At 41.7% G+C, this 72,089-nt stretch overlaps 4 protein-coding genes across 5 annotated transcripts in view; 2 read left to right on the forward strand and 2 right to left on the reverse strand.

The window, feature by feature from the left end:
• LOC130247433 (cysteinyl leukotriene receptor 1) overlaps nt 1–242 on the reverse strand; it is an 897-nt gene extending 655 nt beyond the window's left edge. The window contains exon 1 of the mRNA XM_056480653.1: nt 1–242. This exon is cut by the window's left edge and continues 655 nt beyond it. Within this exon, the coding sequence (XP_056336628.1) occupies nt 1–242 (242 nt within the window).
• Nucleotides 243–9,041: 8,799 nt separating this feature from the next.
• On the forward strand, nt 9,042–46,748 carry magl (MAX dimerization protein MGA-like). Its single transcript, XM_056481223.1, has 22 exons — nt 9,042–9,133; nt 12,372–13,216; nt 15,732–16,050; nt 19,841–19,952; nt 20,048–20,155; nt 20,684–20,797; nt 21,471–21,575; nt 23,656–24,167; nt 24,593–24,824; nt 27,272–27,418; nt 29,281–29,423; nt 29,521–29,569; nt 31,342–31,724; nt 33,534–33,693; nt 34,307–34,594; nt 35,028–36,145; nt 37,363–37,451; nt 38,832–38,865; nt 39,774–39,980; nt 43,807–43,924; nt 45,761–45,823; nt 46,253–46,748. Exons 2-22 carry the CDS (start codon nt 12,423–12,425, stop codon nt 46,330–46,332), a joined length of 5,175 nt encoding a protein of 1,724 aa, XP_056337198.1. The 5' UTR covers nt 9,042–9,133; nt 12,372–12,422; the 3' UTR covers nt 46,333–46,748.
• Nucleotides 46,749–50,451: 3,703 nt separating this feature from the next.
• LOC130213681 (galectin-3) lies at nt 50,452–57,765 on the reverse strand. The gene is given in 7 exon segments (XM_056445433.1): nt 50,452–52,560; nt 53,365–53,382; nt 53,384–53,537; nt 53,615–53,680; nt 53,682–53,701; nt 54,475–55,053; nt 57,681–57,765. Coding segments are annotated over 6 exon segments (987 nt in total). The 5' UTR covers nt 55,045–55,053; nt 57,681–57,765; the 3' UTR covers nt 50,452–52,401.
• A 13,871-nt stretch (nt 57,766–71,636) lies between these two features.
• The window catches only part of pak5 (p21 protein (Cdc42/Rac)-activated kinase 5), a 55,251-nt gene continuing 54,798 nt past the window's right edge, over nt 71,637–72,089 (forward strand). For both annotated transcript variants that reach the window (XM_056480994.1, XM_056480996.1), the window contains exon 1: nt 71,637–71,764. The gene's annotated coding sequence lies outside the window, so the exon portion shown is untranslated. The remainder of the gene's footprint in view (nt 71,765–72,089) is intronic.

A 72,089-nucleotide genomic window follows, 5' to 3' on the forward strand; every position in this document is an offset into this window, starting at 1 on the left:
CGCAGCGCGCGGCAGGAACACACACCGATGCAGGACGGAGAACACAGCAGCAGAACATCATACACGTCAACCATCACCAGCTGCTGCAGGTTCGCGGAGCACAGAGCCAGCAGGAACACCTCGAACGACTTCAGGTGTGTGTGTGTGTGCAGGATGGAGACCAGCAGGAGTGTGTTTCCCACAACACCGACGATGGAGATGATGAGGCGCAGAGAGAGGAGATTCACCTGTATCTGCTCCATCACCTGTGTGTGTGTGTGTGTGTGTGTGTGTCTGTGTATGAGAAGGAGGAGGAGGAGTGTGTTTCCCACAACACCGATGATGGAGGAAACAAAGCATAGTGAGAGGAGATTCAGCTATTTATTTATATTTATATATATATATAAGCAGAAAAGGTTGGGACAGTATGGGAAACGCTAATAAAAAAAGAACGTAGTGATTTCCAGATTTACTTTGTCTTGTGTTTGATATCAGACAATATGAACACAATATCTGCTGTTCTGTCTGCTCAGCTTCAGTTCATGTGTAAATCTCCATCCTCTCCTGTCAGTCAGAGCTCAACACACTCCAGAAACAGTGACAGGAGCAGTTCAGGGCAGTGATCAGGTGACCTGCTGAATAATGAGGTGACACAGGTGATGTCCACAGGTGACTGTGATTATGATCTGCTACTAAAGCAGCTTCAGTAAAGGTCTAGTCCTTTAGGAGCAGAGATGGGCCGAGGATCGCCAGTTTGACCCCAAACACAAGAGGAAATGATGGAGATGTGTAAACACAATGTTCCTCAGAGAAAGAGAGGAAGACATGTGGAGATTTCACCTTCAACAGTGCAGAACATCATTAAAGACTGAAGAATCTGGAGGAGTTTCAGTGCGTAAAGGACAAGAGCGCAAGCCTAAGCTGAACAACCGTGACCTCCGACCCCTCAGGGGGCGCTGCATCGAGACTCCTCATTCATCTATAAGCCAGATCAGCACATGGGCTCAGAACTACTGCGGTAAACCTTTGTCAAGCACCACAATACAGAGATACATCAACAAACGCCAGACAAAACTGTACTGTGCCAAGAGGAAGCCCTATGTTAACAGTGTCCAGAAGCGCATTCCACTTCTCTGGGCTCGAAGGCATCTGGGATGGACCATCACACAGTGGAAACGTGTACTGTGCTCAGATGAATCAGTATTTTAGGTGTTTTTGGAAGAAATGGACACCAGTGTGCTCCCGACCAAAGAAGAAAAGGATCATCCAGACTGTCACCAGCAACAAGTCCAAAAGCCTGAACAGCACAGAGAGATTCTGGAGCACAACATGCTGCCTTCTCCAGAGACGCCCATGCAGAGTTCAACAAGACAATGCTAAACCACATTCAGCACACATTACAGAGTCCTGCTGCGGAGGAAGAGGAGACAGGTACTGGACTGGCCTGCCTGCAGTCCCGACCTGTCTCCAATAGAGAATGTGTGGAGCATTTCAGAGTGCAAAATGTCACAAAGAAAACCCTGTACTGCTGTCCACCGTAAGACTTGTGTGCATGAAGAATGGGACAGAATGACACCTGAAACTCTTCAGCACCTGCTGTCTTCAGTCTTCAAATGTCTTTAAGTGTTGAGAACAGGAACAGCAACATTACACAGGGGGAAATGCTTTACTGATACAACAGTTTTCGAAATGTGTGGCAAGAACCAAAACTGGAATACGTGATTATTTTAAGGAAAATAACAAACAAACAAACAATGTATTTGTGTGTGTGGAGATGGAGGATGATGATGATGATGATGATCCTCTGTGTGTGTGCGTGTGTGTGTGTGTGCGTGTGTGTGTGTGTGTGTGTGGTGATGATGATGATGATGATCCTCTGTGTGTGTGTGTGTGTGTGTGTTTGTGTGAGTGTGTGCATGTATATGTATTTGTGTGTGTGATGATGATGATGATGATGATGATGATCCTCTGTGTGTGTGTGTGTGTGTGTGTGTGTGCGTGTGTGTGCGTGTGTGTGTGTGTGTGTGAATGTATATGTATTTGTGTGTGTGATGATGATGATGATGATGATCCTCTGTGTGTGTGTGTGTGTGTGTGTGTGTGTGTGTGTGTGTGTGTGTGTGTGTGTGTGAATGTATATGTATTTGTGTGTGTGTGATGATGATGATGATGATGAGGAGGAGTGTAATAATTGTCCCCTCTGAGAGCTCCAGATCTTGATTTCTCCACAGAGTTCAGCACGTCTGCATCGCTGAAGTCTTGACTGACAGTAAATATGAGCGTCGGCAGCAAACGAGCAGAGCAGCTTTCATTAAGTTTAATTAAAAACACTCACCTGCGTCATGTGTTTGCATGCATGACAGCTTAAACTAATCCAATGAACGCTATTGAGATGAGCAATAATATATAGGCAAGACAGGTTTGTTTATACAGCACATTTTATACGCAGAGGTAATCCAAAGTGCTTTACGAGAATAAAACAGGCATGACATGCAAGCTGAAGAAATAAAAATAAAGGGAGGGTTAGTGTATTCTGGTTTTGTTTGTAATGTGTTTTGTTATGACTCTGTATTTTGCTTTTACTTCAAAACACACGTGCACACAAACACACACACACACACACACACGCACGCACACACACACACATACACATATATACACACACACATACACATATATACACAAACACACACACACATATATACACACACACACACACACACACGCACACACACACACATAAACACACACACACGCACGGTTGGGCACAGCTTTATTCACCCTCCTGTTAAATGTAAATTATTTTCAGATATTTCACTTTCTGAACAGAATAGTTTCAGAAACTCATTTCTAATAACTGATGTCTTTTGTCTGATTACTGTACATGATATTTAACAAGATAAATTAATTATTTTATTTTTCCTTTAAAGTCCCATTGAGATGAACAGAAATCTCTTATTACAGGGAGTCGGTACAGAAACAAGCTTCATATTAAGCCTGATTTTATAGTAATGTGACAAAATAAAGCAAAATATTATAAAATATTATCAACATAAATTATAAATGATGCTGATTTACATATGTTTATTAATCCTGAGAGATTGAGTCTTTAGCCTTTTGAGTTTTGAAGATACAAACAGTCAAATAACACAGCAGTACTGGGAGACCAGTGAACAGTTTAGATAAAACCAGTGGCGTTGGGGGGGGGGTGTTTGAGGGCTTAAGCCCCTGATGTATTGTAAAAGCACCTGATCTTTTGGAATATGCTGCACTTAAATAAAATAGGTTGTATAACATTTATTTTGTTATCCAAGTACTTAAAATGACCACATCACGCGCATTACACCTAACGCTGCTTTTGAGTAGGGTGTGTAAAGTCAGCAGTTCAGCAGTACCTGTTTCTACCAGCAGGTGGGAGTGGGACTGCTGTCATGGTTGTCACAAGGCAAGTGTTAAAGAGCCCATATCATAGATGAAATAGGGTCATATTTAGGTTGTAAGGGTCTCCAACAACAGTCTAATATGCATGCAAGGTCAAACAACACTTTGATGGTCTTATAATATGCATTTATTTTTACCTAATTATCCCAGCGACTCCCATATGAATCGTTCAGCGATTCATTTGTACCCAAACCCGTCCTCAGCGCGAAGCTAATCTGCGCTGATTGGACCGATGACAGCCTGCTGCGATTGGTCGACGACACTGACAGGCTTCAGGGCGAGACAGAGTGAAATGCCCAGCAGATTATCAACAATATAAAAGTAGTCACAGTGCATACACGCTTCATAGTGGATTTTGGCTGCCAGTGGGTGAATGTAAATACAGACGATGGACTAGAAAATACTGACGACTAACTATTTATCAAGCAAAAAGTCCAAGAACTGGCGAGGATATGTCCTAGCAGTCTACTTGCTCTTTTTACACACACGCACACACAGGGCCGGCGCGTCCAGAATAGAGACGGCGCGGCGGCGACACCTCCCTCCCCCTCCGCGTCCTCAGTTACATCCGCGATTACAACCCTAAGATTTCAACCGCGACACCCCCTAAAGTCCTCACTTTACAAACGGGTCCCTTTGATCACCCTTTGCCTAGAGCTTTACCCTATTCAGAGACACACACACACACACACACACATCAACCTCCTAAGAGGAGACACTCACACAAACGACCGTCCTCAGAGGAGCCACACACACACACACACACATAGCTGACTATCCATAAACAAAGCGGCACGCGTCGCGTTTTCAACGTAGCTTTACACGCGATATGAGAATATAAAGAGTTAACCTGATACAGCACACGCGGTTACAAGTAACAAAACACAACTAAATGCATAATTTGCAAGCTAGAGTAAACGAGGCAACAATTTTAATCGCACGTACTTACACTGGTGAAATGGGGGAAGAAACTGATTCATGATCCACTGATCCTTGTTCTGACAGTCTTTACTGATCCTTCCTTTAACAAACGGATGAAGTCTTCTTTGTAAGCAGGTAGTTTCCAGAGGCTCTCGATCTGCTCAAGGCTAGGCTATATTGCTAAGGTTTCATCTTTGGGTGAACTGTCAATAATCTCCATCTGCAGCGTGACTTCATTCTACCGGTGTCTGTGTGTCTCTCTGTGTGTGTGTGTGTGTGACTTTTTTCTGTTAGTGGGCGGAGCCGCAGGTTTCAAATCTCCCGGGCTTGCGCGTGCAACTACTTGTGTTTCGTTGCTGCGTCATCGCGAAACACCTAATAACTCGTTATCAAGACGACTCGTTTGAAGCACTATGAGTCGACTCTTTTATAGATGAATCAATAGTTTTAAACACTGTACACTTACAGATTTAAGCCTTAGCTGGATATTTCACTTCACTTAGAGCTGTGTTACACACTACATGGAAGGGCATTTTCAAAAACCCATAATATGGGCTCTTTAAAAAAGTCTTCATTCATTCATTCATTCATTCATTCATTCATTCATTCATTCATTCATTCATTCATTCATCCATTCATTCATCCATTCATTCATTCATTCATTCATTCATCCATCCATTCATTCATTCATTCATTCATTCATTCATTCATTCATTATTTTGAGGAACTGAAGCTGCTGATGAGGTAATAATACATCTGTTTCTCCAAACTGAATAGTTCTAACTACTCAGGCCCGGATTAAGAATTCAGAGGCCCCTGGGCACAATGTCTAGTAGGCCCTCCACCTTGCTGCACCCCTATAGATGAATTACAAAACAAGATTAATATCATATTTTTTAATCATTATTTTTTTGGGGGGTCTTCACCTTTATTTGAGAGGACAGCAGAGAGTATTGCCAGGAAAGCATGGGGAGCAGAGAGAGGGGAAGGATCGGCACAGGACCGCGAGGCGGAACCGAGCCCGGGTCGCCGCGAGCACCGGAGTGCATGTGCCAACGCTCCACACCACTGGCGCTGAGTAATATCATATTTTTAAAATAAAATTAATCTATAATGTACTGCCGGCACTTTTAAAATAAATGATATACAGAAAATACATTTCTAGTCTACAAAGAGTTAGCTTATTTTTAAAGCATTTAAAGCATACTATGATTAAAAACAAAGTAATACAACCAGTGAAAATTAATAGGTTTTAATATACCTGTTCAAGTTCAATGAAGCGGTGATAAACATGTATATTTAAGGGTATTTTTAGTGTTTAACTTCTACAAACTTATAATGCATATGACTTATATAACACCTCTAACACCCAGTTCTATGAGTCTGAGTCCTCCATAATACACACACTTATTAAAGATTCCTACTGGTCTGCCTCGAGATGAAGAGTAGGCAAAATCTGATATGTAGAGGAGAAAAAAGAAAAACGTGTTCATCAGACGCTGGGTTCGAAACCGGGTTCATGATCGACTGCGTCAAAAGGTATTGATATGGGCTTTACGAGCTATACCACTCACACTGCACACTTTAGTTATGTTGTCTCAGTCAATCAAACGGTGATGGCCATAAAGCACTTAACTAGCTTATTCCAATGAGGTTCTCTATTTACCCTTATATAGACACTAGCCTAAATAGACACACCATAATCGGCATTTTTCCACCCTCGCAGGGGCTCTAAGTGTGCAAGGGCCCCTGGGCCTGTGCCCATAATGCCCATTGGTGAATCGGGCCCCGAAACTACTGCTGAAGCTTAATATTTGTTTTCACAGTATAAAATGTGTGTAGTTTTAGTGAAATAAAATAACTGTAATCAATAAAAAGTGCGTCATATTAATGTAAATACATGTGAGTTACTCAGAAAAACCTAAATTGTACTGTCTTTCTAGATATGATATAGATATCTACACATATTTACCTAGATATGATATAGCCAGTCACATCTGATTCTGTAATAGTTAAATCACAGTGAGTTCATGCATCTAGCTTATTATTTTATAGCTATATTCTACTGTAACATGCTATGTCAGTTAGCATTGGATTATGAATCAATTTATTCTTATGAAAATACCTAAAATGGCTGGAAGAACAAAGTTAAAGCCTTTTTATGTTTATTCAGGTCTTATTTTCATTCATTCAACTACAGCAATAGCCTTCATCCATATTAGGGATTTCCTTCTACTACTTTTACTGTATGAATGTATGAACATTACATGCATTTAAAGTGCCACAATGCCCACATCACCCTATTTTGAGAAAAACTGAAGAAATCTATCTCTAAAGAAATTTAAAGAGACAGGTTATTTAAACTGTGAAAATGTAAAGTGAATTAAAACTTAGAACTTCTTTTTTTAGGTGGGGGGGGGGGGGGGGGGGGGGCTTGACTTCATCCCTGTTTAGGTAAAGAATAAAACCACCGTCATATGATGACTTGACGCACAAAAATGAAAGTTGTAGGCAGCAATTACATTAGTTCACCAGTAGGTGGCAACAACCAGCCATCAAAAATATGCCACTGAATAATTCCTCAAAAATGATCATCTAGCAATAAAACATGAAGTTTAATGAGTGAATAACAATCATTTATTGAAGATGAGACCACAATAAATATGGGTTGTACCAATGATAGATTAGATTTATTAGATTTCACAGCACTGAATATTTGAGTTTATTTTTATTCAGATGATTATTTCTTCAGTTTATTTGTAATGAAATTACAGCTTCTCAGTTCTGTTTGTTAAAACCAAAAGTGTCTTGCAGTGCTGTTTCTGTAATTAATGAAAAGCAAATTACATTGGTCTCCGCCCCTTTTGGGCTGATCTGAAAAATGGACCAATCTGTGACTAAACAACCACAATGTGATCTGAACCGTGAGATCTGTGATCTATTACACCAGTATGTAAAACACAGCTATCATACATCAAAATGTTCAATTCACTCATTCAAATCACTGAAATAAATGTTTTAAACGAGTAAAACAGGGACTTATATCATATATTAAATTCCTATAATATAATTATTCTTGGGAAATATTATAAAAATAATTAATTTCACAGCAGGGCAAATACTTTATTCTTCAACTATATATTTGTACACTATAGACAACATGTGATGGCCAGTATTATTACAGCACTAGCTAAAGTGTCTTTAAGTCAGTCTCAGTTCACGTGTTCAAGCGTAGTTTTGGTTAATAAACCTAGTAATAAAGTCTTGAAATTGCACTTTAAGCTGAATACTAGTATCCTGCATAATATTTGATTTCCAATTATTGAACAATTTGAGAAATCCTCTGGTATTATCACTCCTCGACAACTTAACATGGGAAAATATTTTAGTGTGCGTGATGTTGACATCAGATGACGACATTAAATACAATTACAGAAACATCATTCATTCATTTACCTTCAGTTGAGTTTTTTATGTATCAGGGGTCGCCACAGCGGAATGAACCACCAACTTATCCAGCATATGTTTTACACAGCAGATGCCCTTTCAGCTGCAACCCAGTACTGAGAAACACACACACACACACACACACACACACACACACACACGCACACACACGCACACACACACACACACACACACACACACACACACACACACTCATACACTACGGCCAATTTAGTTGATCAGTTCCCCTATAGCGCATGAGTTTGGACTGTGGGGGAAACCGGAGCACCCGGAGGAAACCCACACCAACACGAGGAGAACATGCAAACTCCACACAGAAACACCAACTGACCCAGCCGAGGCTCGAACCAGAGACCTTGTGTGTGTGTGTGTGTGTGTGTGTGTGTGTGTATTTATACATATATTTACATAATCATTTGACAGCACTAATATTAATAGATGATTTAACTCTATTAGTAACTTCAAGTACAATGTGAATCATATTATTTCTTATGATAAACCTCATATAATTTATTTAATTGCTTGTTATTTGGCGTTTCCTCCATATAACTGAATATACAGATTATTTACAGAAGGAGAAGTCATTTCCCAGAGGCTGACAGGAATCTTCCCTGAGGATTATAACTTAAAGACCGGTTTAAAGATCTCCTAAAACACTATTATCAAACAGGATTGGGTCAGCTGATCAAATTAACTCACTATTTTAGAGACACACACTAAAAAAACTGCACAAAACATTACAGAAATAATCTAATTCACAACTCACCGCTGCCGTTTTCCCTCCAATACTGTGATGTCACTTCCGGGAGGAGAACGCCGCGAGAACAGAATATACACAAAAAAGACTAGATAGTGACTTAAAAGAATTAAGTGGATTTAAGTAAACTAAAATCAATTAAACATGTTTTTGTTCGATAAATTGTGATAAGAGGACGAATAAAATGAAAAAAAAAACTCATAATACAATCTTGTAATGTTAAAAGTAAGTACCGCACCTCGAAACATGATTAAAAACCAACTCTGCATAATTTATTAACCGCTTTAAAACATAAAAACAGCCGTGATTCTCCACATTAACGTCTGATGCGCTTATAAACTGCAGGAACAGCTGTTTATTAAACTGGTGAGCGTGGTGAAACACCGCTGAGTTTAGGAACGCCACGCTATTGGTTCAGCGGGAAGCAGCATGAGCGGGAGCGGTTACAGAGAGTGACGTCACGTGGTCACAGAGCGCGCCGGAGCAGTTGGTCTGGAGGAAGATTTCGGTTGGGAATCACGAGTTTACCGACAAACACCGAACAGAAAATGACGGAGAGAGAGTGAGGTGAGTGACCGACGGCTCCACGCGGGGGTTGTGGACTGGAAACCCGCCTGACAGACTCCAGGAGCCTGGGCTGCAGGGTAAATAGTGCTAGTTAGCGACTAAACTAACTGTAAGTTAACTGCTGTGTGTGCGAGTCCTCTGCCATGACCACTGTTTGTCTCTCAGTTGTGCGTTAAATATCTTCCAGTCCGCGTTTCATGAAGAGCATGTGTGCTGGTTTGTTTGTAACGTTCAGAAACTGCAGCGATCGCCATGTTGACCGTTCAACAGCGCTGTCCAGCGTGGGTAAACTCGTCGCTTTCGCTAACAATATCGATGTTATTCTGTGGGAAGATGTGTAGAATTATTAAATCTAGTGTTGTCTGCGTGGCAGAGCAGCTTTTAGTGTGTAGTTTTACTTTGTTGTGTTTCATTTCTTTGCTCAAACAAATCATGTTCATAACAATGACTGTTGCGGACAGGTTTTTGGATTCCTCGTCAGACATTGGTCAGCAACACTTAAAGCCCCGCCCCCATCCCGCGTCATTGGTTGAATTAGATGTAAATTCGACGCCATTCTCTAAATTCGCATTGTGTGTGAATGTGTGTTTGTGCAGATAAAGCAGCTCACTTGTGTTTTTGTTAGTCCAGTATTAAATTAAATGGTTGATTGTGGATTAGTACAGTGAATGCGTTTGATGATTTGTGTGTTTGCGAGACCATCACTGTTGATATTTACTGTTTTATATTCACGCTACTACACAGCACACAGATGTATGATTATATCACGGACCGTTCTGGATGAGAATGAGTTCAGTAGCTTTTTAATGCTGATGCTAGTCTTCCAGCTTCCTAAGAAGTTTCGACACAGACTTCTGTAGAGCTGCACGATAATAAGCGGGTGATAATCGCACCAAAACGTATTAAAAGGTAAGTGAATTGTAATAGCGCGAACTCCTCTGTAACCGTAGTAGTGTTCTTAAAGCGGCTTATATTTGAGGGGGAGGCAAGAAGTTTTATGCATGAGCAGAAAAAAATGGTGCGCAAGCAAAGAGATCCGCATGCTCGTAGGCTTAGGGCTGTGACGGTAACGGATTTTCTGTTACCGCGGTGATGAAGCAAGAAATCATGCAGTATGTCCGTTAACCGCGCATATATATATATATATATACACACACATTTATATATATACAGTGTTTCCTCTAGTATTTTTTCCAGCTGTGGCGGCAGGCCTTTTTTTTACACTAGCTGTGGCGTTATTTCAATGACAAATGTCGTGAGCGCAGTATTAAAAGTCGAGATCGCATTTATATAATAGCCTACAGCATGCGGATCTCTTTGCTTGCGCGCCAATTTTTTTTTCTGCTCGTGCACAAAACTTCTTGCCTCCCCCTCAAATATAAGCTGCTTTAAGAGCGCACAGATCTTCTTGTGCACTATCAAATAAACGCTGCTGAGGTGCGATTTAGTGTTTATGTAACGAGTATGTCTCCAACATTTATTAGATTTTCTAGGAATATGTATGAATGCCTCTGGTTTTAATGCGTCCTGAAATAAAGTAAAACGGCGTTGTGTTTGCTGGCCTCACGCATCACGCACCTGTCACAGTCAGCCAGTCAGTCAGTCAGCACGTAACCTTAAAGGGTTAAACAAATGACGCACAGCACTACTACGGTTACAGAAAAGTTCGCGCTGTTATAATTCACTTACCTTTTAATACACTTTGGTGCGATTATCACCCGCTATTAAAATAATAAAATGTTTTGAATGAGAAGCTGTAAATGTAGCCGTGGCGGGATGAATCCTGGTGTGGCGCCCCGCCATGGAAGAATGAATGTAGCGGAAACCATGTGTGTATATATATATATATATATATATATATATATATATATATATATATATATATATATATATACATAAATATACATAAATATAAAATTAAGCATTAAAATTAAACAGAAAATAAGCATTTTTAACACACCGCTGTAATTTCTCTATCCCAATCCCTTTATCAACATGTTTAATACAGGTCATTATTTTAAAGATTATAACTTGAGATTGAGAATATGATTTGACCTCAGCGCTGCACTTTTCTCCTTCACCCTCGCGCTGAGCAGGTGACGGAGTGTTGTGAAGTAGTTAAACTACCAAACTGGCACAGGAAAAAATTGGACACACAAAAATTGATTTGAGTTAGTAGGCCTGCTTTATTAAAATAAGCTTAAAATAAAAACAGCCTATGCTGGTTATTAAAGGATTCAGTGTTTTCGTTTTGTAAACTAAACTTGTAATTTAAGTGTAAAATACTCAGGTCAGGCCTTTTATTCCCTTTATTTAGTTTATTCTGTTTTTCTTTACAATCCTGAAAGATTCACAAGCAAAAATAAATAATAAACTAAAATGAGCGGTGATGACGGTAATAGCCACATCACCGCGGCTGACATCTCATTATAGCGGTAAGGTGGTGATGCGGTTATTGTCATTTATTCTCATGCACAACTCTTTGTGTTTATGATGAAAGAAAAAACATCTAATGCTTGTCGTTACTGTAACGATCATTACTGTAAAATGCGATATGACCATTCAAATGATGTGCGCTCTGCTTTCACTGCCGAGTGCGGCTCATGGCTGCAGTCACTGTGAGAAAAAACATACACATGAGAATCATGTTTCCGCTGCGGCTTCAAAACAATCACTCTGCGCATCAAACTGAACGTTATTTACACCTTCATTAGACGTTGTTCATGCGAGTTCTCTGAGGAGTAAACAAACAGCTCACGGTCAGCTCGCGTGTGATTTCGCGGCCGTGAATACATCAATACAGTAAGGCAGAAAGGACATTTTTGGGTGATTTATACCTTATAAATGGAGTATGAGACACTTTTAATGCCATTTGGCATGTCTGTCGATGTTGCTGTGACCACTTGTTTGACCGTCTTTACACTTCTCTCCTGACTTTAATAATATAATTGGCTGAATCGTAGAAAAGCCGAATTAAGATCGCCTGTAGGGTCGAATCGAGATGGCGATCTTTTTTCAATTAATCGTGCAGCCCTAGACTTCTGTCACTGCGTTAAAGGGATATTGACCCAAAATGAAAATGCTCCATCTTCATGTTTCAGTTGAGATTATGCTAATTATCAGATAAAAACACTCGTTTTAAGGCTCTTTCATTGAAGCGGCTCTAAATAAGACAGTAGTATGGTTATTGATCTGTCTGTTTGACCTCACGGATGACTGATTTCTCTTGTTTTTCCAGCCGTTTCAGATGCTATAATCACTCTAATCCTGCCAGATCTGCACTGGCCTGATGTTTGAGCATCCTGCAGCCATGGAGATCACAGCAGAGGGAATGCTGGGAAATCATGACATGGTAAAATGCACAAATCCAGTGGATTCTGGAGCTTTAGTATCCACAGAGAGCCGTCCCAGCAGGGTTATAGAGGCGACTCTGGAGAACGAGTCCGTCTGGAGCCGCTTCCACAGCCTGGGCACGGAGATGCTGCTGACGCCGCAGGGCAGACGCATGTTCCCCTGCTGCCGCTTCCGCCTGCGCGGGCTGGACCCTGACCTGCAGTACTTCCTGCTCATGGACATCGCTCCGCTGGATGATCTCCGACACCGGTTTAACGGGGAGGCGTGGGAGCCGGACGGCCCGGGTGAAGCTCATCTGCAGAGCCCTGTGTGTTTCCACCCTGACTCTCCGGCTGTGGGCCAGCACTGGATGGACAGCCCGGTGTCCTTCTACACGGTGAAGCTGACGCAGGACTCCTGCGAGCGGGAAGGTGTGCTTCTGCGGCCCATGCACCGCTATCAGCCGCGGTTGTACGTGGCTCCGGTGAGCGCCTGTCTAGAGCGGGCTGTCCCGCTGAAGAGTCCTGACGTGCACATGTTCACCTTCCCCAAGACTGAGTTCTACGCTGTGACCAGCTACCAGAACCCGCAGATCACCCGGCTTAAAATCGACTGCAATCCCTTCATGCTGGCGTTCAGAGAGGACGAGTCCAGCGCTCGCCTCATTCAGAACAAACTCAAACTGGCTCTGACGCCAGCACGCACACACACAGCCAACCACACCGCCTCTGACGAAGAGCAGCACCTCAGGTATGGGAAATAAGCGTATTATTATTGAGGAGAGCTGCACTGAAGTTTGCTAGATTCAACAGGGTCCCCGCGGGGTCTTAAAAAGTCTAAAATGTAAAAATCGAAATTTAAGGCTCTTAAAAGTCTTAAATTGGCTGTTCTAGGTCTTAAATATTTCTGCACAGGTCTTATTTTTGCGATGTTCGTGTAACGCTACATCTAATGCTGATTCTTTTGCTGTTGTTGTTGCTAGGTTTTTGGGGTGTTGTAGTTCTTTATTTCACTAGTCCATTTGTAATTTGCGGTATTACAACTACAAAAAGGTCAACTTGCAATAGCCAATCAGCTTTCTGTTATTAAACTCAGTGCGTGCGGCGAATGTGACGTCATCAATGTGTTTGCGGAAGTTCGCTTTGAGTGCGCGCGACATGATTTCGGCTGGCGGAGTATGCTGTTATTTCTCTGACAAATGTCGTAAGCGCAGTTTTATAAGTCGGGAGCGCTGTAATACGAGAGGACGAATCTCTGCTCACGGTCCGGTTTCCTCTGTTCATGGACAAAACTGCTCGCAAGCTCTCAAAGCACTGGCTGCTCACGTGCGAATGATCTGCTCTCGCTCTGTCTGACTCCTTTCATGCTTTTGCTCTCCAGAGATCCTTCAGCATACTGTAGTATTAAGAATAGTGAACTGATCAAATGAAATACAGTGTAGTTTTACTATAGTAAAGTGTGGTCAATTGTAGTATAATATACCCTATATTGTAAAATAAATAAATAAATAAAGCACTGGGTAGTTTGTTTATAATACACTAGTTGTGTTACCATAGCAAATATAGTATTACCACTATAGAGTAATTGAAGTACTTTACTGTGAAGCTTTTTTTGTGAAGCTGCTTTGACACAATCTACATTGTATAAGCGCTATACAAATAAAGGGGAATTGAATTGAATACTGTACTTTACTAAACACAGTACAGCAGAGACGTGTTCACTTTATTTTAGTGATATAATGGGATTGATAGAGAGATTTATTTGAAGAGTGAATAGTACAGTAGGCTACCTCATCATTTTTCCCTTTTTTTCTATCACAGTTACGTTTCTGCTTGCGTTAGTCATATTTAAATGTTTTTATTTGATTAGTATGGTGCACCTTGTGGATGTTTAATAAATGTTTTAAAATAAAACTATTCTCTGTCTTCCAGTGTTTGAAACTGGAAATATCTCATCATATACCACACAGCCAAAACTGTGATGTTTTATTAGATTAAAAATGTGATATGTACCTCTATTTTAGTATTTTGGTTATTGGTAAGAAATAGTGTACTAATATAAATCACATCAAAAGCACGAAAGGGAGAGGGAGCAGTGTACTGAGACTGCGCAAGAGAATCTGTGCGTGAGCAGTGCATATTTGAGAGCGAGAGAATCTGTGCGTGAGCAGTGTATTATATTTGAGAGTGAGAGAATCTGTGCGTGAGCAGTGCATATTTGAGAGCGAGAGAATCTGTGCGTGAGCAGTGTATTATATTTGAGAGTGAGAGAATCTGTGCGTGAGCAGTGCATATTTGAGAGCGAGAGAATCTGTGCGTGAGCAGCGTATTATATTTGAGAGCTCGCACGCAGTTTTGTCCACAAACAGGAAATCGGTGCACTAGAAAAGAGATTCGCTCGCTCGTATTACATGAATGTGCTCTTGACTTGTAATACTGCGCTGACGACATTTGTCAGTGTAATAACGCTATAGAGGAGCTAATGAAATGTTTTGAGAGTCAGGCGAACAGTTCCTGCGGCGCCGCATTTGAGTTGAATATGAAACACTTTGAAGAGATGTTGTCTGAAACAGGTACGTCTGTCTGTACTGACATCTTTATGATTCTTCCATGCGTGATCATAGGGAGAACCAGATGACCAATAATTCTTGGTTAGAGATTGCAACAGCCATGGGAAAGGAGGAACGTTTATGTAAAAGTTTGGAGAAACCTGAAGGATAAGTTTGTTAAAAAAAAGAGTCCCTCAAAAACATCTTCAATGATAATGATTATCTTTTTATTCGTCTGATTTTACTGTCTGTTTTGTTTGACCGCCCCCTGTCATTTATAAGAATATCTCAATGGTGAACGTGTCAAGTATAAAAGCCTCATCCGTCTCGTGAGGTGTGCGATACAGCGCCAGGCGAAAGTATAAATCAGTGTTAAGATGTTTGTTTTTTCTGTAGTTCAGTGGTGCATTTAACCTGTCTTTAGTACTGCTCAATTTAAATGCATTTATTTTACCACTAATCTTGTGCTTTTACATTTTCTCTCGTGTGTTTTTGATATTGTCATATAGGTCTTACATTTAATACTTAATGGTCTTAAAGTCTTAAATTTGACATCATGTTATCTGCAGAGACCCTGTTCAAGTGTTAATTTCTCAGACTTCTGCTGTCTTCATCCGTTTTAAAAGCACAGATTTCTGTACTTGAAATGCATCTTTGGAGATCTGTCTATAATCCAGATAGCTCAACGCTGATGATGTTGTGTTCTGTGTTGGTCAGCTCCACACACACCTCTCCTGATGAGTGTGTGTCCAGCGCAGCAGTCAGAGACTCTCAGATGGCCAGATCCAGCCAGCGGAGCCCCAGTAAAGCAGAGCGACGTCCCCTCAGTAGGGGGCAGCGTGTGGTTCTGCGCAGGCCCCGGCCTATGAAGAGAGGGAAGAAGGCCAGAGCCAAGTGGTGGACACGTGTGAAGAATGTACAATCGCTGCTGGACCACAGAAGAAGAGTACAAAGCATCAGCACACCCACTGACGTCTGCATGCAGCCAGACCTGGAGGATGTGGAGGGGGTGCTGTTTGTGTCCTTCACTGCAAAGGTAACGCTCATTATAGTCTGATCAGAGTAGGGGTACAGCGACTATAGATGCTGGTTGTGTGATTATAGTCTGAGGAATAATCACGGTTTCAGGATTATCCTGCATTCATTCATTACAAAACACCACTAGTGTAGTAAATCACATGACACCCCCTGTGTTTGAGTGTTCTTTACTGCTGCTCAGTAATAAATAATAATAAACACAAACAATGGTCCATTTCTCTCTGTGGACTTAACAATAAGTGAAAACAAGTGTTTGGCATTTAAAGACGACTGATAATATTATTAAACTAAATGACAGAACAAACAAACAATCAATAAATCAATCAATAAAATAAGATTAAATGAAAACAATAGTGTTTGTCTTCTGTAAATCTGAGGGTTTCCCTTTTAAAGAGATCAGATGTAGTCACAGGCTGCTGATCCTCTGTCTGAACGATACTGTTGATCAACTTATTCATTCATTCATTCGTTTTTCTTCAGCTTAGTCCCTTTATTTATCAGGGGTCGCCACAGCGGAATGAACCGCCAACTATTCCAGCAAATATTTTACATAGCGGATGCCCTTCCAGCTGTAACCCAGTACTGGAAAACACCCATACACACTCATACACTTCGGTCAATTTAGTTCATCATGCCCCTATAGGGCATGTGTTTGGACTGTGGGGGAAACCGGAGCACCCGGAGGAAACCCACACCAACACAGGGAGAACATGCAAACTCCACACAGAAACACACACTGACCCAGCTGAGACTCGAACCAGCGACCTTCTTGCTGTGAGGGGATCATGCTACCCATTGCACCACCGTGACGCCGATTATGAACTTGTTTGGTATTTTATTTCTCAAAATAAATCAGTATATTTCTTTAATTTAAATGAATATTTATGTTATTGTCAATATAAAAGAGTGATATTAACTATAATGAACTGCTGTTTTCATCTGTTTTCATATATGCATAATCATTTTAATAATTTAACACATCATTTCTATACGTTGCACTGAAAGCCTCTCACCGCTACAGCATTGATTTTGACACCATTAATATTTAATTCTCACCAAAGTATTTCATTCAAGTAATTTGTCACGGAATTTAACTTGGTTATGGATTTTATCTTTCCTAGAGTGTGTAAAATGGTTGGTGATCCTGCAGGTGCTGCATCAAATTAGATAGTTTGATCCTTTAGCAGCAATCTTTTTACGACACGTTTTGCAAAAAAGGGGATCGATCTATCATCTTCAATGATGCGCTGGTGTACACAAAATAATCCCTAAACTGCAGACTTCAGGTGCTTCTTTGAAGGAAACGGTTAACGGGCCGTCCACATATCGAATCTAAAAGCGAGTGGAATGTGTGAACACGTCACTTCCTTCACCATTTTCAACACACATGTTCTCACACCCCTTTGCTGTTCTGCAGCTCTGATACATGTGTTATTAATGGAGGAAATGCTCCAGCTCTGCAGTGTTTGTCTGAAGTAATTAGTCTACAGAATTGTGTATATTCCACACAAAGTATGAAGCTTATCGGTCAGTTCAGTTTTAGTCACGTGAATCACGGTGCACTCTCAGCACTCTGAAAAGTTACGCACGCATTAATTAAGGCCTCTTTACGCTGCTAGCCTCACACCTATAGTTAAACCACACTGAACTGAACTAAACTGAACTTCAGCTCTGAAAACTGGACTGACACACTATAATCTTCTATATTAAGCTGCTTTGAAACAAGCTACTGTGTTTTCTTATAGGAACATACATTAAACCCACACAGTAAATAATTGGAAATCTGGTGACCGCACTAATCAAACCCTTGAGAACAACTGTGGTCGGAAGTAAAGTTCACAGGTCTGTGTTCTCTGAACTCCTCAAGCGGTGGACTTCTTCATTCTGATTGGTTGCCACTGAACCGTGTCATAGCTCATTACCATAAAGTTGACTTGATTTCAACTCTCCTCGACGCCCACACTGGCCAAGATGCATCGCGCTGCTCCTTGCCGCCTATCGCTGCTGGCTCCTATTGAAAATCTCTGACTTCCAGCTACTTCGACGCTCTCGCTGCTTTCGGTGTGAATGTTCAGTGATGTGTCGAGATGAGTGGACAACAGCAGACACCAGAGTCAGGATATCTGCACATTCACTCATTTATAGTGTTTTAAAGACTAATGTTTGCTCAGTTTTTAGTCTGAATTAGAATCAATTAGTTCTGAAAAATATGTTTTATGGTTTATTTTAATAATGTAAATAGGGCTTCAACTGACGGTTATTTTAATAATCCATTAATCTGTCAATAATTATTTTGATTAATTGATGAATCGGATTAAAGAAGAGAAAAGCATTCATTTCCAACCCTTTATTCAAACACAGAACTAAAATCTTTAGAAAGTTCACACACGTGTTGTCCTTAAACATCCCTGAGCTGTTATAATAATAATAATAAAATAGGAAACTAACTGAATAGTTTTGTTCTGTTTTCAATCCGAATATCAAAAAAAATCTTCAGTCAAGATACAGACTAGACAGATGAAATAACATGAGAAATGATGTCCTGTTCTCTGAAAAAACACCTCAAAATTAAGTGATGTTTGCTTGAAACATGCTAAATTATTTGCCAATGGGGTAAGAAGAATAATCTTAATGAGATATAATCTCATACAGAAGCATCACTTAAAGCCATTTTTCATGTCTAGTCTTGATTTAAGATTTATTTAAGATATTTGGACTGGAAATGAGATGAAATGACTGAGTAAGAAAAGCTTTTAGCAGTGCGGCTATACATGACAACAGATGGAAAAATGAATGATCCAGAAAAGGCGAGTGAATAGAAACATGGCTTTAGTCTTGCAGTGCGAAGTAACTCTACCACCGCTGCCTTATTGTTATTAACCCTTTCACTGCTGAGTTTAAAAGATTCGGTCTGGCCCCAGGAGTGAGTTTTGCATAGGGATGAGCCTGTATAAGTTTCTGACAGTATGATAACCTTGGATAAAAATACCATGATATCACGGTATCGTGATTACTGCTCTAAAATACGTTTTTTAAACAAACAAAAACCCATTTTGCCCACTGAGCAATTGATTTGATTTGAAGAAACATGTCTAATATTTAGAAACAGGCTGAATAGTTAAAATCAATGATCGCTCTCTTCATCAGTTTCAGAAACACAGCTTTGATTACAACAAATAAAAACACATTAAAACACTTAACATTTACCTTGGGAACGGTATAACAGAATCTTCTAGTAATCGATTTTAATCCCTATTGTAAAATAAAGAAATGATTTAAAAACACAGCTAATAAAAACAGCATTTCTCTAGGAAATGTTGCTGGTTTTCCCTGTGGGAAGAGGAGAAAGCTGTCCTTTTCACAGTTGATGATCAGTGTGCAGCGTTAACCCTTCAGATCGGCCTGTGTCTTTATTATGAGTTCAGTGGAGTAAAACAGCAGATTATAGTGCGTGTGTGTGTGTGTGCGTGTGTGCGTGCAGAAATACACTTACTGTGTTCTAACAGCTCCGGGGATGAGTTTGAGTTTCTCACACATATCAACATTAAGGCTCTCTCTCACACACACACACACACACACACACACACACACACACACACACACACACACACACACACAATAGGGCAAATACAGCACCAACATAACCAAAGAGAGAAAGCTGAGGCCAAATTAAACCCAGAGTTGATGAAAACGACCCAACAGCACAGGAGGGTTAATATTGACCCAGTGTGTGGTGAATAATCTGTTGATGATTGTCTGGAGATTGTTGGTGTCTCTCTGTTCATCAGGAGGCTCTGGATGTCCATGTGGGGAACATGAGGAGGTCCGCGGGATCACCACCACCACCACCATCAATATCTCCATCCTCACACACACAGCAGCTCTCAGTGTGTGTTACAGGTGTGTGTTCAGCTGCAGCAGTGTTCCCTATGCTGCTCATGATCTGCTCTTCATCTGCTGTGTGTGTGTGTGTGTGTCTGTGTGTGCGCGTGCAGATCCTCTAGTTTCTGAAGCTGACAGGATCTCTGAGCTGGAGCTCACTTTACTGCAGGATCTGAAGGAGAAGAGGAACAGACAGATCCTCCATCCAGAGCTGCAGAAAGGTCAACACACACACACAGATGCAAATACACACACAGATATACATGCACAGACACCCAGACAAACACACTCACTCGTCCACGCACACACACACCACTAAAACACATACAGACACACACAAACAACAATGAAAACACAAATAGACACTCAGTCACAAACACACAGTCAAACTGACACACACACACACACACACGCACACACAAATATGATCATTGTATCTCCTGTCATTTGACTGATAGTTCAGATGTTAAAATGAAGTAAATATGAAGATGTGCTGCAGTTGTGTGTGTGTGTGTGTGTGTGTGTGTGTGTGTGTGTTCTCGTCAGCTCAGTTGAACACGTCTTCTATTCAGAGAGAGAGAGAGAGAGAGAGAGAGAGAGAGAGAGAGAGAGAGAGAGAGAGAGTGTGAGTGTGTGTGTGTGTGTGTGTGTGTTTTTGTCAGCTCAGTTGAACACATCTAATATTCAGTGTGTGTGTGTGTGTGCTCTCAAGCTCAGTATTCATCTGCAGTGTGTTTGTCTGTACGCAGTTGGAGTGAAGCTGAATCTGCTGGAACACACTGCGCCTGTAGACCTGCATTATCTGGGTGTAGATTTACCAGCTGCTGTCACACACACACCGCAGGAACACACACCCTCCTCCTGTACGTACACCAATCATGATCATCATTTACACAACACCGTCTGACCACTGGTTATGACCAGAATACTCTGTCTAATGACTGTATTTACATTACTCTGAGGGTCTGCTTGGGTGTAGAGGTTAGTTAAATACAGTTAATGGATGAATAATATTAATAATTCTCATTAACGTCCGGCTGCAGCTGTATCTCTTCTAGCACCGACCTGGAGCACAAAGATGTCCTGTTTAAATTTACATCATGAGTGAAAATAACCCATCAATATTACACATTCTACACCCTACTGTGCAGTACTGGTGCATTTGAGGAATTCAGCGTGAACTCTGCTATAGTTTGGTCATGTTCTACATGATGTAAATCATTGTAATGAGAGTTTGAAGTTTATTTTCAGAAAGCATTAACCTGCAGTTAAGGTGATAGTTCACCCCAAAACTAAATTGTGCTCACTATAAAGAGTTCCTGTACTGTGTTGAAAAAAACAAAAGAAGATATTTTGAAGAATGTTGGAAACCTGTAACCAATAACATCCATAGTCAATGTCTTTAAAATATCCTCTAGTGTAGGAGAAGGAAAGTCAGGCTTGTTTGGAGCAAGTTTTGGGTGCATCTCTTTAATAATGAACTTTTCTTGTTAACGCTGTTCTTCACTCTTCACTTCGCTGTTCTTGACCCGTCAGCGGAGAGTGGTTTCGTGTCCCGCACCGGGAAGACCAACGACCTGACCCGAATCAAAGGCTGGATGGAGAAGTTCAGCTTGAGGAGCACGTCCAGCGCAGCTAACAGTAAGAACACTAGCACTGATGATGAACGTTATTTTAATAATCCATTAATTCAGCATAATCAAATCACTTTTAATTTGGTGTTTTGCTTATAATGACTATTTAAAACTGCCGATCAGTGGATATTATGTATGAAAGGAAACTGAGAAACAAGTAAAAGCCACATACAGAGTTTAATGAAACTTCTCTGAATATCTCAAATATAAACAAAAAGCAGAGCAAGTGTTGCGCTCCTGTTATATTCACATTATGACATTAGATGGTCAACACGCTGACAAAAAGATATTAAGCAGCAGAACATGCTGAAATATCTGAATTAATAAATAAACAATATTTATTTTTGTAGCTGTGGTAGAAACTGTGGTCAGTAACTCACTGCTCAGTGCACAGATATAGCATTATTGGCACCAGCATTGATTGAGTGTGATATTCTGCTGCTGCTGCTGCTGTTTTGATTGTAGATGTGTGGTGTCTCACTGTATTCAAGCTTATTATAGTTTTGGGTTTTCATTAGTTTTAGTTTCGGTTTGACTGATTGTTTTGATATTCAGTCAGTTTAATTAGTTTTTTATGGAAGATTTACTAGTTTTTATCAGTTTCAGCATTCGTTTTAGTTTGTTGTTGTTGTTCGGTTTGGTGCAAGATGATTCCAAATCATCAGAATAAATATTGCATTATACAAACTCAACCAAAGAGACAGTTTTGGTACCTGTATTCAGAGGACACATGACCACTATCATCTACCCATCCTCAAACTCAAACACGCTATGTGTGCAAGGCTGCTCCTGAGGTTAAACACACAGTAGTGTTGAGAAGTTTGGATCTTTAATGTGAACCGGATGTTTTGTGACAATCCTCCCATATTCTCTTATTTAAACTCCATTACCACTTACGTTTGGCCAGATCCTCTCAGTAAGCCCTCTGTTTACCCGCGCTGCAGTTGTTCAAGTTTAGTTCAGTCACAGCAGGCGGTCATGTGCTGTTTGTGTTCTGTTCACTGAATCACGCATGTGCACGCATGTGCTTCTCAGATCTGATCTCAGTGTTCTGTTCTAATAACTGAATAACTCAGTATATATTGGGTTATTTCGAGTCAGAGGGGGGATCAGGCATGGTAAAAGTAAGCAGTTTGTGGATAAGAGTGCTTACTGGAGACGTGAATCATTTCAAATGACTCAGTTTGATTTGGTGAATTAGTTCACTGAGAAGATCCGGTTAAAGAGAAAGATTGGTTGGCGATCGGGATCTCTAATGCAGAAATAAAGCCATTATTGGGCACACGTGTGTTAATAATTGTAAGTCTCTGTGTGTAATGCTGTCACCGCTGCTGCTGTCATGTCCAGCTGATGTTTTTGTCTCGGGAGCGACAGTGAGGATGACTGGAGGAGATCCGGCTTGATCTGGCCAATGGTAGCAGGATTAGAGACTCTGAGGTGCCGTACGGCTCAAACACCTGCAGCGCGGAGGAAACAGATTCACTGCTAAACACAAAGATGAAGAGGAAGGCTGTTTTTGCTGTCATTGTAGTCAGTTTTGTATGAACACAACACCGTTTCAGTCTGTTATAGTTTTTAAAAAGCTCTTTATTTTTAATCAGTTAACGACAATTATTTTTAATTCTAGTTGTCGTTTCTTCGTTTGTTTTCGTTAACTATAGTAACCTTGACTGTATTAGCACCAAGCATCGCCCGCTCTCCCTGATGAAGTTAATACAGAAAAACTCAACCTGCAGTTCATCGACCGGCCACTGGGGGCTGGCTCCAGAACACAGCACATTTCAGTGGACACAAGCTAAATAATCCAGTTTTTCTCTTTTAAGTGAGATTATTCTGCTTCCCCCATTGGCAGATTATTTAGCTCTTTTAAGGAAACAAAACTTTCGGCTCCATATTTTTGTAAACAGCACAATATTGTTGGCTTGTTTAGAAAATGCTTCCTAATTTTAGAATTATTAGATATTTGGACTAAAACGAGATGAACTCTATATAAGAGCAGCAGTTTTAGCAGTGTGAAGAAGAGGAGCAGTGATCCGGCAGCTGTACTGCTTCAGTTTCTCTGATCTGCTCTCTGTTTTTCCCATCAGGCTCAGCGTTTTGCTCAGAGATGCTGGATGAGTATCTGGAGAGTGAAGGGCAGCAGATCAGCGAGCGTGCAGAGGTGTTTTCCAGCAGCGATCCGTCTCCGGTGGTCTATCAGCTGCCTGTTAGGAGCAGCAGTTATGTACGTACACTAGATAGTGTGCTTCAGATGCGCACTTCACCATCAGCAGCAGCAGCACCGCAGCAGCCCAGCAGACTAGTCGCTAAACGGATGCGGGTCTCCCCAGTGAGAGCGCCATCCCGTCCTACACCTCAGCCCCGGCCTGTAGTATACAGCGCAGGGGTCGGTAGAGTGCGCTCCAGACGCGGCAGGAAGAGACGCCGACCCCACATCAGCTTTAACAGAGACGCAGTAGACGGAGCGCAGCCCTCCTGCACTGAAAAACACACACAGCTCCGCACGCTGGAGGAACAGGCCCTCACACACGGACAAACACACACCTTCATCAGCACAGAGAGAGCCAGAGTCAGCCTCAGTGCACTGCTGACCGCTCAGGTACACACACACACACATGGAGGATGAGTGCTGGATTCTGATTGGCTGCTGGTCACTCACAGGTGTTTGGTTATTGTCAGATAAAGGCACAGCTAAAATCACAACAGGAGTCTTTGGAGGATATTTCTGACTGTTGTAGCTGTGAAATAACTCTAATCATTCAGTGGAGTGATATGGAGCTGTAATGTGCTCTAAACCTGCTGGAACTACTTTAGCTGTGCCTTTATCAGACAATAACCAAACACCTGAGAGTGACCAGCAGCCAATCAGAGTCCAGCGTTCAGCAGAGGTGTAGTGTAAATAACAACTCATGTATATTCAGCTGTATGTAATGTGATGATCTGATGTGTTACTCGTGTGTGTGTGTGTGTGTGTGTGTGTGTGTGTGTGTGTGTGTGTGTGTGTGTGTGTGTGTGTGTCCCCAGAGTGTATCGGTGGAGACTCCGCAGTGGAGCACACACCGCGCTGATGAAGGTGTGTGTGTAAAGCTCTTCTGTCGGCTGGGCTGTGTGTGTGACAGTCTGAGCAGAGAGTCTGCAGGATCCACACACTGCAGGCGTGTTCAGTGCATGTTCAGCTGCAGCTGCTTCAAACACAAGATCCTGCTCATCCGCTCTGCAGACGACAGCCAGAGCGTCAGGAGCCTCCAGACCCTGCGTAAGGCTCAACACACACTGATATAGCTCTCCTCAGAGTTACCAGAGCTCCAGCTCACTAGACATTTGTGTAACGCATCATTCCTCCAAGCGTGTAGCTGCTTTTCCACTGTCATGCTGAACCGTTCCATTCTGTGCCAAACCGGGCCAGACTGCACGCATACGGTTTCATTTTACACTAAACGCATCAGTAGTTACCGTGGTAACGTAATGTAAACGGCTCCCTTTGTTCAATTAAATTTAAACAATAGCCTAAACGAGTTTTTTCATGTTCATGTGTAAAAGCGAAAGCAATCATGTGACTAAACACTGCTGCTCTCTTGTATAGAGGTGCTAAATATAGCTACAAGTCACAGCACCTGTATGTGTTGAGGGGTCATATTCTGCACGGCTCTGGGCAAATTTTATTTGGAGGGGAAATGATCAAAATGTAACGTGATGATTGAAAATGACTGGAGGGGAAATAAATAATATATTTCAAATCTCTGAACATAAAAGCAAAATAAACAATGGTGCAACAATAATAGTGCATTTGTATTAGTGGCAGACATGTATTTCTGGACAGGCCTTATCAAAGTGAGCAGGCGCTTTCACTAATAATGAATGCAGCACTTTAATTATTTCATTTTTAACCATCAGTTAAATTACACAGCGGATATCAAAAGGTGATCGTGATATGACATAAACTACATTTAGATGGTAAAATAAAACCTTTTAAACGGTGCTGTTATTTGTTTCAGTAATCAAACATTTATTAGTGAATGCATCAAGTTAAATAAAAATAAAATATAAATCAACACACAGTGCAGCAGGATATAAAGCACTATTATATTTAGCTGAATGCTGCTCTTCTATCTTTGTGTTTTCATCATTTATTTTTGTTATTTTAATAACTAACTAATGAGCTATAGACAAATTCCTGCTTGACATTTTGGAAAAATATTTAACTGCCCCAGTATATTAAAGATCAACGAGAAAAACCCACAGAAACATGGCACATGCCCTGTAATAGTCCAACTTAGATTTAACTGAATCATATGAGGGCCTAATGTTGAAAATTGCTCATGTCATATTTATAAAACATTTGTCAAGACGTATTGATGACTGATATTTGAGTTAAAGCAATATTGACATTTAAGAATCCTTATTGATTTAATTTATTCCTTCATTTGACCTGTTTATTGGTGCATAATAGGCTGTAATTTAAATCCTACAACAGGACCTTGGACAGCTACAGTACCACTCTGTAAAGCTTTCAAACAAAGTCCAAACAATGAAAGAGAGACTTTCTCTGGTGACGGCTGACATCACAGCACGCCGTAACCATCCTTCAGGTAGTATAGCTGGAATTAAATGACAAAGCAAGCATGCTGCAGTCTGGGCTTTGAGTTAAAAAGTGCAATTATTTCCTCGTTGTTCAAAGAGTCTGCAAGTTCGTGCTCCATGAATATAGCGATGTTGTTCTGGATTGTGGACATCGATGATGCTAAGCGCGTCTTTATTCTTCCAGCAGTGCATGCAGTTGCTGGTAAAGTTCTCTCCCGGATCAGAGCGAGTTTTATTGTGCTACCAAATACAGCGCTGCAATAAACTCGCGCTCAGTCAGGCCAAGTAAAGGTCTCAGGATGTCAGTGAAATTATTCAAGCTCTACTCATGAATAAAACAATAGCCTATTATATTATTTTAAATTTTAGATGAGGGGTTAGTAAATTATATTATAGATGGTTAATTATATTCAAGTCAATGACATAATAACTTTAATAAATAAAATATGTTGGTAAGAATGTGGTGGGTCAGTGATTCCCTTCTCTGTCAGAGACAGCTCTATGGTTTTAAACCCTTTTCAAGCTGTATGGTTTAGACCTGGATCATGTTTCTGTGTTAAATGTAGTGTTCTTTACTTGTGGATGTCTCATGACTAGCGCGCTTCTGCTGAGCCCGCTGTGTTAGCTTGGCAATAGAGCCGCGACGTCAACACACAGAATCTGTCAGCACGGTTCGGCACGGTTGTCTAACCATGCGGAGAATTTCGTGCCAAGAGCGGTTTGTAATCGAGCTGTGCCATTCCAGGCTCAGTGGAGAAACAATCGTAACCGTACCCAAGTGTTCTGAGAACGGTTCGGCACCATAGAGGAAAAGCAGCTTGTGTTATACAATGACTTGCCTAATTACCCTAACTTTACCCTAATTACCCTAGTGAAGCCTTTAAATGTCACTTTAAGCTAAATACTAGTGTCTTGAAGAATATCTAGACTAATATTATTTACTGTCATCATGACAAAGAGAAAATAAATCAGTTATTAGCATCATTGCATCTATTTTAATATCAGGGAATGTGTTCAAAAGAGGCTAGTTGCAGAGGCTCCAGCATGACTGTGCACACACTACACTACACACACTCCTGTCCACACACTGATGAAGTGAATCTCTCGTGTGTTGTGTAACAGACCCAGATCCAGAGGGCAGGCCTGCACCCGCAGCCAGAGTCACCCGCCTGTGGGAGAGGAGTCCAGATGAGGACGATCCTGAGCCGCTGTTTACCCCTAAACCAGCTGGAGCTCTGAGACCAGCACCACGCTTACACATACCCTCACACTCACACATACATACACATACTCATACACTAACACCACGAGGCAGACCACCGGCTAACCGCCCCCCCCAATTCACAGGTCAGCATTCACACCCGTCACACACCGTTCACCTGTTACGCCCCTTTATATGAGCCATAAATGCGTCTCTGCTGTCTTTAGAGTGTGTGTGTGTGTGTGTGTGTGTGTGTTTGAGCTGAGAATAGCACACAGATAATGTTCTCTCCCTCTCTGAAACTGACCCTTTCAGGCTTTCATCCCTATTGTGGCCTTTTGGTGACTGTCACTTTAAATGCAAATGAGATTTAAAAAGAGGGTGGAGCTACAGTTGTCAATGCTGCTCAGGTGTGCTTCAGTGTGAGTGTGTGTTCATGTTCAGTCTGTCGCTCCTGTTGCTGTTCATCTAAAACTCCACATGTATAATCCTCTTAGTCTATGCTGACATTATCTTCAGCAGCTCAAACACTCTAATGGCTAATGGACAGACGGCTGCTTCTCACTCAGGGCTGCTGTTTATGCTAATGAGATGGAGAGATGGGCATTAGTGGGCGGGGCTTCCCCCTCTGATGACACTTATAAATGGAGAATGTCAATCAAAGTGTTTCTGCAGCCTGTTCTGATCAAGTCTGATTAGAGCAAACACAATTCCTTCATGTTGACCATTAGAGGCTGCTGGAGACACTCACACACTGCTGACACACACACACTATTGGGGTTAAACCCCTTATAAAAGTCATTTCTGCAGAATAGGTGTCCTTTAATTATTATTATTTTGTTGTAAATATTTCCTGAGGGCAAGAAAATATTCACAGTATTTCCTGTTGTATATGTTTTCTGGAGAAAGTCTCATTTGTTTTAGCGTGACTGAAAAATATGTTGTAAAACTGCTGTGGTCAAAATTATTAGCCCTAGAGCTGTGCAATTAATCAAAATTCATGTTCATTGATTATGAAAAAACATTAATTGAGATAAAATGCTTATTAGCTCATTCTGCATTTGTTCAGCTTCAAATGGAAATCATACATGTGGATATATACATGCGTTCCCCTCTCTGTTGTAGTTTTACAAAAAAGAAAGATATCGATAAGAACAATTGCTAGTAAAGTCACTGAAGTTACCCAGTCTGCTTTCTGTCCAACGTTTGGTTTAGCAACCATTGATTGGGACAGAATAACAATAATTATTATCATGCCTATTATTCAATTATAGTATTTCATAGCAATTTAAACTACCCCTTCAATATGTACAACAAGAAACTAAAAGATGGAGCTGTGACTGCATATACTCTGGGGAAGAATGTCTTGAGGGCATCCATTTCATCAGGTTTCCACTTTTTTCATGTGCTTGAATGTTAAAGCGGCCCTCCTATGTATTGTCAGTCAGTGATGTGGCCCCCTGCCAGTTTGAGTTTGAGACCCCTAAATTAAACTCACTATACTCCATATAAAAACCAGAAACTAGGCTTTTCTTTTGCACTGCAATCAATGATCAACAGTAAAAATGTCCCTCTTCCTAACAGAGACAACCAGCAGCAGTCATATATTACATGATGATCTGCTGTCATGGCTGTACAGTCAATAATGTGCTTATAATGGAGCAGAAACAGCAGCAACATCACCAAAGCAGAGTCAGAATCTGAACACAGTGTGTGTTGAGGAGGTTATCAAAACTTTGATATTTGTCATCAACAGTCATTCTGTTTGCTGAAACGCTCAAAATCAGCCCAGAGTGGATGAAAACGACCCAACAGCACACAAGGGTCAGAATGTAAAGTCAGAATCTCTGGCCTGTTCGTTTTCTGGGAGATGTTAGTTAATAATTGTGGGGTAATAAACGCTATTGTATAGTGAGTGTGTGTTTGTGTGTTGTCCTGCAGGTTCCGATGGAGAAGGATCCGGTTTACCTGTATCTAGAGAGCATGATGACCTGTGCTCGAGTGCGCGAGTACAACAGTAACCCTCCGCCACAAGTGCACTTACTGCCTGCGAAGAAGAGTTCAGATGAAGCGGTACTGCGTCCACACAGTGTCTATCCTTCTGCCTCATGTTCACCAGTTTCTGCTGCTGATGATGATGACGGCCTGTGTTTCTGTCTGTTCATTACAGCTCAGTGACGCGTCTCTGCTGAACCCCAGTAAAAGACCCCAGAGCCCAGGTCATTACACCACAGCACCTTATTCACACGTGCAGTAGCAGGATGAGGTTTTATTTACACATGTCAGTGCAGCCCCAATCTATATTCCTCATCAGAGTCGAGTGCATAAGGATTAGGGAGAGTTATTCGCCCTCCTGTAGGTTGTTTCTCTTCATTTCTGTTTATCAGAGAGCAGATTTCTCCAGCACATCTCTGATCATAACAGTGTTAATAACTCATCTCTAATAACTGATTTATTTTCTCTTCATCATGATGACAGTAAATAATATTAGACTAGATATTCTTCAAGACACTAGTATTCAGCTTAAAGTCACATTTAAAGGCTTCACTAGGGTAATTAGGGTAAAGTTAGGGTAATTAGGCAACTCATTGTATAACAGTGGGTTGTTCTGGAGCAGGGTGTCTGTGAGGTTTTAAAATGTCTTGAATTTTTAGGCCTTAAAAAGTCTTAAATTCACTGAAATATTGTGTCGTATGTCTTAATCAATGTGAAACAGGTCTCCGTTTTCCTCTGTCCGAGTAAAGCTACCCAATCAGGCCAACATCCATACAATCACCAACAATCCATCTTAATAAAAGCAGGGAAAGAAATGTAAAAACAATTACACAGCTCCTCATGATAACAGAGCAGTTCATCTCCTTATGTTATTGTCCATTCATACAAAAACTATTCACAGAAGTAGCGGGGAGTAGACATAACCTTTATAAATAGGCATGAAAATTAAGGTTTTATAACAGAAATGCATTAGGTTGAATAGAAGTTATACTCAATCCAACAAATATATATATATATGATTATTTCTGTAATTCCCTCTACAATAAATATACTTTCACAATGTTAACCTCATCATTAAAAATATATATATAAATGTATAGTATGTTGAAAATAGTGTTTACAGCTTTCTTGTTTTGACACATTAAAGCAGTGTTTCCCAACCCTGTTCCTGGAGGCACACCAACAGTACATATTTTGGATGTCTCCGTTATCTGACCCATTATCTTCAGGTGTTGGAGTCTCTTCTGATGTTCTGATAAGTTGATTCAGGTGTGTTTGATTAGGGAGAGGTTGAAAATGTGGACTGTTGGTGTGCCTTCAGGAACAGGGTTGGGAAACACTGCATTAAAGTTTGCCGCTAAGATATAATTACATTAGATTATTTGTGGCAACCCGTCGCATTAGAAATAATCATTAGTGTTTAGCCCTGTATAAGTCTAAAATTTCATTCATAATGGTCTTAAAAGAGTCTTAAATTTCGTTGGTGCTAGTGGTTAGTGCGTCCACACATGCACTCCGGTGCTCGCAGCGACCTGAGTTTGAGTCCCGCCTCGCGGTCCTGTGCTGATCCTTCCCCTCTTTCTGCTCCCCATGCTTTCCTGTCAATACTCTCTACTGTCCTATACAATAAAGGTGAAAACTCCTAAATAAATAAAAGTCTTAAATTTGACTTGATGAAATCTGCAGAAACCCTGTGTAGACAATCCAACACTAATATTGCTGAAGGGGCTAATAATATTAACCATAAAATGGGTTTAAAACTATTAAAAACTGCTTTTATTCTAGCCGAAATAAAACAAATCAGACTTTCTCCAGAAGAACAGATATTAGAGGAAATACTGTGAGAAATTCCTGAATCAGTTCAACATCATTTGGGAAATATTTGAAGAATGTATAATGCACAGGAGGGCGAATAATGCTGACTTCAGTATTGCAGCGTCAGTTCTGTCCAATATCGTATGTGTGTGTGTGTGTGTGTGTGTGTGTGTGTGTGTAGATGAGCCGGAGCCCACTAAGGTGTTGGAGATCATCTCGGACTGTAACTGGGAGTCTCAGCGCTCGCGGGTGCTGAAGGAGCTGTTCCAGCGCGTACACGCACACACGCTGCCCTCCGTGCTCTCGCTGGACGCTTACACTGTAGAGCTGCTGTCCGAGCACCTGAAGAAGGATGGCGCGCGCTCCATGATCACATACAAGGTGTGTGTGTCTCTGAGTGACAAGGAGAAGAGCGCGCAGAAGGAGTGTGTGCAGAAGCAGCGCGTGCAGAAGGGGCGTGTGAAGGTGCCTGCGCTGAAGTCTGTGCCTCTGCTGTGTGGAGTGATGACTGCAGGACACCTGAAGGCCCAGCTGAGGGTGCCAGACCTGCACTGCCCCATACAGGTCGATCACATTATATCTTAAACCATATATACATTAACTATAGTTATATTTATCCATTCATCTATCAATCTAAAGTAGGCATGGGCCCGTAGAGGATTCTGATGGTGTGTTAACCTTGGGTACAAATATCCCAGTTTCACTATATCACTGTACTGTGAATCAGTGCAACAGTCTCGTTACCTCCACACGTACTGAGATACTCTTATGGCAGCACTGCACTCCTTTTCAGAAGGTTAAATCAAGAGTTTATAACTCCAAACCAAACGTTTCCAAAAGTCTCTGCAGACAGAAAGATCAGAGTTAGTGTGTAACATATAATGTCTTAATGTTTATGTCTGAGGGCATAGCCAATTGAAAACTTATGATGGGCACATCCACATATTTTTGTGTGCGTTTGTCTGTTCAGAAGCAAGATTTTTTTTGGATTGCCTATCTACACTCACCGGCCACTTTATTAGGTACACCTTACTAGTACCAGGTCGGATCCCTTTTGCCTTCAGAACTGCCTTATTCTCTAGTGGTGTAGATTCAACAAGCTACTGGAAATATTCCTCAGAGATTTTGCTCCATATTGACATGATAGCATCACACAGTTGCTGCAGATTTGTCGGCTGCACATCCATGATGCCAATCTCCAGTTCCACCACATCCCAAAGGTGCTCTATTGGATTGAGCTCTGGGGACTGTGGAGGCCATTTGAGTACAGTGAACTCATTGTCATGATCAAGAAACCAGTCTGAGATGATTGGTGCTTTATGACATGGTGCATTATCCTGCTGGAAGTAGCCATCAGAAGATGGAGACACTGTGCTCATAAAGGGATGGACATGGTCAGCAACAATACTCAGGTAGGCTGTGGCGTTGACACCATGCTCAATTGGTACTAATGGACCCAAAGAAAATCTCCCCCACGCCATTACACCACCACCAGCAGCCTGAACCGCTGATACAAGGCAGGATGGATCCATGCTTTCATGTTGTTGATGTCAAATTGTGAGCCGAGCATCTGAATGTGTCAGCAGAAATGGAGACTCATCAGACCAGGCAACGTTTCTCCAATCTTCTATTGTCCAGTTTTGGTGAGCCTGTGTGAATTGTAGCCTCAGTTTCCTGTTCTTAGCTGACAGGAGCGGCACCCGGTGTGGTCTTCTGCTGCTGTAGCCCATCCGCCTCAAGGTTGGACGTGTTGTGTGTTCAGAGATGCTCTTCTGCAGACCTCAGTTGTAACGAGTGCTTATTTGAGTTACTGTTGCCTTTCTATCAGCTGGAACCAGTCTGGCCATTCTCCTCTGACCTCTGGCATCAACAAGGCATTTGCGCCCACAGAACTGCCGCTCACTGGATATTTCCTCTGTGTTGGACCATTCTCTGTAAACCCTAGAGATGGTTGTGCGTGAAAATCCCAGTAGATCAGCAGTTTCTGAAATACTCAGAGCAGCCCGTCTGGCAGCAACAACCATGCCACATTCAAAGTCTCTTAAATCTCCTTTCTTCCCCATTCTGATGCTCAGTTTGACCTGCAGCAGATCGTCTTGACCATGTCTACATGCCTAAATGCAGTGAGCTGCTGCCATGTGATTGGCTGATCACAAACTTGCATTAATTAACAGTTGGACCAGTATGTACCTAATAAAGTGGCCGGTGAGCGTATGTAATGCAGCAGTTGGTGTGCATGTGTCTTTTAGATCTCTCTGATCCAAGCAAATCCATCTAGTTTGACCAGCAGAGTCAGATAGTGTGTGAGTAGTGTTGGTTTCAGGCTGTTTAGTGTTTATTGACGAGTTTGTGATGCTGGATTGGTGTTTTCAGGTCAATGGCAGGACATACGCTCAAGCAAAACTGACCCTGGGCCGGATGGGAGCACTGCATCCCGCTAACCGTCTGGCAGCGCACGTCACCGGAAGGATAAAATCAGTTATACCCAGCAGAACCAGAACCACTGCAGCGTCCAGACGCTCCAAATACACAGGTGATATACAGCAACACTTACTGACAGAGATGAGAATTAGATTAAAGTGTAAAAATATAGCAGAAATCATCAGTGAGTAGATGAGTGTGTCCATCAGTGCTGCACAGTAGAGCATCACCCCCTCAGCTCCTGCTGCTCCTGCACAGATATCACTGAGAGCAGTGGAGTCTGCTGCACTGTTCTGATTCTCCACTGTGCTGTTTGTTCTCCTCTAATAAATGAGCTGCCCCTCAGAAGACAGAGGACTGAGGCCTTTTACATTCAGCACAACAACATTTCACATCTGCAATAATGGAGAGCTGCAGACCACCATTAATGACGCAGACACCCTCACACACATTTATATCTGATCAGCAGAAACTGTAGTCCTGAAGCGCAGACACTGATGAAGAGCATACTTTATTCACTACAGCTGATCACTGCACAGTTTAGGAGCAGTTCTTATTACCAGATAAACAGTTGATCCTACTCAGTTGGGTTTTTTATGCAATATTCCATAATCTGCATGAAGTATAGTGGCTAGAAACACAGCTAATGAGGCGGTGTTGTTCATCAGATGGCAGGAAGATGTAAATAAATGTGAGTTCTTCTCTAAATCCTGTTTTCTCTTCAGTAACTCGAGCAAACCAGAGTACAGACGTTTTCAAAAAGCCAGCGACCCAACGTCTGGTGATACCCAGGCCTCCTGGTGGGATCCGGTTTCCTAAAGCGAGGCGTGTCCTGAGTGCTGAAAGGGTGGTGCCGGCGTCTGCTCTCCCGCCGGGCCAGCAGGTAGTTCTTCAGCCGGTGGCAGGCATGAGCGGAGTCAACATGTGCCAGTTTAATGGGCAGATGATCCAGCTGGTGCCCGTCTCTGCAGCCGCACCCATGCAGATCCAGACCAGCACTACACACAGCTCAGGTCAGTACTATAACTATATATCTGTGTGCGCTGACCAATGACATTTTCATTTATTTTTTTACCTGGAAAAGCATGTGGCAAAACGAATAAAAGAAACCCATGTGCATTTGCCTAATGCCTTTTTAAAAAGTAAAGTTATTATTTATTAATATACTTTTTTAAAGGGCCATGAAACCCATCTGTCTCAGCAGGGTGTTTTCACACCTCTAGTTTGATAAAAGTCAGAATCAAACCAGAAAATGCGATTAAGTCCCACCCCGAAAAGAAGATACTGAAAGCTGGAAACCTGTAACCACTGACTTCTACAGTATTTCTGCTATGGATGTCAATGGTTACAGGTTTCCAGTAAACCAAAAAATCATGATACACACCAAACTGACAATTATGTGCCCCCTAATATTCATATATAGCATTTTCACCCATTTCTCCACAGGAAGTGCTCCACAGGACCCACAATCCACCCTTCAGCTTCCTGCAAACACCGCTCTGCCTTTCATCATTCCCAGAATAAACTCTGTTCCTGGACGAAACGGCTTCACCTTCGCCAGTGCTGCGGCTCCCGGAGTCCAAAACAACTTACTCAACAAAACCGGGACGTTCTCCTTCCGCATCTGCCCGCCGTCAGCCGAGAGCCCGAGTCCCGCACCGTCAGGAGCACCTCAGGGCTCGGTCTCAGCCTCTACACTCATTCTCCCTGGAGGATACAAACTCATAAAGCTGATCAACCCAGGAGAGAAACCAGCTCAAAATAACCCAGCAGAAGAATCCGCTCAGAACAACCCAGCAGAGAAACCAGCTCAAAATAACCCAGCAGAGGAATCAGCTCAGAACAACCCAGCAGAGAAACCAACTCAAAATAACCCAGCAGAGAAACCAGCTCAAAATAACCCAGCAGAGGAATCAGCTCAGAACAACCCAGCAGAGAAACCAGCTCAAAATAATCCAGCAGAGGAATCAGCTCAGAACAACCCAGCAGAGGAATCAGCTCAAAATAACCCAGCAGAGAAACCAGCTCAAAATAATCCAGCAGAGGAATCAGCTCAGAACAACCCAGCAGAGAAACCAGCTCAGAACAGTTCAGCAGAGCATGCAGAGAACTCCCAGTCCAGTGTGTGTGTTAAAGTAGAGCCGGCTGAAGAGGAGGAAGACATCACAACACAGTCTGCTAATAAACCCCTCAAGACTGAGCCGGAGCACATTCAGATCCCGCAGCTGACGAATGACGGAGGAACGGCCAAAATCACCGTCAAAATAGAGGATGCAGATGCAGACGAGAGCGTTCCTCAGCAGCAGAGCCGGAAAAAAGAGGAGCCGGTGCGATTCGGAGGATTCTCCTATGAGGGACTGACCAATTCAGCCTTCTCCAGACTGAGCCTCACTGTGCCTTCACCTCCGGCAGAGCCTGGGGAGCCGGACGGATCTGTGCAGAAGAGTCTGGACTGGCTGTGGAGAGGACGAGCTGATGTACACACAAACGCTGAGCAGTTTGGGAAACCACAGCTGAACGGGACACTGATGTACAGCAGTGATGGATGCACCACTGAGGACAGCGTAAGAGCCGGATGATAACAGTATAATGCACATCACACGATGAGCTGTGCAGGCAGTTACATAATCTGGTAGATTACACACATGATAATGTAATCCGACTACTTTTGGATTACATTTGAACTGTAATCAGCTCATTACAAATGACATGATAAACTGGTTTGGCCAGTAATTAATCAATTACACATTTATGATAATATCATCTGAGTACTTTTGGATTACATTTAGATTACATTTGAACTGTAATCAGTTACTGATTATAAATTACACGATGAGATGTGTCATCAGTATTATAATCTGTTAGATTACACATTTATGTGAAAGTAGTCAGTACTTTTGGATTACATTTTAGATTACATTTAACCTGTAATCGGTTATTAATTAATTACATGAGGAGATGTCATCAGTAATATAATCTGGTAGATTACACATATGATAATGTAATCTGACTACTTTTGGATTACATTTGAACTGTAATCAGCTCATTACAAATGACATGATAAAGTGGTTTGGCCAGTAATTAATCAATTACACATTTATGATAATATCATCAGAGTACTTTTGGATTACATTTAGATTATATTTGAACTGTAATCAGTTATTGATTAATTACATGATGCGCTGTGTAGTCAGCGTTATAATCTGATAGATTACACATTTATGGTCAAGTAAACTGAGTACTTTTGGATTACATTTAGATTATATTTGAACTGTAATCAGTTATTGAATGATTACATGATGGGCTGTGTAGTCAGCATTATAATCTGATAGATTACACATTTATGGTCAAGTAAACTGAGTACTTTTGGATTACATTTAGATTACTTTAGAACTAATCAGTTACTGATTTATAAATGACATGACTAAATTTGTAGTTAGTAATATAATCTGTTAGATTACACATTTGTTGTAATCTGCACTTTTGGATTACATTTAGATTACTTTTGAACTGCAATCAATTACTGATTACAAATGACCTGACTAAGTTTAATCAATAATATAATGTTAGACACATTTACTATTATTAACGTACGTAATTTACTGTTATTAACGTACACATTTACGTTAATGTAATCTAACAGCTTTTGGATTACATTTAGATTACTTTTATTCTAAGCCGTATTTATTGCAGCAGGATAGTGTTGTGGTATTAGCCCATTACTGTCAGCTTGGAGATGTCTGTCGCCGGTATATTAGTGCTGTTGTGCTGTGTGTTTCAGATGGAGCAGCTCAGTGAAGGTGAAGTGGACATCGAGACGTTTGAGGAGACCGACCTGATCATCAACCGATTGAGAGAAAAGGCCAGACGGTGTGTGAACACTCCATCTCTTGTGTTTGTGTGTGTGTCTCTCTCTCTCTCTCTCTCTCTCTCTCGAAAATGTGGAGTAGGGCTGAACAATATATGGTTAGAGCATGGATATCGCACTGTGTGTATTCGCAATAGTCACATTGCATCTATTAAAGATTAAAAGATAAAGATATTATGAAATATTATTGTTTATACAGTGATGAGCTGGATATTTTACGTTTAATTGTTTAATTTCTGTATACTGTTCGACTCTCCAGACACCCATGCTGTATATTATATATGCATGTAATTTATTATGATTTATGCAAATGCACTTCATAGAAGACTGCATCAACCTGTCGATCTAAATGAAGGAAATCTTCCCAAATAGAGCGATTCAAATCATCTGGGGAAATTATATTCATAGCGCAATATGATCACAATATCATGCAGCTCTGATGTGGAGAAATATAAGAATGAACTGATGACAGCTGGAAAGATATAGTGATGAACACACACCAGTGACGCTAGATCAACCAGGAATCAGTCTGTAATGCTCTAGCCGTGATTTATGATCGCTTCGTCTGATAAACTCTGCATATAGTGACACTGGGGACTGGAGCAAACAGTGGAGCCCCCTCTGCTGGACTGACTGAGTAAATACACCATGTCGAGCAGTTGGTCTGTGTTGTGTAAAAGATTCTAACAAAATTACCGGTGAGATAATTCAGCGACAATCAACTTCAGTGTAATAAATAATAACGTCAACATTTCACACCACAGTGTTTATTATATTAATACACAACAGACACGATACACGTGTTATACTTAACGAATTCTTCCTGTGTTTAATTCTGTGAAATCTAAAGTCTTAATAGATTTTAAAGCCATGACTGATCTGCACTGTAAATAATGATCTTTGCTTGGGACTTTGTCTTGTTTTTAGTCCAAATATCTCTTATCTTCTAGAAAGGCAGAACATGTGGTCTTGTTTTTAGAAATAATATGTAAAAGTTTTTCCTTTTCGCAGTGTGGGAAGCTGAATGATGCAGTGTTCACTTTCATATGTGATTAGTTTGCTCACTGTTGGCAGAGGATGTTGCTTGTTTCAAGGAAAAACTCCCTCTTTATACACATTACTTCTGAAAACAACACAAGAAGTTTTGCTTGTCTTGAAAATGCGTCTTGATTGAAGAATTTTTGGATATTTAGGCTAGAAATAAGACTGAGTAAGAGAGCGTTGTCTGCAGTCCGCTGTCCTGTGGGATCTTGTGTGAGCTCATTGAAGATGGCAGATCTTCCTCAGGATATCTCTCTCTTTGCTTTTTCTTGTGTTGTTTGTTTTTAATAATAGATACTCTTGAAATTCAGCTTCTGTGTTTCTCTCTTCTGTTTCTTCAGGAAAATACAGAGCAGACTCCCTCCGCCTCGATCAGTGAGTCTCTCATCTGTCTCCATCACTGCTTTCATCAGCATCATTGATCATGTTGAAGTCAAATGAAGATATCACGTTCAGTAATGTGCCAATCATTTAAAGGCACAGTACACCCAAAAGTGTACAGTCTATCATTTACTGACCTCGTTCCAGATCTGTGTGAGTTTCTGTTGAACACAGATGGAGATATTCTGAACACACGGACTGTCTTGTGTAGTGTAGTTCAGTGTTCCAGCATTCATCAGGATATCTGGTGTTGTGTTCAACAGAAACTCCTCAAAGGGTAGAAGCGCTTCAGTGGGAGTATAAGGGGGGACTGTGCCTTTAAGAAATCACTTTAGCATGTTTGACTGGTCTCAAGACTTCTGTTATAATCTGTGTTCTGTAAAGTGCTGTTGTGTTTTAACATGGCTTACAGTTCAAAATCTACATTTTAGGCCTTAAATAGTCTTAAGTTCACTGAAATATTGTGTTGTAGGTCTTAAATCATCTTAAACACATCTTCATTTCCCAATGTCCGTATATAGCCGCTCAATCAGGCCAACATCCATATTATAACCATCACCAACAATGAGTACAGATGACAGATCATCCCTCTTCCCAGACCAGCATCAGTCAGTAGTGCAGGATGATCTGCTGTCATGACTTTACAGTCAATAATGTGCTTATAATGGAAGTCAATGGAGCAGAAACATCACCAAAGCAGAGTCAGAATCTGAACACAGTGTGTGTTGATGAGGTTATTTATTTATTGCTCAGCATTTCCCCAAAATATGTGTTAAAATCAGATTAGTCAGCAGAAATCATCACATTTGCTGAAACACAGAGAGAGAGGAGGCCAAATGAAGTATGTGTGTGTGTGTGTGTGTGTGTGTGTGTGTGTGTGTGTGTGTGTGTGTGTGTGTCAGCGTCAGCCGAAAGTGAAGCCAGTGAAGTGCGCTGCTCCTCCGGTGCGTCTGATGTCGGACCTGCTGCTGTACCGGCGGACGCGGCGCCTCAATCAGCCAATCAGAGAGAAGAGGCGAGAGCTGGAGCTGCTGCAGAGCGAGCGCACGCTGAGGAGGACGATGTGTGTGCGGGAGCAGAGCATCAGCACAGAGGAGCTGCTGCACCAGGTACACACACATACTCCTCTATACTCTCTAAACATTCCTGTACACACACACACACTCTCTCTCTCTCCTCTACACACACTAATGCGAGTTCAGACTGCAGGATGTTCAGAGTAGTCGTGTCACAGGTGTTTTCACACTGCATGACTCCGGGCTAGTGTTCTGTCAGTGCTGTTTACACTGCATAATGGATCAGCAACAGGTTTCACACTGCATGACTTTACAATAGGAGGAATCACAGACAACTTTGTCCAAACTACATCTCACAACCAAACACTCGCAGTATATCATGTGTTATTACCTACATAATAATAAATGAAGCCTTTAATGGGGCAGAACATGGACATATTTGTTTATAGAGAATCAGTGATTTCTCTTCAAGATTTTTCTTTTTTGACTCAGTTGACACGTCAAACAGACACAGGTGCTGCTGCCACATTTACACTAGTTTTCCTCCATTTCTTGGGTCCAAATAGACTGAATATGAGCACATTTAGCTCCTCCCTCATCCTCCCGCTGGCCTGCAGATACCCACACTAGTGGACGCTGCTCTCTGATTGGCTATTGGTGATCACTGATGTTATTTTCAGTCAGAACTCATTTCACACGTCGCCGACAGCTCCAGATATTCAGCACGCCAAATATCTGACGGCATCAGGGACTCGTTGGTGATTCTCTCAGATGGCGTCTTTAATAGTTCACACTGTGATACTCACGTGGACGAGCACTGATTTACCTGGGACTTCAGGCATCTGTTGGGGAGTTCTCAAAACCTGTGGATGAGTCAAAATTGGGGCTAAAATCATGCAACTCAGCATAACACTCCACACACACACACACACACACACGCACACACACACACACACACACACACACACACACACACACACACCCCTTTCTTTACTCTTACTCCGTGCTGTAGTGCAGAGGTGATTGTGCTCTACAGTATTTACTGCTGCTGTTTAAAGATGACGTTAATAGTTCAGGAATATAGATTTAGAGTGTCTCTCCAGTGTCCACTGTTATTGTGTTGATTAGAGGTGTCTCTGTTTATATGGTGTGCCCTGGAGTGTGTGTGTTACTCTACATCTGAAGTGGATCAGAGAACTTCATCAGAGTTGTCCTGAGACAGGGGCAGGTGTTAGGGTGCTTCACCCCTAGATGTTTGTTTGGGACCCGGTCTCGTTTCCCCCATTAGCGCAGTTCGTTTGGCATGTGTGAATCCCGCAGCTGCGTTCTGATCTGTGCCAAATCAATCCGTCTGAGATGGCCAGAAAGAGGTGGTTCTTCCCAGTTCTACCTCATAGCCTTTTCCCTTACCTCTCTACCCCTGGTTTTGCGTGGTCATGTGAAGGGGTAGTGGTGTCCCAATAGCCTTACCCTTTGCTAGATAGCTCTTGAAACTCAGATTTTTCAGGACCACACTTGAAACCAAGGGGAGGAAAATTTCCCAGAATACACCAGCTACAACAGCAGCATGGCTGCACACGCAGGTCAGGAGATGCACAAATGAGTATTTCTGTCATTATTATGAATTGTAACATCAAACAAGCACATGTTTTAATATATTCATAACTGTGTTTGTGTTTTACCGTCATGCTTTAACAAAATACGATTAAAAAAACGATAGATTAGTCTCTCTATAATAACTGCTGTACAGCAGTCTCCTACACACCTTCACATCTGACACTCAATGACACTGGAATACCCTGCCAGAATAGTCTAGTGTCTGAGAATGGGCTGTGTACAGTGTCTGCTGTAATGTTAGTGTTGTAGATGAATATGGCCACGGTGTAAATGCACAGTTCCTGCTTATTGCCACATTATATCGTGCTGTGATCTCCTGAAGATAAATACCAAATAATAAGTTGCCGTCGTCAATCTGATGTGAAGTAAGAGATGGCGATGACGTGTGCTGGTGCTGTAGTGCTGTCCCATTTCTCAGGGGTACATTTTGAAGCCCTTCCCCTTCACACTCTGTTCAACGGCCAAGGGCCAAGGGGAAGGGGTACAAAATAATATTGGGATTGGGCCTTAATGTAAGTCTGTAATGCAGAATTCTGGCCAACGCTTAATTTAGCTCATAATTAATCATAACAACAACGTTTAAAACAACTAATCAAATGCTGTAATAAATGGTGGATGATTGATAGATGGATTTGTATAACTCTGGCCATCTGGATTGAGACTCTGTGTGAGAAAGTCTGACCTCTGCTTTATATTTGCTGATGATGTCTGTGTGTGTCTTCATTCAACATCAACGAGCAGCTTTTCACTTGTAATGCCTCATTAAGGCCCACAGGGAATCTGCGCGCGCAGAATTCAGCAGATATTCAGCCCATCATTAATTCTGTTTATTTACTTGAGTAAATGTGTGTAAATCTATATTTATTCTGTTTTTATATTAATTACAGAAATATTATTGACTAATATGAAGATGTTGATCTGATTTATGTACAATACAGTGTGTACAGTCATATTCTCTGTCTTTCAGTAGAGATAATATATGAGAGACCTGCTTTGTTTACCAAATAAAGTGAATCTAATTGGATTTGCATAGTAAACATTCAATAAAAGGTATTATTTTTTATTTCACATATTAAGGTTTAAGTTATGATACTCCCAAAATAATTCAGCAGAAATCCACAGATTTTTAACAAAATTCTCCGCAGAAACAGCAAAAAACGTCCGCAGATTCTGTCTGGCCCTAGTCATTGCTCATCATTATGCATTATAATAATAATATTGACATCTGACAGCGGAGCAGGATCCATGGGACTCTGAAAAGTGTGATTGTTTTGCTGCGTTTATAAGTTGTGAAAGTGAAGCGTAGCGACAACAGAGCAACACTGGAACAGCTTTCAGAACAAAACAATCCATCTACAGGTGTGAACACACCCTCACTCCAGCTTTGATGAGCGCTGTAGATCCTCTTCAGATGCTGAATGCTGTATAGATTAAGCCACACTGAACTGAACTAGGGTCATCACAGTGGCGCAGTGGGTATCACTGTCGCCTCACAGCAAGAAAGTCGCTGGTTTGAGCCTCAATTGGGTCAGTGTGTGTTTCTGTGTGGAGTTTGCATGTTCTCTCTGTGTTGGTGTGGGTTTCCTCCGGGTGCTCCGGTTTCCCCCACAGTCCAAACACATGCGCAATAGGGGAATTGGATAAGCTAAAATTGTCAATAGTGTATGTTTGTGAATGAGTGTGTATGGGTGTTTCTCAGTGATGGGTTGCAGCTGGAAGGGCATCCACTGTGTAAAACATATGCTGGATGAGTTGGCGGTTCATTCCCCTGTGGTGACCCCGAGGGACTAAGCCGAAAAGAAAATGAATGAATGAACTGAACTAAACAACTGAACTTCAGCTCTGAAACTGGACTGACACCGCTTCAGTTCACTAGAACTTGTGTGTTCAGCTGCTGCCACACCATCTACAGTGTAGAGGCGCTGGAGAAATCAGATACACTGAACTGTAAACCAGCTGCTGTACTGCACATTATAACATGAGTGCTGTTAAATGACCTAAATCAAGAGAAGTTACTCCAAATCAAGTCATTTCAGCATGCCAAGGGGAAATCTGAGCATATCAAATGTATTGTCTTAACAACAGAACTGTGGCCAGTGAAGTGCAGAGGGGCCACTCACTCTGGGAAAACTACTAGCCACAGAGGATGCTGAGCAGCAAACACTACTGTGGAGCCCTGATCATGCAGCGTCATGTCTGAGACGACGGTCTGGGCTTCAGGATCATCTGTGCTTGATGTTAATGTGCACTACAGTTGTTGATCACTGATGGTCAGTGTGTTACTGCTGTGTGTGTGTTTCAGGCCCGTGAGCTGATCACATCTCTGGAGGATCACAGCAGGTTCCTGATAGCAGAGAAGAGAGCGCTGCTGCGTCAGCATTCACACTACCAGACGCTCATCTGCATCTCACAGGCCTCAGGTACACACACACACACACACACACACACACACACACACACACACACGCAGAGAGAGAGCATTCACACTACCAGACGCTCATCTGCATCTCACAGGCCTCAGGTACACACACACACACACACAGAGAGAGAGAGAGCATTCACACTACCAGACACTCATGTTCAAGCTCATGGCCTGTTTCCACTGAGTGGTACAGCACGGTTCGGTTCAGTTTGGTATGCTTTATGGCCGTTTCCACTGTCAAAGGGTTCCTAAAAGTGAACCGGACCGTACCACTTTTTGGGTTCCCTTTCCAAAGGGCACCAGCACAATAAAAGGGTGCTAGATGTGCAGCTGAACACTGTTGGATTATTGAGAGATGTCACTAGTGCGTACACGAGCAGGAGAATGAACACAAAGAAAGAGCCATTCTTAAACACACAGCCGAGACATTACACTGTGAGGTTCATCATTATCACAGCAGGAGACCCGATTGATGGTTTCGCCTTCATTGTTCATCATTGTGCACAAGGAGCAGCAGTAACTGCCTAATTCAGGTATAATGGTATGGAGTATCCTATAATGTGACAGCCGCTGACAATATGCAGGATGATGAAACCGCTTTGAATGCGTGCTCAGCTGTGCACTTTCTCCACGCTCACATTTGCATGTCACGACCACGTGCGCTCTGTGGACATTATAAATAAAGTCAGGATGCACGTTTGTTATTATCCTCTGCAAGTCATCTGTCCTGATGTCTTCATTTATTCAGTGCTGCAGCCTATAGCACCTGAAATAGTCCTGAAATAGTTTAGATGACACCAATTTAAAACATATATTGAATAATGGATTAAAACAGGGACTACGCTGGGGGAAAGGGAAAGTGCTGAACTGTTTGTAGTTTAGCGATGCATGATGTATTTTTCAGGGTGGAATGTTAAAGCATATTAGGCTGCTCACTTTAACTGGACTTGATATTTGTACAGTTGTAATTGTCGACTGACTAATAGTTTATTCATCAAGTGGAATAAAGAGTCACTAAATTACAGAGAAAGTGATATTCTTTAGACACAAGAGAACTAACTGAGCTAGTGGCACGATCTAGCGGTGGTGTGTGCATCTGTCCTGACATTGCGGTACAATTATAAACCTATTAAACATTATCCCGGTGACTATTAATCTGCTAAACATTTAAGCTGATAAAGAAAAAAAGAAACCTAAATTGTGGCCAAAATCAAATATTTATAAAACGATTATTTACATTAGAATTATTATTTCTATTATTATTATTTAAACACACACACACAGACATGTATATCTCGTCTCGTCTTCCTTCTTTTTATCCTCGGCTGATCACATGCCTGAATAACATGCCATGTCAACCCTTGTCAGACAAACCTTGTCGTCATCTTGATGAACAGCCACAAAAGCTTAAAGACGTCACGTTGTACTCGCTGCTACAGACACCCAGTCTCCACGCTGGAGTTTACACAGGGATCTCATGGCCGTGACGCAGCTTCAACATTTATTTTCAGACTAGAAGAAGGAATTTGCTGGAAATAACGCAAAAACAACCAGTGTTCACTTGTTAGTGAGATATACGTGTCCTCATAGTGTTTACAGCAGTGTGGCACAAATTTATTCCTGGCTTGAGGTCCTTTACCGACCCTTGCCCGCTTTCTGCTCCCCCTGCTTTCCTGTCTGTACATCTCCACTGTCCTGCAGGAGCTGAGCCACACTGCAGGACTACAGTGAGCACTATATAGGGCACAAGTGTGTGTGTGTGTAGTTGAACACACTCCTGCAGAGCGTCACTCACACACATAAACGAGTGTGTGTGTGTATCTGTGTGTTTCAGTGGCAGCAGAACAGAAGACTGAAGAGCATCCTGCGGACACACTGCAGACACACACTACATCAGGTGAGACCCGCAGCGTGTGTGCGTGCGTGCGTGTGAGAGAGAGAGAGGCTGAGTGATATCTGTATACAGGGTACATACACTCATGGAAAAGTCCTGGAGTTGACATGGCATTCTCCAGGCCTGGAAAAGTGTTGGAAAACCCCTCAAAGTTTTGGGAAAGTGATGGAAATCAGCTTAACAAATATCTGTAAACTTGATTATAGGTTAGATGTGTTCTTTTCTGTCTTTAGCCAAACACATGGTCTCACATTATGAATGCTGTGTAAACTATATCACAGCATTCATAATGCATTGATATAGAACTATATTTATACATAACAGCATTACACTAACTGTGTGTGTGTGTGTGTGTGTGTGTGTGTGTGTGTGTGTGTGTGTGTGTGTGTGTGTGTGTGTGTGTGTGTGTGTGTGTGTGTGTGTGTCCTTCAGCAGTGAACAGAACCTCTCGTCTGCCCAATGTCATCCTGCGCTCCTTCAGAACAGCTCATCTGCTCACAGCGGCGGACTGAAACACAAGCAGAGGAGAGACAGCTCTGTCCACACACACACACACACACACACACACACACACTCATCAGTGTCTGTGGAGCGACACTACAGCATGTGTTTACAGTGTTGTATATAATATTCCTCAGGATGTTTCCTCCATGACTCCCACATTGGGCTGAGTGGATCTCCTGTGTAACACCTGAACATGACCATTGAACAGTGGATGATGATGATGTTGATGATGATGATGATGACGACGACAGATGTGTGTGTGTGTGTGTGTGTGTGTGTTTATTATCACTGCATTCCTCTGGAAGCGTCACACACACACACACCATCTTAATGCATTACTCAGTTTGGAGAGTTTGCTCAATTATGTGCTTCACTAAGGTGGATTTACTGGCCGCGTGCTGAAATAAAGTTACACTCACACACACACACAGTGTTTCTGCACATTTATTAGAGGACACATTCATTCACTCATTTTCCTTCAGTTTAGTCCCTTTATTTATCAGGGGTCACCACAGTGGAATGAACCACCAACTATTCCAGCGCATGTTTTACACAGCGGATGCCCTTCCAGCTGCAACCCAGTACTGGGAAACACCCATACACACTCATTCACTATGGCCGGTTTAGTTGATCAGTTCCCCTATAGCGCATGTGTTTGGACTGTGGGGGAAACCGGAGCACCCGGAGGAAACCCACACCAACACGGGGAGAACATGCAAACTCCACACAGAAACACCAACTGACCCAGCCGGGACTCAAACCAGCGACCTTCTTACTGTGAGGCCACAGTGCTAACCCCTGAGCCACCGCCCTGTAGACAGTATAATGTATTGAATTGTTCAGTAAGTCAGCTCGCAGATCTTGGTTCAGGGTCTCTTTTCTCAGAACTGTTGTTATAGATGGCAGCTCAGTGTTTGTGTCTTAGATTTGCAGCTCAATCTTGGATTAATTCTTCAGTTCTTGCCTCAATCTTCGTGTCTCCTGTTTCTGAGTGTATATCCGGCTCATGTTGTGAGTAATGAATTAAAGCTATACTCTCAGAATTGCTAAATAGAGTTAAAGTGTAAATTAGCGGCTGTTAAAACACATTGTGGATTATTATTTCTCCACTGTGCAGAAAAGTGATGCATCAGTCAGTAGAAGATGAACCACAATCAGCAAGAATTACATGCGCACACATACAGAACACTAGAGAGGGATGAAGACCATACTGGAAAAGCCCAAATATTCGAGAAACATACAACAAAATAAAAAAAATTATAATTTGATATTTGTAAAAGCTTTCAATTGTGTAATTATTGAGATAACTCCTCATTCCTTTATTATTATTAATTAATGCAATAACAAACATGCAGAAACTGAGGATACAGGAACATTTCAATAGTAGTAACAAAAATTATACTGATTTAACTGCAGATTAAATTATAATCTACCTACAAATAATATAATAAAATATAAATGGGACAAATATCAGCCAAATCAAGACCTCATGAATATGTAATTACATTGCAACGTCATGCGTGTCACAGGCCAATCAGATCACCGGACGCGCAGATTAGCATACGTCAATCATGAGTGATTCAAACGCGCTGAGCGGCACTGAGAAGTTTTTTTTTACTGCTGTTTAACCATGTGTTTAACACAGTACTGAAGGTGTAACAAGCAGGTAAATCACACACACACTCACAGCACACTGAGATATACAGCAGTAGCCGCCGGCAGCGCAGTGATCCTTTGTATAAGCTGGTTAAACATGCGCAGATTCGCTCAGCGACAGCTCCCTGTGCTGTTTACTGAGGTACAGTTGGGTTTATATTCGCACATTCAGACTTCCTGCTGAATAATGTCATTTCAGAAACGTATTTGGAAGTTCTGAGCAGGTAAATCACAATAGCACCCGATGACTATCACAGTAGATCATCGTTCACGGTAAATGAAACCGTGCTGATGATGTTTTAAGTCTTGAGATTTCAGACCCAATATTTAAATAAGAGTGCTAAACAAAATATACAGCGTTAAAATGAGCAAATATAAAACCAACTTTACCCCAATCAGCCCGTTTACCGCACTACTAGCTTGAACACAGACACTGAAATCTCATGTGGGAATGACTTGAAAACAGCATCGGCACTATTTCATTGACTGTGAACAATGCTGAACTGTGGTGGTCATCCGCTGCTAATGGGATTTACCCTTCTAGACTAGGCAAAGAACACGTTTCTGAAGGAGAAGGCCAGAATGTGTGACTACCTCAATGATTGATCCGCCGAGGGTTCTGCTGATCTTCGTCATCAGTGTGTGTGATCAGCTGCTTGTGTGTGTGTGTGTGTGTGTGTGTGTGTGTGTGCGCGCACTGCAAAAACTGCTGATAAAAGCTTTGACTTGTTTCTAGTATAGATATCTGAAAAAATATAAACAATTCTTAAATTAAGAAGCAGATAACAGTGTTGTTTTCAGCGATATTGAGTCGAGATGAAGAGAGTTTCTCATTAAAACAAGCAAAGTAATCTGGTTTCCCTTTGACATCAGATTATTCTTCTTGTTTTAATGAGAAATTCACTCCATTATTGCTGAAAACAGCACTATATTTTACTCTGAGCAAAATCAAATGCTCGTGTCTGTTCTCCGTGATTTCTGCTAGACTGGCTGTAGTTAGAGTTGTGTCTGAAACTCATCTGAGGTGATGATGAATGACTCTGTCTGACCAAAACACTCATGAATTGTCATCTGAAATCTTCATTCTTTGCCAGACTGATTCTCCTCCTCATATTGTGAGTTCTTGGAAATAATCGATGTCAGAGTCTAATGTGAAACCACTTCTGTGTGTTTAATGTACTGTTGGGTGTTCTGTTATTTGGGTTATTTCAGAACTGCAGGTCCACTTCAGGCGTTTTCATTTACTGAATGATGTACAACAGCAGTCTGTTTAATTTACAGTGAACTGAATCCATTATTCAGCTACACTAATAATGCTGAAATGAGATCAGGAACAGCTGATTCTGGTACTAATGGTTTTTATTTAGTTAACCTTTTAACAAGCTTGTGTTGTTGAACAGAGTCGAGGTTCTCCATCATGTTGTGCTTCAGCTGGAGATGCTGACCTCACACTAGACTCCACATCAGTGGAGTCACCAGACATGAACATTATTGAGCACGTCTGGGGTAAGATGGAGGTGTTGAAGATTAACAAAGACTCTTGATGAACTCTGGGAGTCCTGCAAGAAGGCTTTCTTCACCATTCCAGATGACTTTATTAATCAGTGATTTGAGTCATGTCAGAGATGTATGGATGCAGTCCTCCAAGCTCATGATGGAGTCAGACACAATATTCATTCTGTTTCCACTGCAGCATGAGCACATATTCTATACTGGACATTATTGAAGCTTCAGTGAGCAGACTTTAGTCTAAGCAGAGTCAGACCTTACTGTCCTAATCAAATCATTAATAATCAAGACATGATCAGATTATATTGTGCTCAAATAAGCAAAATCTAGAGGCCTTTACCTTTCATATAAGACACTTCTGACACCGAATGATCAACATGAAGTCCAGATATTATTTACTGTTCCTAAAACTTGGATAGGCCACTAGACTTCTGTCAGCTAGTGTGATTAATCTACTATTGCTGAATCCTAATGCTCAAATTAATGTGAGGAAAATAAAGACACGATCAATACTCCAGAGAACAGATGATCATGCTAACATTAGAGAACACAGATGAACATCAGACTTCACTAGGAGATGATAACTGAAGCTCAATGTCTGATTCTGGAGGTGGAGACCATCAAAGACAGGTGTAGTCGAGTCTTAAAGTGAACATATAGACAAAACCTCCCTACACACACACACACACACACACACACATTATTATAGAGATGAGTTGATCTGAGTGTGTTTGTCAGTGTGATGCAGTGATGTTGGTTCTGTTCTGGCCATCAGGAGTTCAGGAAACAGCAGCTCATCATGAGAGACCGGTGTTCAGGAGCAGCGGCTTATCCTGCTGGGTGAGTACACACACACATACACACACACACACACAGAGAGATGGCAGATTCTGGCCCACTTTAGAGTAATGGAGGTGTGTGTGTGTGTGTGTGCTGGACTCATTGATCACTCATCATCATGGTTGTGTTTAATTAATTTTATTATTGCTCAGTGTTCATCTGTTCCACACTCCTCTGATCAGCGTTCAACAGGCTTCACACACTCGTTAGTTAGTTAGTTAGTTAGTTAGTTAGTGTTTAATTGATGGTTCAGTAACACACACACACACACACACACACACAGTCTGAGCAGGTGAAACTTTAACACTTTTCTGAGACGCTGTATACTTCAGATAGTCCAGTAAAACACTTAACATCAGAGTAAACAGACCAACATCACCTGATATTGAACACACACACACACACACACACACACACACACACACACAGCAGAGATACTCCAGACCTGCAGCCCTGATCCAGGCTCCTCACACACACCGCACTGTGAGCAGTCTATCATATACACAATACAGCAGTAGATTGTTCAGTAGAGCGTTCCTGATGGTATTCAGTACATGTCCTGCTGTAAACACACGAGGAGTTCAGGTCTGAAGTGTTCAGGTTTTCCAGCCTCTTTCTGTGAGTTATTTCACTTTAACAGCTTCTTCAATACATAACATGACATTACTAAACCTCCACACACGAGCCGGATAGAGCTGCTCACTTCAGAAGAACATCTCAGACGCCATTTAGAGGAGTTTACATCTAAACCCAGCACGTGTGAGTGTGTGTGTGTGTGTGTGTGTGAGTGCGTGTGTGTTACTAACACTATTCACAGGGGATCTCTCTCTATATTAGTCCTCAGACTGCAGATCCCCCAGCAGTCGTCTCTCTGCTGAATATCGTAATGTTTATAGAGTATACATCAGCTGACGGCTTATTAATCCAGCTTTGAGTCATGTCAACACCTCACCTTCATAATAATAGAGATATGACTGATTCTGTGCTCAGGGTCAGCGTGGTGATGCTCTCTGTGTGTGGATGTGTTCTGTTAACATTAACACACACTGAACAGATGCGGACACACACAAATCAAAGACTGTAGTTCAACAGAAACACACTTCAGATATTAGCTTTGTGCATTAAAAGAGTTCAAAAACACCAAACTAATGGAGATAAAAGTGGATCAGTGAGCTCTTTTCTATGAGTGTTGCTGAATGAAGGACTGCTTTAGAGCGGGGGTGTCCAAACTGGGTTCTGGAGGGCCGGTGTCCTGCAAACGTTAGTTCCTACCCCAATCAGACACACCTGGGCTAGCTAATCTAGCTCTTACTGGGCTTTCTAGAAACATCCTTGCAGCTGTGTTGAGGCAAGTTGGAGCTAAAGCTTCCAGGACCCCAGCCATCCAGGACCGAGTTTGGACACCCCTGCTCTAGATCACAGGTGTCAAACTCAGCTCCTGTTTTGCTCCAACCCTAATCTAACAGGGCTGATCCACTAATCAGGGTGTTTAAGACTAGTAGACGCTGTTCTTGGACCCCTTGATTAGTTGATCAGCTGTGTTAGATTAGGGATGGAGCTGAGTTTGACACCTGTGTGTGGATGATGGCTGCTGTTGATGCTGTAGCTCCTCAGAGCTGCTCTATTAATGTTCATTAGATAACCCTGTGTGTGTTTCTATAGGGAGACATGACCATTCTGACAGTAAAGACTGATTAGTAATGCTTTAAAGGGTCAGTTCACACACAGATGTACACTCTGTCCTCATTTACTCATCCTCAGAACACAGAAGGAGAGATTGTGAAGAATGCTGAGTGATGCACGCACCGACCGACTGACCGACAGTGTTTATATAGGAGTATTGTTCAGAGGATCCTCTCTGGTGTTCAACTGAAGAGAGCAACACCACATGAGAGAGCTGGTCATGTCGGAGTCAACTCTCCCTTCAGCTCATGTGGATGATAAATACATTTGATTGAGTGTTTATTAATTATGTTAATAATAATAAAACCATCTCCATGCACTAGTGCTCATAAGTGCACCATTATACATGTTGAGTGTGTGTGTGTGTGTGTGTGTGTGTGTGTGTGTGGTCAGGGCAGCGTATCCACGGTGACGGAGGTGAGTGTGACGTCATGCAGGATGTTGATGCGGTCGATCTGGTTGACCTCTCGGATGCGGTGCTGAAAACTGAACGCCGGAGTGTTGTTGATGAAGACCTTAAACTCAGAGGAGCAGCAGAGAATCTTCATCTACAGAGAGAGCAGAGTCAGAGAGAGAGAGTGTGTGTGTGTGTGTGTGTGTGTCTGTGTGTGTGTGTGTGTGTGTGTGTATGTGTATATACATGGGTTGGAGAATGAAACTGAAGCACTGGCCAGTTACTGTTGGAGGTTTCAGTGGAGCAGCGGTGAAGATCTGGAGCTGTGGACGATGTGGAACATGTACTGTTCTCTGATGAGTCCACCTTCACTGTCTTTCCCACATCCAGGAGAGTTACGGTGTGGAGAAGCCCCAAAGAAGCGGCCCACCCAGACTGCTGATGCCCAGAGTCAAGCATGGGGGGATCACTGATGGTCTGGGCTCAATATCATGGCGTTCCTTGGGCCCAATACTGGTGCTAGATGGGTTCTGGGTCACTGCCAAAACTACCCAACTATTCTGGAAGACCATGTGACCCAATGGGTCAAACACTATCCTGAAGGCGGTGGTGTGTATCAGGATGATAATGCAGTGATACACACTGCAGGACTGGAGACAGAGCGGTCTGATGAAGATGACAGTGAAGTTGAACATCTCCCATGGCCTGCACAGTATCCAGAGCTAAACATTATTGAGCACTTTGGGATGTTTTGGAGGAGCTACACCAGCTGATCAACTACTGTGCTCTAACACCTTCAGTTTCACTGTACAACCCTGTGTGTGTGTGTGCGTGTGTGTGTGTGTGTGTGTGTGTGTGTGTGTGTGCGTGCATGCGTGCGTGCGTGCGTGTGTGTGTGTGTGTGTGTGTCCGTCAGTGCTCAGACGTCTCTGCCGCTCTGTGTTTCGGTGTGTTTTACCTCAAAGTGGTGTCCGGGGCATGAATGGGAATGGGTTGATCAGCGCGCGCTCCTCTGCGCCCCAGTGCTCGCCCACCTTATGGTTCCGCACCAGAACCGGCTTTCCTGATTCGCTGAAGCGCGGGTTGATGTGCAGAGCGATGTCGTTCCCGCGCAGGAAGTTGATGGTGAACCTGCAGATGGAAGGAAGCAGGTGAGGTTACAGCACCGTATCCTCAGCAGTGAACAGCGCTCTCTAGTGGACACTCACATCTTAGCATCTGCCTTAACCCTGCCCTCTGATGTTAGCATTAGCTTATCATAGATGCCGCGCGGAATTCAATGTTGAAGGAACCGTCTGAAAACACACACACACACGCACGCGCACGCGCACACACACACGCACAACGCACACACACACACACCACACACACACATCCAGAGAGAGCAGTCAGGAGAAACCCCAGAATAACCTGCTGTGCTTGCCTAGCTGTTCTGGTCTAGATGTTCTGGCCTAGCTGTGCTGGTCTAGATGTTCTGGTCTAGATGTTCTGGCCTAGCTGTGCTGGTCTAGATGTTCTGGTCTAGATGTTCTGGCCTAGCTGTGCTGGTCTAGATGTTCTGGTCTAGATGTTCTGGCCTACCTGTTGCTGGTCTAGATGTTCTGGCCTAGCTGTGCTGGTCTAGATGTTCTGAGCCTAGCTGGTACTGGCCTAGCTGTGCTGGTGTAGATGTTCTGGTATAGCTGTGCTGGTCTAGATGTTCTGGTCTAGATGTTCTGGCCTAGCTGTGCTGGTCTAGATGTTCTGGTCTAGATGTTCTGGCCTACCTGTGCTGGTCTAGATGTTCTGGTCTAGATGTTCTGGCCTACCTGTGCTGGTCTAGATGTTCTGGCCTAGCTGTGCTGGTCTAGATGTTCTGGCCTAGCTGTACTGGCCTAGCTGTGCTGGTGTAGATGTTCTGGTATAGCTGTGCTGGTCTAGATGTTCTGGTGTAAATGTGCTGGTCTAGATGTGCTGGTCTACACGTTCTGGTCTACCTGTGTTGGTCTAGATGTACTGGTGTAGATGTGCTGGTCTAAATGTACTGGTGTAGATGTTCTGATCTAGATGTACTGGTGTAGTGTCCCACCACTGGAGCGGTCACTGGAGCGGGGGGCCAGGGCTGTAGGGCTCCTCCTGTGGGCCCCTGTCCAGGCCATCCGGGTTGCCCAGGGTTGCCGTGCCAGGTTGGGGGCACAGGAGAGGGCAGGTACCCTGTAGGGGAGGGAACTGGAGGCCAGGATGGTTGAACAGGCGGGTTCGGCTGGACTGCTGGCACTGGTTGGACTGGTAAACCGGGTTGAACTGGTGGCACCGGTGAGGTTGGCTGCATTGGTGGGCTGGGTTGAACTGGTTGAACTGGTTGCATTGGTGGGCTGGGTTGAACTGGTTGAACTGGTTGCATTGGTGGGCTGGGTTGAACTGGTTGGCTGGGTTGTATTGGAGGGTTTGGCCAAGCTGGTTGAGTGGGTTGAACTGGCCAGTTTGTGGGCTGATTCACTGGCCAGGTTGTGGGCAGTGATGCGCTGGGCTGGGTTACTGGCCAGTTGGGCTGGTTGGGTGGGCAGGACCAGCAGGGTTGGCAGGGCTGTGTGGGCCACATGCTGCCAGTGTTCTGCTGAGGGCACAGACCCGGCTGACCAGAGGATGGACAACTCATGATGATCACCTGAAGAAGAGTGTGCGCACACACACACACACACACACACACACACACACACACACACACACACACACACACACACACACACACAGCCAATGTCAGGACACTACACACTGTTACACACTACAACACCTGCGCTCCATTGTTACACACACCCCAACAGCAGCAGAGCTGTGTGTGTGTTCTGATATTCATGTGTTGTTTATTTCTGCATCATCGGAGCTGATCATCTCCCAGCTCTGACTGATGGAGATTAAACAGATTCTGCACGATATATGCATGGTGTCAGTGATTTGGACCCATTTGAGCTCAGCTTGTGGAGTTTGCCACAGTTTAACACAGACTGAACTCTGTACACGATGCAGGAGCTCAACACTGCTGGATGTCTACACGGTAATAATGATTTGACAAAGCTATTACAACTAATGTGTTCATGTTACGTGAACATACTCCAACAAGTTAATCTGGTACAGTATGCAGTGATTTATATACTTTATTTTTATTTCTTTATGGAAGAAAGAGGAAAACAACACAATAATCAAACTAAATAAAGAACACAATAACACATCAACGTTCAATGAACTGTCGACTGGCCACACGTTTCCTTACAGGCCACAATAACAAACACACACAGATGAGTTATTAGCCCCTCTGTTAATTAGAAACACATCTCTAATCATAATAGTGTTAATAACTCATCTCTAATAACTGATTTATTTTCTCTTTGTCATGATGACAGTAAATAATATTAGACTAGATATTCTTCAAGACACTAGTATTCAGCTTAAAGTGACATTTAAAGGCTTCACTAGGGTAATTAGGGTAAAGTTAGGGTAATTAGGCAACTCATTGTATAACAGTGGTTTATTCTGGAGACAATCCAACACTAATATTGCTGAAGGGGGCGAATAATACCTGCATTTCGTTGCCTTGTACTTGTACATGTGTGATGACAATAAATTGAATCTAATCTAATCTAATCTAATCTAATATTGACCTTAAAATGGCTTTAAAACTATTAAAAACTGCTTTTATTCTAGCTGAAATAAAACAATAAGACTTTCTCCAGAAGAACAAATATTAGAGGAAATACTGTGAACATTTCCTGAATCTGAATCTAGGGCGAATAATTCTGACCAACAGTGTATTACCAAATTGTGTTGTGATAAAGAATATAATAAAATAAGTAACTAAAGAATCTGTTCAACATCATCTGGGAAATACTTGAAGAAGAATAAAAAATGAAAGGGGGCTAATAACTCTGACTTTAACTGTATAAAGACTGCTTTACACTGTGTAAATCCATCTCTCCCAATATTGCAGGTATTTGTCTATTTGTAGTTAATTAAATAGCTATCCTCTCCATATTTTGGGCATCAGATACAATATTCAACCCTTCAGATATGTTATACGCTGTTCCAGTTGTTGCTGATTCTGAGTTACAGTTCTCTTAGTTTCCCCTTTTATTTTTATGCCAAGAACAGATGTTATGGTTTATAGAGAGAGATTAACACACTTCAACAAGCCTTAAATACACTGCCTATTGACCGTAATATAATAAAGAGAGTAAAAAAGTGGTTGGAGGTATGTTTAATAAGTCCTTGTCTTTTATCATGAGGTTGGCTGCAGTATTTCCCAGGTACATTGTTGTAAAAGAGAAGTCGACTCCATCCCCAACATCACAGAATGTTTCGCTTCATATTGAAGTCATTTTGATTGAGTTGAATAGACTAGAAAAGTCAGAGGCAGCATCATTGATTACAGTCCACTGTGTCATCTGTGCTGTATGGTGTTTATTTGTGCATTATTTAGTATATATGATGCAGATGCAGTCGCCTACAACATCACCCTGATCAGTGTGGGATGATGAATTCTCCCTAAACAGAGTTACTGCAGTCATCCTCACAAACTACACTCGTATCACTATACACAGCTGAAGTCAGAGTTATTAGCCCCCCTTGATTATACATTCCTCTTCTAATATTTCCCAGATGATGTTTCTCAGATTCAGGAATTTCTCACAGTATTTCCTCTAATATCTGTTCTTCTGGAGAAAGTCTTATTAGTTTTATTTCAGCTAGAATAAAAGCAGTTTTTAATAGTTTTAAAGTCATTTTAAGCTCAATATTATTAGCCCCTTCAGCAATATTAGTGTTGGATTGTCTCCAGAATAAACCACTGTTATACAATGACTTGCCTAATTACCCTAACTTTACCCTAATTACCCTAGTGAAGCCTTTAAATGTGACTTTAAGCTGAATACTAGTGTCTTGAAGAATATCTAGTCTAATATTATTTACTGTCATCATGACAAAGAGAAAATAAATCAGTTATTAGAGATGAGTTATTAACACTATTATGATTAGAGATGTGCTGGAGAAATCTGCTCTCTGATAAACAGAAACTGGGGAAAAATAAACAGGGGGGCTAATAATTCAGACTTCAGCTGTAAATGTGTGTATGTATGTGTATATATATATATATATATATAATACAGTATAATACACACACACACACACACACACGCATATCACAGGACTATATACAGTATATCACAGAGAAACAGAATATCACAGTGTCAACATGTATGTTGTGTGTGTGCATGTATGTGTGTGTGTGTGAGCATCTCTGACCTGTAGATGAGCTCCAGACGGGTTGAGGAACAGACTGACACACACACTCCAGAGATGCTCTTTATATGCGACCGCTCCTCATTCCTGTGCATGAGGAGAAAGAGCTGCTCTGTGCACACACACACACACACACACACACACACACTGAGCAGCTGACCCTCATTACCACTCATCATGTCCACACACTGAACAGTAATACAGCAGAGAGGTCAGTATAGATCATTATTCTCTCATTAAGCACTGCAGAATCCTCATGTACACCTTCAGGAGTCTCTGTATGTGTGTGACGGTAGATTAGGCATGGGATGATGACCGGTTTACCGTGGTTTGGAAGAGTCATGGTATTAAAACTGCAGAAGTGTTTTGTGTCGCTGTTTCTAAAAATGATTGTTGTGGCCTGTAAATAAAGAGAGAATAAGCCAAGTACAGGTCACTAATAAATCAGATTTGGTCTTTTTATCTCAAAATGTCACGTTTAGTTCTGGTCTTAGCTGGTCAGGCTGAGAGATGACCTGCTAAAACCAGCTTGACCAGCCTAGCCAGGCTGGGAGCCCAGCCAAAACCAGCTATGTCCAGATTAAACCAGGTTGATCAAGCTAGTTTTAGCTGGATTTAGCTGGTCATTTTCCAGTCTGACCAGCTAAGACCAGGCTGGAAATGACCAAAACCCCTCTAAAACCAGGCTGGGCAACCAGCTAAAAAGCCAACCAGCCTAGGCTGGATTTTTCAGCAGGGTCAGAACTCATTTGAACCCAGATTGATAAGTTACCAGAGCCCTGAGAGGCCAAAACATGACGTAGAAAGAAGTATTTATTAATCCATCCACATTAACATATGTGAATACACTCCTTATTAAACTATAGTGGTATACATATTCTAGTAATGTTACTGAATATGTTCAGGCAGCCTCTATTGTGAACATTTATTGCTGATTATTGAAGAGCCCAAATTAAAATTACAGTAATAAATCAGTAATATCATTGTGTTCATTCAGTTTTCTGACATTAACATTTATAATATCAGATTGCTCTCACTGTTCAAGCTCATGTAAGGTGAGCTGGATAACACATTGATATAGATGTACTCATGTATTCAACATGTATATGTGTGTGTGTGTGTGTGTTTGGCAAAAACTGTTGATTTGACTACTAAATTATAAATGGGTTCAATAATGATCAATAATGAGAACAGAAGCAGAACCACAACACCCTGTAGCCAGCCTTTCTGCAAACACTGGACTACATTCACTCAATCAGGTAATGTATATATTACACATGCAGTGTTCATCTGCTTAATCCCTGACTCTTTAGATAAGCAGTTATATGCAGATTTACACTGTTGCTGCTTAATGAGCACAGAGATGTACTTGTGTTTTAATCAGTGTGTTGAAGACCAGTGAGACGCTGTGATCCGCTGTCTGATTTCCTACCTATGAGAATCATCTCAGGAGCTTATTGAAGACTACAGGTACATTAAACATGTCTAAACGAGGTTTTACTTTGATATGTCAGGTTCTTTAGGTGTTCAAGACATGTTAGTGTTTTATCCCCTATTTCTTTTACTTTTGAGTAACTTTTAAAAACTTGAATCACATTAAAGGTACAGCACAGGTCTTAACATCAACACAGTCTATTATATCATAAAGCAAGAGATAACATTGATAACAGTACAGTATATTAATCACTTATTTGTGTATTTGACAGGATGTCGAGAGACCTGCTTAAAGACTGCTTCACCAGTCATTGTGTAGATCAGTGTACTGGGCAGTCCTACAGGAGAGGGAGATGCCCACACAGATGAGCCCATCATTCTGTCTGATAGCATGTTTTAAATTAGCTTATTGAGAAGGTTAACTCAGATTAAAGTACTCAATGGGAATGTCTGGCAGTGTTTTAATGAAGAAACAGTTTAAATATACATTTATATATATATATGACTATTTGCAGATTTATTCCCAGGTATCTATTTTAGTTATGCTGAGTTCACTTCAGTATGTGAGATAAAATATGGTGATGCACTTTAATTTCACATACTGAAGTAAAGTGAGCTCAGGATAACTAAAATAGATACCTGGGAATAAATCTACAAACAGTCATATATATATAAATGTACGACTGTAAATTTGACACACAAAGTCAATTAAATCTACTCAGAATTCCCCAAGTACACTTAACTTAACATTTCTAATTAAATGTACTATCATTCTGGTTAGTCTTTTACTTAGAGGATTGACTAGCCTTATCTGAGTGAGAAACGAGACCAAGTGAACCCTGCTCCTCATGTTCACAGTGTGTGTAGAGGGGTTTAAAGTAGTTCTCTATGTGCTGTAGGGAAATCTGTGCTGGTGAAGCTGATGAACATAGCAGAAGTCAATGGCTTATTTTAATAATGTAGTCGGACATGTTTACTGGCCCAAAATATTACAAATGATTCCTAAACTGTATTAAATTGTGTAAAATGGGGGAAGAGTTGTTGTTTTATACTAGGACATTTAAAAAGACAGGATTTTACAGCAGTAAACACAATACTGTGATCTCTCTATCCAAGGTTATCATATCAAGGTTAGCCCATGCCTACAGTAGATGACTGAGTTTCCTGGACAGATGCTCAGATTTAATCCGCTATGAAACAGGATCATGTCAGTGAACTAAGACTAGAGCTGCTGCTCCAACACCATTACAGGACACAAATGATGAAGTGAAGCTAAACTAAGAGCCGTCGCTGAGCTGGAGTAAACCATTCATTCATTCATCTTCCTTCAGCTTAGTCCCTTTATTAATCAGGGGTCACCACAGTGGAATGAACCGCCAACTCATCCAGCACATGTTTTACACAGCGGATGCCCTTCCAGCTGTAACCCAGTACTGGGAAACACCCATACACGCACATTCACACACATACACTACGGCCAGTTTAGTTGATCAGTCCCCCTATAGCACATGTGTTTAGACTGTGGGGGAAACCGGAGCACCCGGAGGAAACCCACGCCAACACGGGGAGAACATGCAAACTCCACACAGAAACACCAACTGACCCAGCCGAGACTCGAACCAGAGACCTTCTTGCTTTGAGATGACAATAGTAACCACTGCGCCACCGCGTTGCCCAAAATAAAGTCATGATCAGCAAAATAAATAATGATCTTCAGGAGTAATGAGCGCAATCAGTAGATGAAGACGCTTTTACACACACACACACACACACCAGTCGAGAGCAGGATTATTGATAAGGACTCTACACTGTTGATCTTTTCTCCATCTGCTGAATGAGGAGATGTGTTGAGCTCATGTACAGGATGAGCTTTAATGAAGACGAGTGCCTGAACTCTTCATCACTTGATCTGTAATGCTCTGTGTTTGTGTGCTCTTCTCTTCAGTGTGTGTTTGATGATTGTTTATCGTGATCCTCAGAGTTCTGTAGAAGAGTGAATGAGCTCTTCAACACTGAGCTTTACTCTGTGTGTGTGTGTGTGTGTGTGTGTGTGTGTGTGTGTGTGTGTTCACTCTCATCAACTACATGATATATAATGAACTCCACTGGAATAGGCACGGGTCGGTGTGTAAGAGTGTGACGGTATGATAAGCTTGGATAATAATATCCCAGTATTGTGATTACTGCTCCTAAATAAGCTGAAGATCTTCTGTATTCCCTCACTGAACACGATATATCTGATCTGAGCCGACCTGTAGAATATTCTGGAGCGTTTAGCAGAAAACTTCAGCGGGTCTAAAACCTTCTGCTAACCTGGAACCCGGTAATCATCCCATATATCTGAACTGAGATGTGTTCACAGTATAGAAACTCAACCAGAACTAACAGAGCTGTTCATGAAACACACTGTACTAAAGCGTAAAGCACAGCCCGATTATAAAGCGGGTCAGAACACACACTTATCTAATGATGAAACACGAGAGATGTGGACAAACTCCAGCAGACACTCACATACATGATGACCCATCAGAAATAAACCAGTGAGCATCAGATGGACAGCATGGTGTCCTCACAGCAGGAAGGTCGCTGGTTTGAGTCCCGGCTGGGTCAGTTGGTGTTTCTGTGTGGAGTTTGCATGTTCTCCCCGTGTTGGTGTGGGTTTCCTCCGGGTGCTCCGGTTTCCCCCACAGTCCAAACACATGAGCTATAGGGGAACTGATCAACTAAACTGGCCATAGTGTTTGGGTGTTTCCCAGTGACGGGTTGCAGCTGTGTAAAACATATGCTGGAATAGTTGGCGGTTCATTCCGCTGTGGTGACCCCTCATAAATAAGGGACTAAGCTGAAGGAAAATGAATGATGTTGTGTTTGGGTGTGTTGGGTCAGGTGAGTTGTGCTGTCGTCCAGCTCTAGACTGCAGCAGTGGGTCAGTCAGTGACTCTCACACTGCTCTCCTTCTCCTCATTATTAGATTTACACACACACAGTCAATATTGCAGCTGTTTCCACAGTAACACACACACACACACACACACACACACACACACACACACCGTGAGCAGTGTTGGGGAAAGTTACTTTAGAAAGTAGTGCATTACAGTATTGAGTTAGCCCCCCCCCCCCCCCCCCCCCATAAAGTGACTAGTTGTGCTACTGAGTGACCCTTAACAGTCAGTAATGCGTTACGTTACGTTTGCGTTATTTTTGCGTTATTTTTTCTGACCTGTCTGAGGCTTGATCTCTTTCACAGCTTGTTTTTGTCCTGTCTGTTTTGAAATAGAGGAGCTCTGCGGTTACCAATGCACTGTATATCCTACACAGGGGAGGATTCACCAGTAACTGAGGTAAGCAGCCGCCCAGGGGGATTAGAGGGTCCTGACCAGTGCCAAGAAGCAAGTATTATACCATGTACATCTGAAGTCAGAATTATTAGCCCCCCTTTATTTTATTTTCTTCTTCAATTATTTCCCAGATGATGTTTCTCAGATTGAGGAATTTCTCACAGTATTTCCTCTAATATTTGTTCTTCTGGAGAAAGTCTTATTTGTTTTATTTCAGCTAGAATAAAAGCAGTTTTTAATAGTTTTAAAGCCATTTTAAGCTCAATATTATTAGCCCCCTTCAGCAATATTAGTGTTGGATTGTCTCCAGAATAAACCACTGTTATACAATGACTTGCCTAATTACCCTAACTTTACCCTAATTACCCTAGTGAAGCCTTTAAATGTCACTTTAAGCTGTATACTAGTGTCTTGAAGAAACACATGTGTCTATAGTGGAGAATGTTGTGAGTTCCAGTGCTAGAGCCCCATACCTGGAATAGCTTAGGGCCCCCAAATCACTGAGCCCACCCCTGACCCTACACCTACATCTACCTTTAAAAACCCGTAATCATGTTAGGATAATGTTGTGTGAGCGTTCCCTGAGCTCAACATGCTGTATATACAGAGGTCTGAGCGTTTACAGCAGTGTGTTTGCTACTGTTTGTCTTCAGTAAAGTCTCTGTGTCCATTAGGACTGTAATCCTCTTCTCCTTTCCTCTCCTGGACTGCAGGATACTCTGACACTGCTTCACTGTAATTCAGCGCTTTATTCATCAAAATAACTAGTGACGCTACTATTATGACCTGCTGTATCTCAGTGAATAACCTTTAGTATGAGTGAGTGTTCTGAACCGGATCCAAACGTGTGTGTGTGTGTGTGTGTTCTTTCAATGTGTGTGTTTGTTTGTTGTGTGTTTGTTTTGTGTGCATTCAGTGTGTTTTAGTTCAGTGTGTACATGTGTTTGCTTAGTTTGTGTGTGCGTGTGTGTATTCCTTTAGTATGAGTGAGTGTGTGTTCAGAGTTTGTGTGTGTTCATGTTCATTCAGTGAGTGTGTGTTAGAGCTTGTTTGAGTGTACATTGAGTGTGTGTATTTAACAGTCTGTGTGTTCCATGTAAGTGACGGTGCATGTATTTGTGTTTGTTCAGTGTGTCTGTTGGCTGTTTAGTATATGTTCAGTCAGTGAGTGTGTGTGTGTGTGTGTGCGTGTGTGTGTTTTCATGTTCATTCAGTGAGTGTGTGTGTGTGTGTGTGTGTGCGTGTGTGTGTGTTCATGTTCATTCAGTGAGTGTGTGTGTGTGTGTGTGTGTGTGAGAGAGCTTGTTTATGGTTCAGTGAATGTGTGTGTCAGTCAGGTTTGTATTTAGTGTTTGTTCAGTGTGTGTGTGTGTGTGCGTGTGTGTGTGTGTGTGTGTGTGTGTGTGTGGAGTCAACATCATGTGCTCAGTGTTCAGCATCAGCCTGTTCATATAAACACAATGTGTGCATATAAACTCTAATCACATTATGAGTGTGTGAATGCAGTCACACACACACACACACACACACACACACACACACACACGACTGATGACATCACACTACTGCCATTATAACACACACATGACTGAGGACAATCTCACACTACTGCCATTATCACACACAAAGACACACACAGGTATAATTGTGGAGTGTGTGTGTGTGTGTGTGTGTACAACGCTCTGGTCTATAACTCAGACTTTTCTGTTCCTCCTCCTCCAGTGTGTGTGTGTGTGTGTGTGTGTGTGTGTGTGTGTGTGTGTGTCTGTCTGTCTGTGTGTGTGTGTGTGTGTGTGTGTGTGTGTGTGTGTGTGTGTGTGTGTGTGTGTACAACGCTCTGGTGTATAACCCAGACTTTTCTGTTCCTCCTCCTCCAGTGTGTGTGTGTGTGTGTGTGTGTGTGCGTGTGTGTGTCTGTGTCTGTGTGTGTGTGTGTGTGTGTGTGTGCGTGCGTGCGTGCGTGCGTGCGTGCGTGCGTGCATGTGTGTGCTGCCCCTCAGTGGATGAATGAGAGTATCAGAATGTCTCTGACATTATACCTGATGTAGTCACTCTGTACAGATGAATTAGCGGTGTGTAAACACTCAGGATGCGCGCGCAGCGAGGTTGGAGAAAAAACCTCACGCTAATGGAGCTGTCAGACGAACGCCGCTCACTTTAACATTAATTTAGCTGAATAACTGTGCTTATCACTGGGTGATGAGCTGTTATAATACGCTGAAAGCATTATGTCAATAATATATAATCAATATAACTGATCTCTAATACAACAACAGACTCTGTACCACATCAGATGTCATTCCCTCACTGTAAATGCTAGCGCTGCCAGTTTATTTCTGCCACCTCGCTGTGTGCGCATCCTGAATGTTTACACACCAGTAATTCATCTATTGGATAAGACAAAATGACCAAACATCCAGCCCCAAATATACAGCTGAAGCTCCAAGTGTTTTAACAGGAAAGAGGGTAAAGATCTACGAGTGTTTGGACACCTACAGTGTTGTTCTGTGTGGTCATGTGCAGGAAATAACGCTCCATGATGAGCAGATTCAACACTATGTAGAGCTAAACACAGAGGTTCTGCCTAGCCAAAGACAAGGAAAGAAGACGGAGCTGTACAAGGCCTGGGTCATCATCAACACACAGAACAACTGCATTCTGACAGAGAACTGCACCTGTACGGCAGGGTGTGTGAACGCACATGTCTACAGTTCACTCTGAGCACTCAGTGTCCGCAGGTTAATTCACCATATTGAACTGTTTCTGCTCAAATCATTTCTGCAATCAGAATCCAGTGATGTGTCTGATTCAGCAGAGCGTGAACTCACCTGATATAACATGAGTACTGCAGAGTCCAGCATTTATAATCAGCTCCTCACTCCATTCAGCTCTGTTTTAGGACATCTGCTGTTGGCATTAAAGCAGTGTGGTGTACGGTAAAAGTAAAGCTTTCTATTTTTGGACTTTCGATTTTGGCATCCTCCTGCACAACACCACATGTTTGCTGTTGCCGCCGGAGACCCATGTGATGTCATGTGTGACGTAGGTTGGTAATTCCCCTATACAAAGATTGAATGATGTCACTGACAGTCAGGGGTGTAGCAAAATGACCCTTCACTTCACAAGTCTCACCCTAAAACCGCCTCACACCAATCGTGGCTTAGCAACCGTAGCTATGCACAGGAGGCCTGTCAAGCTTTCGAGCGAGCCAAAGCGCTGTGCATATGGATTGTGCTGATCTGAGACCCGCTATCCTAAAAGTTTGGTCGGGATGCTGGAAATTTCTTCCCTTTCCAAAACCTAAGACCCAAGAGCAGAACTGCCAGAGTGGGTCAAGCGGTGTGAGCGGCGCTAAAGGAGCGGGGTTAAGCTGGTTTTGTTTTCGATATTCCTGACACATTCAGTGATAGACGGCAATAACTCACACACCTCGAAACAGATCTGAACTGTGTTTCCTAAACACATCTAAACACAGCACAGGTTCTGTTTCCCAGCTGTCTTTTTCTTTTGTTCCTCTCGATATTATGAGCACTGCTCTGTTTAAGCCTTCGCTATAGTAGTCATACTAATGGCAATCATATGTCCATCTGTTTCATTCATTCATTCATTCATTCATTTTCTTTTCAGCTTAGTCCCTTCATTAATCCGGGGTCACCACTGGGGAATGAACCACCAACTTATCCAGCATATGTTTTACACAGCAGATGCCCTTTCAGCTGCAACCCAGTTCTGGAAAACACCCATACACTCATTCACACACACACACACACACTATGGCCAATTTTAGCCTACCCAATTCACCTGTACCACATGTGTTTGGACTGTGGGGGAAACCGGAGCACCCGGAGGAAACCCACACCAACATGGGGAGAACATGCAAACTCCACACAGAAACACCAACTGACCCAGCCGAGGCTCGAACCAGTGACCTTCTTGCTGTGAGGCCACAGTGCTAACCCCTGAGCCACCACGTCGCCCCAATCTGTTTCAAGCTACCAATATCTGAAATGACATATCAACAGAAGAAAAACAAGATGTGATCACAGTCTGAGCTCTTGTGATCAATATATGTCACCCGCAGCTGTTTATCAGTCATATATATCCCTCATGTCCATGTCAGAGCTACAGTTCACTGATGTTTCCCTCCGTCTTTTGGAGATTTAGTCATTGGTGATGATGTTATAGCAGGTTAGTGTCTGCTCTTATATCTGGTGTGGGATTAATATTCGCCGGTAGGGAAATCTATCTGTTCACTTCTGCTATTTATATTCTGATTTGCGTTTCAGTTTATTTTTTCCACTGAACTGTAAATTAGAATAGAAACAGTGTAAAGAGCACACAAACATGCTGACGGTTATAGCTACTGTACATTATTATAGGTCAGTGATGCTCATATTCAGCACAAATCCATCAGTTTCCCCTTTCTGGCTGTTCTTCTGTGAATGAATGATGTAGAAGCTCTGCCCATGCCTGTTTCCTCAGCGGTTAGTAACGCTAGATTTCACTGCACAACATCAGTCTATCAGGCTTTATGGTTAAAAATAGAGAAATCCTGGTTTAATGAGTTCTTATTAGATTATTTGTAAATGTCACCTCTCCTGCAGTGCATGAGCTGAGCTGTCGAATGGTCAGCGTATGAGGCGGCTAGGCTAAGCTAGCTTCAAATTTGTTTACTGTGATGACCCAAATAGCCTTGAACACATGACGTCAGATTGACGCTGTACCCTAACGTTGTGGGGACGTTGCATTCTGTTTGGTAATGAAAATCGGTTTGACATCAGAACCCAACATCATGTTTACGTCAGTGTCCAACCTAAAATCAACCAAATATCAACGTCTAATGATGTTACAGCTTGACATTGTGTGGACATTACCACTATGACGTCTATCAGACGTTTTGGTTGCCATACCTGTAGACCAGTATTTCTGTAGATCAGTATTTGGTTTGGTTTAAGATGTTGACTCATCATTGTGTTTTGGTCACTTTCTATCATCAACCAAATATCAACATAATTTGACGTCATTAGTGAACATCAAAATAAGATCGTCCTTAGACGCTGACTAGATGACTGAATTTTGGTCACCTGACGTCACAACCTGAATCTAACCTAATATCAACGTCTTATGATGTTGTGTGTCTACTGGGCTATAACTAGATGCACTACAGAATGTTACGTTTACACATGCACATCAGCTTTATACAGTGTAATGCTCACTACTCACTAACACTGAGTACTTTTGAAAGCTCTACTCTACTCATACTCTGAGTAAAATTTACAGCAGACACGTTTACTCTACTGCTCTACATTTTTAGGCAAGTAATGGTGCTTTTACTGGAGTATGATTCTCAGTACTCTTTCCACCACTGCTGACAGTTGAAGACCAGTGATGTTCTTACCCTTACTTCATTTACACCAGAATACATAATACACTACACATACACAAATAAACATATGCATACAGCTGAAGTCAGAATTATTAGCCCCCCCTGTTTATTTTGTTCCCCATCTTCTGTTTATCAGAGAGCAGATTTCTCCAACACATCTCTAATCATAACAGTGTTAATAACTCATCTCTAATCATAATAGTGTTAATAACTCATCTCTAATCACAATAGTGTTAATAACTCATCTCTAATCATAACAGTGTTAATAACTCATCTCTAATCATAATAGTGTTAATAACTCATCTCTGATCATAACAGTGTTAATAACTCATCTCTAATCATAACAGTGTTAATAACTCATCTCTAATCATAACAGTGTTAATAACTCATCTCTAATCATAACAGTGTTAATAACTCATCTCTAATCATAATAGTGTTAATAACTCATCTCTAATCATAATAGTGTTAATAACTCATCTCTAATCATAACAGTGTTAATAACTCATCTCTAATCATAACAGTGTTAATAACTCATCTCTAATCATAACAGTGTTAATAACTCATCTCTAATCATAATAGTGTTAATAACTCATCTCTAATCATAACAGTGTTAATAACTCATCTCTAATCATAATAGTGTTAATAACTCATCTCTAATCATAACAGTGTTAATAACTCATCTCTAATCATAACAGTGTTAATAACTCATCTCTAATCATAATAGTGTTAATAACTCATCTCTAATCATAATAGTGTTAATAACTCATCTCTAATCATAATAGTGTTAATAACTCATCTCTAATCATAACAGTGTTAATAACTCATCTCTAATCATAACAGTGTTAATAACTCATCTCTAATCATAACAGTGTTAATAACTCATCTCTAATCATAATAGTGTTAATAACTCATCTCTGATCATAACAGTGTTAATAACTCATCTCTAATCATAACAGTGTTAATAACTCATCTCTAATCATAATAGTGTTAATAACTCATCTCTAATCATAACAGTGTTAATAACTCATCTCTAATCATAATAGTGTTAATAACTCATCTCTAATCATAACAGTGTTAATAACTCATCTCTAATCATAATAGTGTTAATAACTCATCTCTAATCATAATAGTGTTAATAACTCATCTCTAATCATAACAGTGTTAATAACTCATCTCTAATCATAACAGTGTTAATAACTCATCTCTAATCATAATAGTGTTAATAACTCATCTCTAATCATAATAGTGTTAATAACTCATCTCTAATCATAATAGTGTTAATAACTCATCTCTAATCATAATAGTGTTAATAACTCATCTCTAATCATAATAGTGTTAATAACTCATCTCTAATCATAACAGTGTTAATAACTCATCTCTAATCATAACAGTGTTAATAACTCATCTCTAATCATAATAGTGTTAATAACTCATCTCTAATCATAATAGTGTTAATAACTCATCTCTAATCATAACAGTGTTAATAACTCATCTCTAATCATAACAGTGTTAATAACTCATCTCTAATCATAACAGTGTTAATAACTCATCTCTAATCACAATAGTGTTAATAACTCATCTCTAATCATAATAGTGTTAATAACTCATCTCTGATCATAACAGTGTTAATAACTCATCTCTAATCATAATAGTGTTAATAACTCATCTCTAATCATAATAGTGTTAATAACTCATCTCTAATCATAACAGTGTTAATAACTCATCTCTAATCATAACAGTGTTAATAACTCATCTCTAATCATAACAGTGTTAATAACTCATCTCTAATCATAATAGTGTTAATAACTCATCTCTGATCATAACAGTGTTAATAACTCATCTCTAATCATAACAGTGTTAATAACTCATCTCTAATCATAATAGTGTTAATAACTCATCTCTAATCATAACAGTGTTAATAACTCATCTCTAATCATAATAGTGTTAATAACTCATCTCTAATCATAACAGTGTTAATAACTCATCTCTAATCATAACAGTGTTAATAACTCATCTCTAATCATAATAGTGTTAATAACTCATCTCTAATCATAACAGTGTTAATAACTCATCTCTAATCATAATAGTGTTAATAACTCATCTCTAATCATAACAGTGTTAATAACTCATCTCTAATCATAACAGTGTTAATAACTCATCTCTAATCATAACAGTGTTAATAACTCATCTCTAATCATAATAGTGTTAATAACTCATCTCTAATCATAATAGTGTTAATAACTCATCTCTGATCATAATAGTGTTAATAACTCATCTCTAATCATAACAGTGTTAATAACTCATCTCTAATCATAATAGTGTTAATAACTCATCTCTAATCATAACAGTGTTAATAACTCATCTCTAATCACTGATTTATTTTCTCTTCATCATGATGACAGTAAATAATATTAGACTAGATATTAGACTAGATACACGAACCCGAGCGTTAGACACATCTGTCATCTAAACCCGCTTCCTCAGTCAGAGCTGGAGTACTGTAAACCCCAGAGATGTGTGTGTTCATCCTCACGGCGGTGTAAATCACTGATACACCCGTGCAGTGAAGCTGGAGAAATCAGAATAACATAACAGTGACGTCATCCACACAGTCAGCATTGAGCGCGCGCACGTCAATTATCATCGCCGTTGCTCCGCCGCCTGAAGAGAGGAGAGTGTGTGCGTGCGTGCGCGTGCGTGTGTGCGCGCGCGAGATCGACAAATCATTTCATCAATATCACCGAGTCTGTCATGATTCGCCTCCGGTCCTGCGACTGTACTAACCCCACTATGCTGAAGGTTGGTCTCATGAATATTAAATAGAACGCGACGACGTTGCGTGATCATCTTCCAATGGTTGAGGCCCAGTTCATGAATATTAATGAAGGGATGCGGCTTTGCCTCCAATGGCGAAGGCTTATTTGCTGAACGTTATCTCCGCTGTGCAGACTCTGCTTAGTAACCCACCAATGGCGAAGATCTGGCGGGAGATCATCAGTGATCATTGGAGAATCTTCTCTCAATCTTTAGATCTGTTTTGAGAAGCGTTGAGAATATTAATTGATAGTTTATTAGATTAAATACTTATAAATACACGTGTATATCATGATATATATAAAGCTTTTGATTTCTATGAGGTTTTAAAAATAATAAATGATGTAAGAGTGTTGAATTAAAGAGCCGGTTCTTTATTTCTCCACAAAATGTCCTTCAAATGTTCCTTTATATCCACATAACCAAGAATATAGACTGGATATAACATTTTAATGAGCGGTTAGAGGCACAGTCCACCCCCAAAATGAACATCTACTCACTATTTACACCTCATCAGGTGTTCCCAAACATTTATGAGTTCTCTCTGCTGTTCAACACTGAACAAGATGTTTTGAAGAATGTTGGAAACCTGTAACCATTGACTTCCATAGTAGGAAAAACAAATACCGTGGAGGTCAATGGATGCAGGTTTACTACATTCTTCAAAACATCTTCTTATGTGTGTTCTTATATAACACAAAGTAAAGGTAAACAGTGATTGATGACGTCAGAGTGTTAGTTTCTGTGTGAACTGACCCTTTAATGGGAACATGAGCAACAGAAGCTTCTCTTATGATTATTAATCAGACGTAACGTCTTTTCCGTCCAATGAACGCCCTGCATTTTGAATATTAAGCAGTTGTTAGTGACGTCGGTCCAATCGTAAAGGCTCAGCTCATGAATATTAAAGCTCCGCCTTCGCCATAGTAGCCGCAGTAGCTCGGCTGTCAGGTGCCGTGATTCCCAGCAGCCCGGATGTAGCGCGCAGTCCAGCATCATCGCTCCCGGAGAATAACATGGCTCTGACGGGCACATAGCGGCCGAATCCCCGGTCTCTGCCCGCAGGAGCGCCGCGGCACCGGCAGAACATGTGAGGATCTCCAGCGCTGCAGGTCAGAATCTGCCATTCCGTTCTGTCTCTCTCATAGCAACACACACACACACACACACACATGCGCGGGATTGGACGCGCAGAAGCCGAGCAGGGCCGCGACGCTCCGGTACCGACAGCCGGATTCACGACGCGCAGCAGCGCTGCTGTCCACGGTGCTGAAGCGACACACCGCCGGTGCACGCGCAATGACAGACAGAAAGAGTGTGTATGTACGCATGTATGTCTGTGTGTGTCTGTTTGTGTATGTATGTGTGTATGTGTATGTGTATGTGTGAGAGAGAGAGTGTGTGCTTATGTGTCCGTCAGTGTGTGTGTGTGTGTGT

This window comes from Danio aesculapii, chromosome 20 (assembly GCF_903798145.1).
Source record: "Danio aesculapii chromosome 20, fDanAes4.1, whole genome shotgun sequence".
Classification (NCBI taxonomy): domain Eukaryota; kingdom Metazoa; phylum Chordata; class Actinopteri; order Cypriniformes; family Danionidae; genus Danio; species Danio aesculapii.

What these genes read in the sequence shown, in the direction of transcription:
- magl (XM_056481223.1), top strand. Translation starts at nt 12,423, where the DNA reads ATGTTTGAGCATCCTGCAGCCATGGAGATCACAGCAGAGGGAATGCTG. An exon ending in ACGCTTACACATACCCTCAC is followed by an intron (nt 27,419 to 29,280) that starts ACTCACACATAC and finishes TGTGTTTGTGTG; the next exon opens with TTGTCCTGCAGGTTCCGATG. An exon ending in CAGAGGAGCTGCTGCACCAG is followed by an intron (nt 39,981 to 43,806) that starts GTACACACACAT and finishes TGTGTGTTTCAG; the next exon opens with GCCCGTGAGCTGATCACATC.